This window comes from Euprymna scolopes, chromosome 8 (assembly GCF_053919585.1).
Source record: "Euprymna scolopes isolate OS-2025 chromosome 8, ASM5391958v1, whole genome shotgun sequence".
NCBI classification, from domain to species: Eukaryota; Metazoa; Mollusca; class Cephalopoda; order Sepiida; family Sepiolidae; genus Euprymna; species Euprymna scolopes.
The window spans coordinates 671,192-743,280 of NC_136489.1; the positions used below are offsets into that span (position 1 = coordinate 671,192).

General features: G+C 34.8%; 1 protein-coding gene across 4 annotated transcripts; it reads right to left on the reverse strand.

Moving 5' to 3' along the window:
• Positions 1–9,988: 9,988 nt before the first annotated feature.
• On the reverse strand, positions 9,989–52,466 carry LOC145283478 (tetraspanin-17-like). Of its 4 annotated transcripts, none has more exons than XM_080132290.1 (9): positions 52,231–52,466; positions 51,131–51,191; positions 45,894–46,057; positions 40,231–40,419; positions 36,393–36,593; positions 29,406–29,540; positions 24,661–24,711; positions 21,776–21,889; positions 9,989–10,481 (listed from the first exon to the last, which is right to left on the reverse strand). In XM_080132290.1, exons 3-9 carry the CDS (start codon positions 46,029–46,031, stop codon positions 10,410–10,412), a joined length of 900 nt encoding a protein of 299 aa, XP_079988416.1. In that variant the 5' UTR covers positions 46,032–46,057; positions 51,131–51,191; positions 52,231–52,466; the 3' UTR covers positions 9,989–10,409. The 4 variants fall into 4 exon arrangements, with proteins under 4 accessions (XP_079988416.1, XP_079988415.1, XP_079988418.1 ...); XM_080132289.1 differs by lacking the exon at positions 52,231–52,466 and adding an exon at positions 52,016–52,224; XM_080132292.1 differs by lacking the exon at positions 51,131–51,191.
• Between the last annotated feature and the right edge of the window lie 19,623 nt (positions 52,467–72,089).

Here is a 72,089-nt window from a genome sequence, read left to right on the forward strand (position 1 = left end):
AGTAAGTTCAGTTTTATGATATGAAATCGTTAAATTTCAAATCTAGAATTTTTATTCTATGCAAGACAATGAATACATTTCAATAAGTAAATCTCCTTAATCTATAATTTTTCGACGTTTACAATCTTTTCAGAGGAAAAATATAAGCATATGTTATAAATTGTTTATACCTAATTTGCTAAATGCAATAAACATAGAAAATCATAATTAAAAGTTTTTAAATCATATAGTAAGGGAAATTATAGATTAGTTCAGAATGAAAAGGATATTGTACTTCATCTCCAAATTGTATGGTAAATCCTGAAGCGAAAGTTTTGGTAAAAGGATCCAATGCGTATCTTGATTCTTCGACGGCACAAGGTAACAATCCGAAGTTGGCATGAATCCTTGGTTTCTCCTTTGGTTAGATGAGAAATCTGGTAAATATATAAGTACGGTGAAGATGTTTTTTTTTAATAAACATATAATCTTTTTTAACCATGTTCGGATCATAAGATGTAAATTACAAAATTATGATTATATATATATATATATATATATATATATATATATATATATAATTTATTCATACAAAAATTGATGGCTACATATGTGCATACATGTTTTTGTAATCACCCGCGTTGGGGATTATGTCTTCAGGCCAAGAATTATCGTCGAGAACAAATATTTCAAACAAAAATATTTTCTTAGTTCGTTTATAAAGTTAGAATGTAACATGGGTGGGGGTTATGAGCTAGGAGATGATAAGTGAGGTCTTTGAATATAATAAACATCTTTTTTTATTTCCCCTTTTTAAGTTTATCTATCCCATCTTTTGGTTTTTACGGCATAAGGTACTTGAGAATTTAATATTTTTGTCTCGCGGTCAGTAAATTAAAAACATTCTTTATGGATATTGAGTACTGACCGGCGTGTTTCAATCCACACACACACACACACACACACACACACACACACACACACACACACACACACACACACACACGAAGCAAACATACGCTTATACCTATACTCAAGAGTGGATATACACTGTATTTTACTCACACACACGGACTGAAAACAAACAATAACTATAACGACACACAAGAATAAAATGAAAATATAAATAAATCAAATAAATAAATAAAATAAAATAAAAGTAAAATATAAAATAAAAATAAACATAAACCCCGGAAGTTATCAACCTCATCGTGCATACATATATATAAGCACCCACATTTTGATACACCCGTGTCTATATACACACATATACCTATATACACATACATAGATAAATAATGTTCACATATAGTTATAACATGTTTATATTTATACTCACATACGCAGTTATATCAATGCACGGACCCTCAAACACATACATCCATGAACCCACCTAGATATCATATATTATGACTGTTATTATACCAAAACTAATAATATTAATCCCACTAACAATCCTAATAATAATAATTTCCATAATATTGATAATATTAATAGCACCAACAATATCAATAATAATAATAATAATAATAATAATAATAATAATAATAAGAAGAAGAAGAAGAAGAAGAAGAAGACTGTCGATTGGGAACTTTAAAAACCTGTGGACCCTAACAGGATACACGTCTCAATAATATATATATATATATATATATATATATATATATATATATATGTATATATATATATATATATATATATATATATATATATATATATATATATATATATATATATGTTTAAAGAAAAAATAGAAAAAAAAAACCGAATGAAATTATTAAAAAATCAAAGTTTCGTCCTTGTCTCAGAGGACATCTTCAGGATAATTGAAATAAAAATGTGATAAAAGAAAAAGTCATAGATCGTGCGAAAAAAGACAGTTTTTTAAAATCCAACCCATGTTGGGAAAGGACGAATATGTGTGCGTATGGGAAGGTTGTTTGATGTCTATATATACAATTTTAAAATGCATTTAAAATAAATATGTACATTTTTTTTTTCTTCTGCGAAACTACTCATTTTCCTGAAACATTCAAAGAAAAACGGCTAGCCAGGATCCACCCTGATACCTTGCGATAGATTTAAAATCAATAGAAAAAGATTTCGATACTTTTAATAAATCCGTAAAGAAACTTATCGGAAATGATAAAAAAGGGATAAATAACATAGAATACCACCCCACTATTCCTATATTATACGGCCTCCCAAAAATACATAAAGAGAACGTCCCTATGAGACCTATAATATCAAACATTGGAAGCGTCACCCATAAATTAGCACGAGCTATTGCCCAAATTTTAACTCCACTAATGGGCACCATCAGCACTTCACATATCAAAAACTCTGGTGACCTCCTAAATAGAATAAAAAATATGGACATGCAAAATAAAACCATGCATAGTTTAGACATAATTTCCCTGTACACCAATATTCCAATCAAAAAAATGCCTTAATCTACTCCACAAGCACTTAATCAAAATTAAAGCCGACCTACCTTTTTCCTCAGATACACTAATACAAATTATAAAACTCATCACTGATAGAACCTACTTTCAATTTAATAATTCTTACTATAGACAGAAATTTGGACTCCCTATGGGTAACCCCCTTAGTGGTGTACTAGCCTGCTTATTCTTAGAATTCTTAGAAACCAACTCTTTTAAACACAGACTTCCTAAAAACTCCACATATTTTAGATATATAGATGACATTCTTATTTTTCTCCCTAAAAACACACAAATAGAACAAATTAGAAATAAATTAAATTCAGTGGAACCATCTATAAATTTTACACATGAATCCGAACAAGACCACTCCCTAGCTTTTCTAGACATATTCCTCATCAGATCAGAAACTGATCTGAGTTTCAAAGTACATAGAAAGACCACACACAAAAACGACTATATTCATTACTACTCACACCACAATGATAAAATAAAGACGGGCATGATTATAGGTTTTTTCTTACGTGCCTTTAGAATATGCAGTCCCCAATATCTTAATGATGAATTTCAATATATTACGAATGTTTTAAGAAAACTACAGTATCCATCCTATTTCATTTCTTACGCAAAGAAAAAAGCTACGAAAATACACTATAACATAAACACACAGAAAAATAAAACAGATACCTCACTATTAAACAGACATCTTTTCATTCCCACCCACACCAAAAATACAAAAATCTACGACACTCTTAATAGACTTGGTTTTCACCTGATACAAACAACTTCCTCAACCATAAAACAGACATTAAAAACTACCAAGCACTCTCTCAAAACCCTCACATCCGATGCCGGTATATATTCCATCCCATGTAACAACTGTCAACAAGCGTACATAGGTGAAACACAACGAAAATTGAAATTAAGACTTAACGAGCACAGAAGAGATATGAGGAATGGTAACGCCCTAAATGCACTCTTTTGCCATTGTGCAGAACACGATCACTCATTTAATTTAGATCAAGCGAAAATTATTAAATACGTGATAGATAGAGCTAAAAGAAGACTTTTAGAATCAGCACTAATTTTGAATACTAATACTATTACGCAAAGAAAAGGCTTCTACCATTTAACCCCTAGCATAGGGAAAATAATAATCAAAGAGCAAGGTATCAGGGTGGATCCTGGCTAGCCGTTTTTCTTTGAATGTTTCAGGAAAATGAGTAGTTTCGCAGAAGAAGAAAAAAAAAATGTACATATTTATTTTAAATGCATTTTAAAATTGTATATATAGACATCAAACAACCTTCCCATACGCACACATATTCGTCCTTTCCCGACATGGGTTGGATTTTAAAAAACTGTCTTTTTTCGCACGATCTATGACTTTTTCTTTTATCACATTTTTATTTCAATTATCCTGAAGATGTCCTCTGAGACAAGGACGAAACGTTGATTTTTTAATAATTTCATTCGGTTTTTTTTTCTATTTTTTCTTTAAACATAACGTCAACCACCGCTGGTACATTTTTTCATTCCTTATACATATATATATATATATATATGTATATATATATATATATATATATATATATATATATATATATATGTATATATATATATATATATACACATACATACATACATGAATACAGACATATACACATACATGCATATATACATATATACATACATATACGTATACACATACATGCACACGTATACCAGCATACACACAATATATACACACACACAGTCAGACTATCCGTAGGTGCAGACGCACATCCCCATCCATACGTGTCCCCAAATCTCACTGATATATACGATACACACATATACATATAGATATCAATATAGACTCACATATATACTTACATATATATAGACACATGGGCACACAGATACCCGCTTACTCACAACGCATAAAAACACAGCAATACATGTACATATATATATATATATATATATATATATATATATATATATATATATATATATATTGGAGTTAAAAGAATAAGATCTATTATTCAAGAGGAGAATTATCGCGACAATCACAAGTTCAACAAATTTCTTTGGAGCTTATGTAGTATATGAAGAAGTAAAAAAAAAAACACACCAAAAAACGATAATACAAAATATATAAGATTGACATTTAAAGTGATAAAAACCCACACACGTAATGGCTAACGTAAATGCTATATTTAAAGGTTATGTAGACATTTTTCCGATAAAATTGACAAAAATAACGATAACACACCGCATCATTCATGCATAAAGATTATTGACTTAATTGATTATATTTCATTTTACTGCAATCAGAAAAGCATGTGATGCATCTGAGCTTACTAGAATCAAAGAAACGATAACAAAGGAAGGCGTCTGGCAGGAACCGCGTAAGTTGTATGAAATCATTGTAAAATAAACTCAGTTTGATTGCCTCGGATAGCTCAATATAAACAGTCAGAAACCGATTAATAAGTCAATTATATTAAGTATATTTTTGTTTACCGAAAGTAACAGGTGAATACTTTCAACCCTTCATCATTATCATATCAACAATTTCCAAAATGATACCTATCCAAAATATTGAATCTCGACACAGAAAAACATGCACATAAAATAAACCACCCCTGATATCCGCACACGTGAAGGGAATAGTAAGGCAGGAGGCTATGCTCCCATATTTACTTCTAGTCTTCAAAAATAGTGATGTTGGATTATGAACTGTTGTCTAATGCTTCAGGGAATATGTAAAGACATTACCTCTTATATTTTTAATATCATAGTCCAGATGTCTTCTTTGTAAAGTACTGGAGTCTTCAAATTTAAGTGACATTTTGTTACGTACTGTCTTATTAAGTGTTCTTGTTAGTAAGATGACTGATGTAATATATTGTTGTTTTTGTTGTTGTTGTTATGTTCGTCTTTGTAGAGAAAGTCTTAGAAGTTCATGTTGTGTGCAGATATATCGCGTATATATCAAGAGAGAGACATATTATGAGATAGTGCGGTTGGCATTTACGTTTGACAGTTCTGTGAATGTTTCTATAAATATTGACACATATATTTCTTACCTATTTTTGAGATGACGACTTTTACAAGTTCTTATAATATAAATGGACAGTACTTTTTATGTTTAAAACATAACACGAAGACGCAGATACAAAAAGATGAAGTTGTTTGTTTATTCCATTTCCACCGGTCAATGGCTTTGCATCAAGGAATTAAGTCTTACACGATTCTTCTTCTAACATCCGCTTCCAAGGTTCTATCAGCTCTATCTGACTCCTCCCGACTGAGTTTCTTGACTGACTATATTGAGACCCATGACATCATTGCATGACCAACACGTGCATATTAGACACATGGCATGACATGCCTCCGTGTTTAAGCATGCATTGTTACTCACATGTTTCAAACATGCGCGATTTGCACGTTTTGAAACCATTTCTGACGAGCAGAAAATTTCCCATTCTCTTTATTTTACAAAGGAATTTAACCTACTTGTTAATTCTCTAACCGATATTTTATTATGCATTCTTTCTAAGAATGTGAATAGATTTTCCAACCAAATTTTATTCATAAAATATTTTAAAAGAATTAAAAATTTAACTGGACATTCCATTTAAAACCTATTGTTCTTTAAAACTTATCTACAGGGTAAGATTCTCGTTTTTATCTGATATCATTTTCATTTAACTGCTTCTCTTTTTTTTACTTACATGAAAAGGGGACATCCCTTTTCATGTAACAATTTGCCGTTGTTGATAAATAAAATACCAAAATACTTTTCAAAACCAGTTTCCTAAATAGAACATATGTTGCTTTAATTGAGAAAAGGCGAATTCAGTTTGAGAGAAAAATGTCTAAATTGGCATTTAGAAGCGAGAACAAGGACAGATGCCTATAATCAGGTTACTCTACGAGGAGAAACTTCCGGTTATATTTTTCAAAATCGTTAAAAAGAAAGAAAAGTCTATTGTTGCTTGTACGAAACGCTACTAAGGATTTGTTTTAGAAGTGTGCAAGTATTTTATTTATTGCTAGCAGGGCAACACAACGTTGCTCATGTAGTGCTAAATAATTTATTTTTATCAATAACATATTTTTACTACTGTTGCCACACGTGAAGTAGATCTAGCTACTTGCTATAAAAGTCGATACTACTAAACGAAGTAAAATTCATGAAACAACAGAAGCACGTAAACAAATAAGCAAATATGCGAATTAAATCCTGGTGTTTAACCTTGTATCATATATGGATAAAACAAAGTTGCATTAATCGGTATAAAATAACTTGAACGTTGCATGTACGCGTTCTTGTAATCTTTTCAGTCTGAGATGAGCTTCTCGGTCAATAAGCGTCTTTCATGCATTCACAAATGACTCAAAAGTAAAGGAAGACAGCGGACAATTACTTAATGGATGAGCGAAAGAGCACGAAAAAGGAATGAGGGCGATCGAAATAACTAATTAGTTATATTTTGTCAGCCTATATCATTTTACACCTCCACGTTCATATGCTCCTACACATACCTGTTTCTATTATATTCCATGCAGCTTATTAATTTTAACCGTAAGAAATTAAAGTTCAACTCGTAGTGGTTTTTAATTTAATTTCTGTTATTTTAAACTACTTTATATACTTATGAATTTACTCGCTTAATATTCATAAAATATAACCAATACACGTGATAAGTTTTAATTAAAAAAATAAACTAATCTGCGTCTCCCCTGAATTTATAAATAAAACATATGTATGTCCGTAGATTAATTTCTATTTTACAACTAGAATATACAAAGAACAAAGGGAACATTTCTGTGTACTTTTTAAAGTGAAAAAAATTCTTTCTTCTATTTCCATTATATTAAGACCACTTTTCTTTGCTTATAAAAAATTCTCCTTTTAATATGAATTATTATTACGAGTTAGCTTTTCTTATGCTCATGAAAATACACTTGCACACGTTATTATTTAAGCAAGCCCAACACATGTACGTTCACATTAACTATATAGCTCTGTGTTATATATATATATATATATATATATATATATATATATATATATATATATATATATGCTTGCATGTGAATCCTGGTGAAATAAATAAAAATACACTATTATAGCGTCGAGAAATAATGGAAGCTCTATGAAAGTATCTCGGCGAGATAAAGTATTTGTATTTTTACTAGGGTGCAAATTCTATAAAAATGTTGCAGCGAATCGAAAGGTTTTAGCTGACAATAGATCGTACAACTAATAAAGTAGACACAAATCAAGGACAGTAACGGTTATACCAAAGAGAAATGCAAAGACAGATGATCAGTTAAAGACGGTAGGTATCGTGCTTTACTTTCCCAAATAAAACGGTAATGTTTATGAAAACAGATCCTGAATCAAAATCGGTATCTCGAGGGTTAAAATTCTTACGCCCCTGGGGATAGCATGACGTATCTTTTGTTGATCCGAGTTGTATAGACGGAATCTGATGTTAGAAACAGGTAACTGAGGGTAAGTTGGCAGTGGAACCGGTGGGACTGAAAGAGCAATCTGGAGCCGCAGGAGAGGTAGCTGGAGGCTGCCAGACTGAGTAGGAAGCTGGAAGCCGCAGGAGTGAGTTAGAGGTTGCCGAAGTCGCTGAAGCTGCTAGAGTGAAGAATCGAAGCAGGAGTAGCCTGGATTGACAGCTTGAAAGAAGTTCCAGGAAACAGGCATGCAGGTAATTAGTAGTAATTAGCCCTAAAAATAGCTGTTAGGATACTCTCGTCAAGTCGGGATGGGCGTTTCCTAATTCCCGGCCAAGACAAGAGCTGTTGTAAAAGTCGGTGGCTTCGTGGAAATTTGATTGACTTGCTAAACAACCGATTGATTTTAATTAATTTCACACCTAATATTTTACAATCAAAAGTGTTGTAAGTATTTATTAACTGCGTTTATATTAATTTCTGGTTCGACATTAAAATTCTATTATTTTTATTTAGTTGCGAAAAGTTAAGATTTATGTCGTTGTTTTTGTGATGAAAACAAAGGGAAATCGTAAGTGCGACTTGGAGTATTGTCGATATCTGCCAACAGTCTTCCCTGTTTGTTTACAAAACATTGGAGCGGTAATCTGATACAACGCGACAAAAATAGCATTTTTTAAACAAAAGAATCGAACATTGAAAAAAATAATCATTAAATCAATATTTTATGCAACATTACCAAAAATAAGATACGTCATCTGTCTACGTACCTAGACCAATTTATTGTGCTTTAATTTAATCTAAAGCGGATTTTTGTTAAGAAATAATCAAGTATCAATTCTGCTCAGTTAAAAAAAAAAGAAAATTTCTCATAATAGGAAAAATGCACGAGGACCTTTGTTAACAAAAAAATCCGCAAATAACTAATAGGTTGGTGCAAAAATAATGTAATACTGGTAATTTTTACTGTATGTCTTTCATTTAGGGGGGGGGGACAAAAAAAACAATAATTTTCTCATAGATAGTTTTTCTTTTTAAGTTTGGAGAAACTAATTATAACAGTTTGTCTCTGATGTATCGTTATTTTCATGGAAAGTGTTCAACTGAGCTTCAATCTTTGGTCCCCCCTCGCCAAACTTTCACAAGAAACACTCGTCTAGCTGTAAACACTATCAATAATTTCCCCCACTCTTTATCTGTGGCTAAACCTAAACGTAGATTCCATGAACAAAGCTTCTTTCTTAGAACTGCACGCCTGTGGAATTGTCTTCCGTTTTCCTGCTTTCCGGCTGACTACAATATGGTTGTGTTCAAGTCTAAAGTAAATAAGTTCTTGATGAGCCGTTCCATATAAGTTATTAAATTTACCAAATTTTCATTACTAATGATTACTATATTGACCAATTTCTACTGTACACTCTTTAACCCTTATCCTTGAGTGGCCTCTGGGCCTTGATAATGTGGTGATGCCTTTGTAAAAAAAAAAAAAAAAAAAAAAAAAAGTTCCATTATTTTCTAAGTAAAACACCCTTTTCATTATGTCTAGCACAAAATTCGGTTTGCCATTAAACTTCTGATTAAAAGTCTGGATTGCATTTCCTCGTACGAAAAAAACAAACAAAAAAAAAACCAAAAACGTTTTGCATTAACTTCCCGATGTTTGCGTTCATAGTGGACAAGAATAAACAACAAATAAATAAGCAAAGGAGAGAGAGAGAGCGAAAGAGAGAGATAGAGAGAGAAACTGAGAAAGAATGAGAGATACAAAAATAGAGATATATAGGGGAGAGACGGGGTAAAGAGTTAGGGAGAGATATGTAGAAAACTAAAATTGTAAATAGCTATCGTTACAAAAAGGCAGGAATCGTTCATTTTTGAGTGTATAAAAAAGACAAATAATTGGAAACGCCTACAAAATATACTTTTTAGCAAACAAATTATAAAGAAAAATACCTAGAAAACCTCCCAGATTTTTTCACTATAATGTTCGCAAAGTTCAACTTTTAGATAACTATATAAAAACATTTCAAAAAGCTTTTACTACAAAATTTTAATTTTTTGGTAAAATCAACTTCAAAATAATAAAATGAAAATAAACAGCAACAAAATAAAACATTTAATCACAATGGCGTTTTTATAAAAAATTTGAAACATTGAAGTGCATATCAATGAAACATTATCTCGTTAAAATACATACAAACACCGTAATATTTAATCTCAAATCCCTTCCATTTACAAAAAATAATGCTCACTAAATATCCTTACATCCTTTTTCTATTTACGGTCTGCACTTGTTATATATATATATATATATATATATATATATATATATATATATATATATATATATATATATATATATATATATATGAGAGGGAGAGAAAGAAGAGATCTCGCGTTAGAGATTAGATGGTTAGGGTTAGAAGAGATCCAAATTGTTTTTTAGCATAAACAATTCTGATAAGTCTTTCCAGGTTGTTAGTTTGATGCTTTCATGCTTTGATTTGTTTTGTTGCAGATTTAGTCGTGCCATTTTGCTTTCTGTCGATAGATTTGGTCCAGGAGAGAATTGCCAACACAAAGAAAAAACACCTGAAATAAATAAAAGATAAACAATATATCCGTTAACAATAATAAAAACAATAATTTTTATGAACTGTTAAATAGAGATAATTATGTTTCTTATTTTATTGGTTGTAATATAAGGAAACAACTTTTAGATTAAAAAAAAATATCAATACCGAGATCACATACATTTCTGATAAAGTTTTACGTTGTTTTATTAAAATGTCTAACAGCTGCTTTGAGAACTTAGAGATGTTAATTAAAGCACGTTATAATAAAATATTACCTAATTGGAGCAACAGAAAAATTGATATTAAAAAAGTGGCCAACAAATTAGTGATAACGAAAATCGTAATAGATTTAATAACACTAACAATGAGCACAAAAATTGTCACTGTAGAACGCAGGCACTCTGTACACTACAAAACAAACGCTTAACCAAAAGCATCGTTTGTCGGTACTCAATATTTGCCAAAAAAAATTTGAACAAAAGTAACATATGACTTAGAGATGACATCCCTAAGTTTCAAAAGCAGATAATACGATTACAGAAGTATATTCAAAAACTAAATATCGAATTAAAACAGTATTAGTGAACAACTAATGGGAGTGAAAGGGAAGTAGACGATCGCCGATATTAGAGTAGAAAATACTACGGCAGACCAACAAATATAGAAAAGTTGACGATCCGCGTAGACTACATTTGAATGAGAAATTAGCTATCTTAAACTTTAAAGAACCTCTAAATGTATTACACTGAGGAAGTGAAATAGCAAACGTTTGTACCAGATACCGTAAATAAGTTTCCAGACTATTTTGTACAGGAATTTTAAATTATCGCAGACTTTTAAAAATTCAGTATGTTATTGTTATACATCTTATGAGTTGACTGACCAATTTTTATGATTTCAAGTTCAAATGAACAGCTACAGCAATAATTGGAATACAATCTATTAAAACCTGATTTCTTTTTTTTTTACACAGTGATCACCACTTATCAAGGCCCGGAAGCCACTCAGGGATAAGTGTTATTGCAAGTACATTACGTTAGTGAGGAGATTTGCTGAAGTGTTTACTTAAGGGGGCGGTTCATTAGGAATTTGTTAACATTGGACTTTAAGACATCCAAGTTGTAGTCAGGTGGGAAGCAGGCAGACGGAATAGAGTTCCACAGGCGTGCAGTTCTAAGAAAGAAGCTTTGTTCATGGAATCCGCGTTTTGATTTAGGCACAGATACAGAGTGGGGGAAATTTTTCACGGTGGATTCAGCTAAACAGGTGTTTTTCGTGAAAGATTGGAGAGGAGGGGGACCAGAGATTGGAGTTCAGACGAGCATCTGCCATGAAAATAACGATAAAACAAGGACAGGCTCGCAACGTCTCTTCTGTGGGAGAGAGGTTGCAGGGTAGAGAAAAGGGCATCCCCCACTAAGCCACGAAGTCTATTTTGTACACCGTCAAGGCAGGATAGGCTGTTTTTAGCAGCTCCTGCCCAGATATGGCAACAGTATTCCATCCTTTGACGTACTTGGCTTTTATTTTTAGAGAATTGCATCAGTAGTGAGATATCTTCTAGAGCGGTAGAAGGATCCCACCATTTTTCCAGCGACCTTGGCAACAGACTTGATGTACGTGTTCTATTTAAGATCAGCAGTAAAGGTCAAACCCAGAAGCTTGTCAAAACACGGGGCCTCACCCAGACGAGAGCCATCCATCACAATTGATGCCAGCTGGGGATCAGAGCGTTGATGATGATGTAAGGATAGGAGTTTGGTTTTGGATGCATTGAAGGTAACCAGCCACATCTTCCCCCACTGAACCACGCGCTCGAGATCAGAGGAGAGAGAATCAGAGAGAACTTTGTCATTTACAGCCTTTGATGTGTTGCCGTAGATGGTCGTGTCATCAGCATAGATGTCAACGAATGATTTAAGTATGTGTTTAGGGAGGTCATTGATGTAGATCAGGAAGAGAGTTGGGCCCAGGATTGACCCCTGAGGGACTCCAGCATTTATATTGCAGGCCTTCGATTTTTGTCCATCTACCACTACTCTTATGAGCCTATCGGAGAGAAATGATTTAATGATTGAGAAAACATTTCCAGTTATACCGTAGCTGGAAATCTTGTGAAGTAGACCCATACCTTGTCGAAGGCCTTTGATATGTCAAGAGCAATTTCATATCTGGTCTGTTTTAAACTTGGGATAAATGTAACATAAACTACGGAATGCTTCAGACTGCTTTTGGACTTATATGAATCGGAAATCAGTTTTTGAGTGGCATAAGAAGTTCAAGGAACGCAGGAAGTCTGTGAGAGATGACGAGGTGTAGGAGGAATAAGGAAGTCAGAACACCAATGTTGATTGTTCAAATAAAGAGTTTTGTGGATGAAGACCGCCGTGTGTCTATGGAGACAATAAGTGCATAGTTAGATTTCAGTATGGGAACTACAAACACAATTATTCGCGAGGAACTGAAGATGCGGAAATTTGCGCAAACTTTGCTCAAGGGTGCTGAAAGAAGATCAGAAATAAAGACGTTTTCATGATTGTAGGGAGTGTGTCGAGCTGATCAATTCAGATACTGCAGTTATAGATGCTCTGGTGATTTGCGATAAAAGCTGGATATACTTCTATGACCTAGAGACAAAGAAAGAGAGTTCCCAGTGGAAGCATGCTGACTCTCTCAGACCAAGCAATCCAGACAGAACATATCCATCCAGAAACTTATGATGATCCTTTTTTTTTTTGACAGCCCAGGCATGATCTACACCCACTGTGCTCCCACTGGACAGACAATCAACAAGGAATGTTATGTTGGGGTTTTAAGGGAGTTAAGGATGAGCTTTCGCTGGAGAGACCAGCACCCTTTAAATCAGGGCAGTGGCATTTTACTCAAAACAATGCACAAATCCACAATTCCATCTTTGTCCCAGAATATTAAACTAAACAAAAGTTAGGAAACTTATTGAAATTCAAAAATATATATTTTTCTCTACTTATTTCTATCTCTAACCCATATTAATTTTCTTATAAATTTTAAATCCAGACCTTTTATTTCAATTTTTTCAGATTCATCTGCCTTACTTTTAATGCTAGGTTTATTTATGGTGTCTTTTAAATTCAATAAAAACCCTTCAAAATTTGCTGATGAGGAGACCTTGCTTATCAAAAATCTATATATAATTATTGTACATAACTTGATGTATACCACAATAAAAAGCATTGTTTTCCGAAACGATCGTACAGATAATTGAGTTTGTTGTTGTTCCTTCTTATGAAACGGATTTTTAATTTTTAATTTAATTATAATTTGATTTTTAAATTTTAAATTATCAATCACATTACTTAATATTGTATTAGCTCTAGGACATTTAACTATCGAGCTTATTATATATCTAAATTACAACGAGCACTTTCTATTTCCTGTATTTTAATTAAACTAGTAATTTCACTGTTACATTAAAATACACTCAGCTCTTTAGACTATTGTTCTAATCTCCTTTAAATTAATATATATATATATATATATATATATATATATATATATATATATATATATATATAGTTTTAAATAAAGTACTAGGCGGAAGTTCTTTCGGCTATCATCTCGCCAGGAGTAAATCGATAGCAATCTAAATAATATTGTAACAAAAATAAAGAGTTCTATTGGGGAACTTATTAAATGTGCCAAACGTACGGGGACATTAATTAAATTTATTTACGTTTAAAACGATTAAAATATTGGCACAACGAGGGAGAAAAAAAAGCGTGTGGAAATTCTGCAACCTATGCGTGAGTTATACACCACGCATTGTATCCCAGATTCTTTTCGGTTCGTTGATTGTGTACGTGGGTTGGATTCAAATGCAGAGACGTCTTTCATGTCATGTCTTTTTACCAACATACCGTTGGATGAGACTATACGCATATGTGCCGACGCTTTATATGATGGTCGCCTGACTGTTCCACGGTTTTCTAAAGAGATTCTTATTGAACTCATTTTAATGTGTACGAAATCCGTGGAATTTAGTTTTTGTGATATTATGTACTGTCAGGTTAACGGGGTTTCAATGGGGAGTCCGTTGGCCCCAACTTTAGCGGATATTTTCGTCGGGTACTATGAATCCGTTATGTTTAATTCTACAACTAAACCCACTGCATATTTCAGATATGTTGACGACACTTTTGCTATTTTTCCTTCGCAAAGTGAAGCGTCGATATTTTTTAATAGGTTGAATTCTTTACATGGGGCTCTTAAGTTCACTATGGAAAGTGAGAAGGACAATTCGCTTCTTTTTTTGGATGTTCTTGTCGAACGCTCAAGGGGGGGGCTTTCTCACTACAATTTATAGAAAGCCGACATTTACTGGCCTATATGTGAACTGGTTGTCTTTTGTACCTAAATCACGTAAGGTCGGCTTAATTAATACTTTGGTACATAGAGCCCTCATGATTTGTTCGCCCAACAGATTAGATGTTGAACTCGATAAGATCAGGGAAATATTCATCAATAATGGTTATCCTGTTGACCTTATTGATGGCTGTATTTTCAAAAAGGTTGAGGATTTTAAATCTCCTAAAAAGTTTGGACCCTTGAAATGCCCGGTTTATTTGAAATTACCGTGGATTGGGGAGGGGAGTAATAGAATTTCCAAACAAATTCGAAGAAGTATTTACGACTGCTTCAATTCGGTGTCCTTGCGTTTGGTATATACTACGAGACCTGCTTTTCCGTCTTTCCGCAAGGATAGTTTGCCTTACATCCAAAATAGTAATATTGTATATCAGTTTAGATGCCAGTGCGATGCTGGTTATGTTGGGCGAACATCCTTGCACCTTTTGACTCGTATAAACCAGCATGTTCCATCGAAGATCAGACAAGGGAGGATGGGGCCTGGTGGTCTCCCTCCTTCTGCAGCCTTGGACTCTGCTATTGGCCAGCATTTGGTTGACAACCTGTGCTGTGCCGATAGATATAAAATAGATTGGTTCGAGGTGCTACATAGAGCGGACTCCAAAAACCATTTAAAGATTTTGGAGGCCGTCTCTATTGCGGTGCGTCAACCTTCTTTGTGCCGGCAAAAAGAAACAGCAAACGCATCAAACATCAAACGCATTGTTTCTCTTTGGGGAACTTTGAATTTTTTCTCCCGCTTTTTTTTTCTCCCTCGTTGTGCCAATATTTTAATCGTTTTTAAACGTAAATAAATTTAATTAATGTCCCCGTACGTTTGGCACATTTAATAAGTTCCCCAATAGAACTCTTTATTTTCGTTACAATATTATTTAGATTGCTATCGATTTACTCCTGACGAGATGATAGCCGAAAGAGCTCTCGAGAAACTTCCGCCTAGTACTTTATTTAAAACTATATACAAATTCTGTACCTCTAAACATTTATATATATATATATATATATATATATATATATATATATATATATATATATATAAGACGAAAACGTTGATGAACACATAACTTAGTTTGTTCTTTTTTATTTATCTATTTTGTCGGAATGTGAGAATGTGTGTTCGAGGACTTACAATTCTTAGCCTATATACTTTTTTCCACAAAAGAATCACCACTTATCAAGGCCCGGAGGCCGCTCGAGGATAAGGGTTAGTGGGTATACATTATACGATGGGATTATAGCGTAATAATAAGTAGTGGAAATTGTGTATACTGGTTTACTAAGGGGGTTGGTTCATCAAGGACTTATACACTCAACGATTTTTTTATCTGCAGACTAGAGATTTGGTATATAGAGTATTCAGACATGTGTAAAACATTTTAACCAGTTTTTCTCCAGAAAAGTGGCTGCTAAGGGGTCAAAATGACAAAAATTAGTACGTGGGGTTGATTAGATGTTTATTTATGTGTTAGTTGTTTCACGAATGCGAATGTGTGCATGGTTTCCATGACAGATTACGTATATTAAGAATAAGCAGGTTTGAAAACACTTGTAAAGATCGTGTCAAACTATCTTATTGGACTTGACTCATTGTCTTTAGGTTTTGCTTTCGATCTCAGCTCGAGTATTTTTTTTTTACTTGCAAGAAGTGAACTGTTTAGAAAAACAACACTCGCATGTACATATCTCAATTTCTTTCGTTTTTTACTTCATTTTTAAAGGCATTTAATGTTACATTCAATAACCACGATATTTCTGTTTATAACATTCTGCAGTAAGTAAAATATAATATTTATGCGTATTTTACGATAGGGCAACAGCGGACGGCCTGCTAGTATACATGTATATATTTTCATGTTTCACTGAAGTGGTCTTACTCGTACCTTGAAAGGTGAATTTTTCTTTTTGTGGTAAAATTTAAGCAACGACTCATATTTTTAAAATACGTTACTTTGAATAATATAATCTTATATTTTGTTGTCGCATATCCACATTGTCTTTATTTCTATATTGATCTCTATCAATTCATGATTATTTTATTCATCATTTTGTTTAATATCATTTTTATCTTTGTCTATGAAATATATTTATGTTTTAGTGTTTATTTGCATATATACATATAAGTGAGAATGTGTGTGAGGACACTTCTCAATCTATATACTTAATGAATCTTTAACCTACAGACTTGAAATTGGGTATATAGGTTATTCAGATATGTGGAAAAGTTTATAAAAGATTTTGATCAGGTAAAAAGGCTTCTAAAGGGAAAAATTGGTACGTCGAAGTCGTCGGGTTTTTCTCTATTTGCTAACAGTTCCACGACTGCGCATGTGTAAATGGTTCATATTACAGGTTCCTTATGTTAAGTATGAGTCAGTTTGAAAACACTTTTTGAAGAGCGTGTCACGCTTGCCGAATACTTATTGAACTTACTCACTCTTTAAGTTTGGGTTTCGATCTCAGCTCGAGTATTTTTTATTTACAAGAGGGTGGACTGTTTAGAAAAAACATAATACTCGCATGCACATGTCTCAGTTTCTGTATGAAGAAAAATATAATTCTTATGCGTATTTTACGTCTGGGCAACGCCAGGCAGCCTTGTAGTATAACTTTTTTTTTACACAGTGATCATCACTTATCAAGGCCCGGAAGCCACTCTTGTGTTTAAGTTTTTTAAAGTTTTACATAGCTCTTGTCAGCTATTTTATCGCCAGATTAAAACAGATTTGAAAATATTATTACACAAATATTAAGCATTTTGTAGCCCCCCCCTCATATTTTGTTCGTCTCTTTTTACCGAACAAAATATGGAAGCCCGTAGGAAACCAAAAGAACATTCAGTAAAAACGTATTTGATATTTAATATGCAAATGTTTATAATATTTTTAATCATTAAACCGTGTAAATCTTAAAACCTAACAAAATTAAGAGGGGCGTGCCATAAGTAATGTCCCTGACCCACCTCCAGTTATCTGAGCTAATTTTTTTTTTTTTACACAGTGATCACCACTTATCAAGGCCCGGAAGCCACTCAGGGATAAGGGTTATTGCAAGTACATCAAGTTAGTGTGGAGATTTGATGAAGTGTTTACTTAAGGGGGCGGTTCATTAGGAATTTGTTAACGTTGGACTTGAAGACATCCAAGTTGTAGTCCGGTGGGAAGCAGGCAGACTATGAATATTATATTTTTATTTATCTATAAATTTTTTATATTTATTTGTATTTAGTAATACAATGCTTGCTCTAAACATATTTAACATTTGTTTGTTTAAATGCCTGCATTTTACAGTTTATTATTGTTTAATCGAGTAATTTGGGTCTCTGTTAAAAAGCTCATTCTCATTTTGTTATAAAATTGTGCTCCTTTAGGATTTTCTCATTTTCTGCCAGTGTGCATGTGTTCCTTATGTTGTTTCCATATATACTTAGAAAAACGTGTGCCATTTTTGTAAATGTGGGTTTCTAAGACTTATATGTTAGATCGAATTGATGTACACATTTTAATCGATGTTCGCGTTGTTATTCTATATTTTTGTCAGATACTTATTCCCCAGGGTAGGTTGCCGCTGTATCTGAAGTTGGATAGGAGACTTCTACTTTTAGTGTTAGTCTTATTTTTTTTCATTCTTAGCAATGTTTACGGCGTTGTTGTTGTTTGTTTTTTTTAATGCATTAAATATATTCAAGTTTTGTTTTACTCTATCTTTCGCTTGCATGTTATCAATTCTTGACAAACTGACATTAATATTGTTCAAGTATATAATTTTATGAATAGTGCTTCAAGGGAATTATTGGAGTAAAATAGAATTTGGGCTAGTTTGTAAGTATGGGCGTCTACCTAATAAATAAAGGATATGTATATATATAGGACTGTATAAGATAAATCTTCAGAACATATATATATATATGTATATATATATATATATATATATACATATATATATATATTATTTTCAGAAGTTTAGATAAGATAAACCATCTGTACCGTCGATAAAAGATTAGATACGTCTTCTGAAGAGTGCTTGATTAGGAGACCTAAAACGGTTCACTAAGATCAGTTTTGAAACCGATGGTACCGATAGCTTATGTTATCTTAACTTCTGACAATAAAAAACAATAAATATTATGCTTTTATTTGGAATTCTTTCCTTATAATTGAGCACTTGGCTAGAATACGTTTTTCCATCATATAACGAAGTATATATATATATATATATATATATATATATATATATATATACATACAGGGTGACCCCAAAAAACGGGCCCCAACTCTAATTAGGCCCCGTTTTGGTCATAACTAGTTTATTATATTCAAAACATCACATCAAAACACTAGGGTCTTTGGCCTTTTTTTCTCCGTTCTACAGCATATGTTCTAGATGGCCTCCATTTAGCTTTTGTTTTTTTGGGGGTCACCCTGTATGTATATATATATATATATATATATATATATATATATATATATATATATATATATACCAAGTTACAGGTCTTCAAGAGAGAAAACTCGTGAATTAACGAGGTTATTAAGAGTGCTTAATAAAGAGCAAGATATATTTTTATTGTTATGGACAAATTTACATAGTCGCGAAACAGGATATGCTAATGTTTCGGGCAGGTGGTCTGTCAGGAGCACAAGTCCTCGTCAGGCGTCTTAATAAATTTTGTCTTCCACTGAAGAAATCCGTTGCTTAAATGAAAGATTAAAGAATAATTTGTTAAAAAAATAAATCAGTTTAAGATTTATGAAGTTTAGATAAGACTAGCGGGGGACGCACCCAACTTTTCCCAGCCGTAAAATACGCTTCAATATGATATTTTATTTTGTCCAGATTTCGTATTATTATAAAAATAAAAAAAAGTATTTGGGTGCCATCAGTTAGAATCGGAACCAAAATGTCGCATTTAAAGCTGGTTACGTTATCACTGTCTCAACGTGACACGCATATGAACTGATTAAAAATAAAAAATGAATAATAATGAATGTACAAAATGTATAACGATTTTTCCAATTTTTACCATTTTTGACCCCTTAAAACCATTTTAACCGGTTAAAGACCCATAAAAAAACGGTCCGTATAAAATCCAATCATTTGAAGCCCCTAGCGCCGGTCTTTGACAGAGTTTGAAAATATGGAGACATACATATAGCCTTTTCTTTATTAGATAAGATATGGAAATGTGTTCTCAATCATTAAATCATTTCTCTCCGATAGGCTCATAAGAGTAGTGGTAGATGGACAAAAATCGGAGGCCTGCAATATAAATGCTGGAGTCCCTCATGGGTCAATCCTAGGCCCAACTCTCTTCCTGATCTACATCAATAACCTCCCTAAACACATACTTAAATCATTCGTTGACATCTATGCTGATGACACGACCATCTACGGCAACACATCAAAGGCTGTAAATGACCAAGTTCTCTCTGATTCTCTCTCCTCTGATCTCGAGCGCGTGGTTCAGTGGGGGGAAGATGTGGCTGGTTACCTTTAATGCATCCAAAACCAAACTCCTATCCTTAAAACATCAACGCTCTGATCCCCATCTGGCATCAATTGTGATAGATGACTCGTCTGGGTGAGGCCCCGTGTTTTGACAAGCTTCTGGGTTTGACCTTTACTCCTGATCTGAAATGGAACACGTACATCAAGTCTGTTGCCAAGGTGGCTGGAAAGATGGTGGGATCCTTCTACCGCTCCAGATGATATCTCACTACTGATGCAATTCTCTATCTATAGAAAAGTCAAGTACGTCCGAGGATGGAATACTGTTGCCATATCTGGGCAGGAGCTGCAAAAAACAGCCTATCCTGCCTTCACAGAGTACAAAATAGACTTCGTGGCTTAGTGGGGGATGCCCTTTTCTCTACCCTGCAACCTCTCTCCCAAAGAAGAGACGTTGCGAGATTATCCTTGTTTTATCGTTATTTCCATGGCAGGTGCTCGTCTGAACTCCAATCTCTGGTCCCCCCTCTCCAATCTTTCACGAAAAACACCCGTCTAACTGAATCCACTGTTAAAAATTTCCCCCACTCTTTATCTGTGCCTAAATCAAAAACGTGGATTCCATGAACAAAGCTTCTTTCTTAGAACTGCACACCTGTGGAACTCTGTTCCGTCTGCCTGCTTCCAACCGGACTACAACTTGGATGTGTTCAAGTCCAATGTTAACAAATTCCTAATGAACCGCCCCCTTAAGTAAACACTTCATCAAATCTTCACACTAACGTAATGTACTTGCAATAACCCTTATCCCTGAGTGGCTTCCGGGCCTTGATAAGTGGTGATCACTGTGTAAAAAAAAAGAAAAATAAGCTATCTGTACCGTCGGTTTCAAACCTGATATTAGGGAACTGTTTTAGGTTCTAATATCAGACTCATTTCAGCCGATCTATTTTATATTTTTATATATATACATCGCCATACATATTTTATAAATTACTATATAGATATATATATATATATATATATATATATATATATATATATATATATATAGTCTTCGAAGTTTTTAACCTTTAAAACTATACAAAAAATTTTTCTTTATCATTCGTTAGAAAACCATCCAGTCAGTAAGTCATTTAATCACCTGCAATTACTGCATCAACTCGCTCTTTAATTTACTATAGTACTAATAATTTATTTTTTAAGGGACCATCTGTTGTTTACAATGAAACACTGTTTCGGGGAATATATATATATATATATATATATATATATATATATATTATATACACACTGAAAAATATATAGATATCTTTTAAGTAAAAAAGAAAGATAGAAAAATTTGAAAAATTTGGGTGAGTAGCCACAATCTGTACATGTGATATATAATTCTGAACAAACATATTTTATATTATGTATATGTTCGTTATCAGATATGGTACAATAATCAGTTTTGCTTACTTGGGGAATTATAATAGTCACAAACACCGCAGCAATTTTAAATCCGTTATTGTCCACCCAGTCATTGAACGATTGAAGGCAGCCGCGTGTATAAATTTTCTTTTTGACTTCAGCCTATAAAAAAGTAATAACTGAATGATTATAATTTAAGTATTAACATAAACACGGGCGATAATTAAATAAGCATTTTCAATTCAATACCACAATAAAAAAGAAGAAAAACAAAAAATTGAAAATATTAAAAATATCAGTGTGAATCTGAAATAAAAAAAATACATCGAGAGAAATCCAAAAATTAACAATAAAAGTAGATGTGCTACATATTAAACGTATGGATCTCCGAAGTAAATAATTTAGATAGTTTAAAACAGCAAAATTCAAACTGCCGACGGATTAGCCAAGATTAACTGAAAATTGCTTAGGCTTTAGGATTGCACTAAAGTCGAATATAATGTTGTAATAGACATCAATCTCGCAAACGACCTCGTGTTTGCTTAGCCTGTAAAATGCCAGCAGAAAATGTAGAAAAGAAAAGACAATCATAATTTTGTAGGTCGCGTATGCCATTACTTTGCATATGTACACAATTGGCAATTATTAAATGGGATGAATTCTAAAGCAGGGGTTGAGTGGAGTTTTCTGTTGGACATCTTAGAACGAGAGCGAACGGCGGAAGATAACATCGAATACACGAGGATTTGTTGCAAGTTGAGAGAAGAAAGAAAAAAAGACTTTCGTGCGTTGTATCGCCAAGAGGACCGTTTGACGTTACCAGTTTGTTATTGTTGTTGTTCTTCCTTTTCCATTTTATAGATGCTACACGATTAAAAGAGAGGGGATGATCGAAAAAGAGTCTGCGGAGTTTATAGACATAGACTGATGAAATATATCTTTTTCATTCTGTTCCCCTCACACTGGTCAATAAATTAGATCAGGTTGAATAAACACTTGTTTGCATTTCATCAGTTTTGTTTCGACTGAGATACGAATAAGGATATTTATTTACGTAACGGAGTTCTTTCAATCCGGAAAGATAACACCCGTAAACAAGTTATGGTTATGGTACCCACCTTACAGATTACAATGAACTCTTCATCTTACTGTCGGTGTTATGCATATGTCGTAGTCAAAGTGGTGCATAAACAGTCTCATTATAATGTTGTATTTGTCTTTCAATTCGATATATCTTGTTTTCGATTTGTGCATTTCTTCCAAACCCTTACATGTTTACAACATTTATGAACAACAATTTGTGAAATGTAATGCTTTTGACATGATTAATGATTTCACAATGCGCAACCTGGTCGCGTGATCTACACGACGTTATCCAAGTATTAAAATATTACAGTATACTTGGTAATTTATATATATTAACTCACTTTGACCTCCTGTTATTAACACAACATATATTCTTTCTATCACTGTTTTAAAATCGCGTAATGTGTTTCATTACGGGACATCGTCTGATCGAAAAAAACCCAAAATTTTGCAATGTGTTTTACTAATAATGGGGTATGATCCCTCACAGTTGTTAGCAACTAAAAATATTTAGCCGACATGGCCCCCTTCGGTGAAGTAAAATGTATTCGCTCTGACAATATTACAGAATTCACTAATAAAGACTTTAAACTCTTATTAATTAACCATCGTATCAAGCATGAAAATCGACCCCTAAATCCCCACACCAAAACAGGACTGCGGAAAGATCATGGCAGACACTTTTTGAAATGGCAAGATGTCTACAAATTGAATCAAAACTAACCATCGGAAACTGTTCTGAAACTAAACATGGCTTCCAACTCAAGACAAAATATCAACCCTTCGTCAAACTACGTTTCTACCCCCTCTATAAATCAAAAGTAAAACCCTTACTTTGTTTGGTCATGTCAAACGACCAACCACTGGCCTGTCAAATTTAAGCTTTGAGGGTATGTTAAAAGGTAAACGAAGCAGAGGAAAGTCAAGGAGAAGGTGGAGAGAAAATGTTTTTGATTGGACATCTCTCAACAGTTGGGCGCCCGTCAACCAACTTGCGTCATTGAATTTTTGGTAAAAGTGCATTCAATATGATGGTGACAATGTACGAAAATAAGCATTACTCGTTTTAATGGTCCCGTTCCTTCTGAGCAGCTCTTCAATTTTTTGAGTAAGAAAAATAGAAAAATTTTCTTTAGGTACTACTCTCATATGATAAGGCGCGCTCCGGACGCCCAGACACAGCCAACGTAAATCGCTGGCAAAAGCACATTGAGAATGATAATGACTATATAAACATATGTACATTCTGGAAAACATAGTACGCTAGTCTATAATGGTGCACTATCTTGTCTTTGTAGCTGTTTAATGTTTTGAGTAAAAAAGTAAGATGCTTTACTTTATATATATATATATATATATATATATATATATATATATAATTTAAATGAAAGAAGAAAAAACAGTTCAGGTTAAAATAACATGCATTTATGAAGAGACGATCTTATGAATCTCCCAAGATATATTAAATACTGAAGATAATAATGAATTTAATAATTAAAAAACTGTGCAAAACAGAGTGTTCATATTAGAAATCGTTAAATTAAAAAATTAATGACATAATTAATTAAAAGGTGAATATCACAATTAAACTTCGAAGATCATAAAAGGTTGTCAGTCTTTAGTCGGAGTTAATAGTGATAAAAATAATTTTTGGTATATTATTTAAAAATTTAAGTACATCTTAAAGTATACAATCTACGGTAGTATATATATATATATATATATATATATATATATATATATATATATATATATATATGTGTGTGTGTGTGTGAGAGAGAGAGAGGGGAGAGAGAGCACGCGCGTGCGTGTGTGTGTTTGCGTGTTGAACAATTAAAATTACTTACAAATCCGAGTTGTAGGACGCCTTTTCCACAAAAGACATCCAGATTTTCCCCCTGATGAAAAAGAAAAAATATAAGAATTTCAAATCTTAATTGAAGTTAATTATTGTCAATTCACAATTTAATATTAAATATCAGTTTAATTTTTACCGATGAATGAAGTCTTGTATTTCCTAACAGTGTTTGTGATTAAATAGGCACGATCGTTCACAGTGAACTTAAGACGGTTTTGCGAACTCATACATGGCTTCACTTACAACTAGTCTGCTTTTTATCGCCTATAAAAACATATAAGTAAATAAAGCATTGCCCTTATCAAACGTTAAATTTTAGTTTAAGTTTCTTTGTTTATGTATTCGCGACATTAAAGCTATGTAAATAATATCATTATGTGCACATGCATATACAAGATATTTGCACGTAGAAAAATTTTATAAGTCAACTTAATGAGGTATAAGAGATAGACGGGTAGATAGACAGATAGATGGATAGACAGACTGATAAGAATAGATAGAGATATAAAAAATATAGATACCAATATAGATAGAGCTAAATATTTTTTATTTATACAAGCATATACAAAAGCGGCAATGTCATGCATTTTCTATTTCTTATAATTACTTATTGTTTCGCCCCGGTGAGCAGGTTTCTTGATCTTTTTTTTTTTTTTTTTTACAATGGAGTTTCCCCTTATCAAGGTTCGAAGGCTACTCAAACATGACGATTAATGAATATAGTTGCTAATGGCGTAAATTGGGTAGAATTTGATTATTTAAAGAGACAGCTCAACAAGAACTTGTTTACATTGAACTTGAAGGTTACTATATTGTAGTCAAGCGGGAATCACGCCAGCAGAGTAGAGTTCTACAGGCAGACAGTTATAGGGAAAAAGCTCTATTCGTGAAATCTACGTTTAGATTTAGACAGGGATAGAGAGTGGGCGAAATCGTATACAGCGGTTTTAGTTAGTCGAGTGTTTTTTGTGACAGTTTGGCAAAGAAAACCATAGGTTAGAGTTCAGTCGAGCTGTTGCTATGAAAATAATGATAGGTTTGCAACGTCAACGAAAACATACTGCAGGGAAGAGAAAAGATCATCACCTACTAGGTTTCGAAGCCGGTTTTGAACTATCAAATCAGGATAGGGCGCCGAGTAGCTCCTGCCCAGATGTAGCAATAGTACTCCGTACTTGGCTGTTATACAAATAGAGGATTGCATCTGCAGTGAGATATCTACTGGAGCGGTACAAAGGTCTAACTATTTTTCCAGCGATTTTGGCAACATATTTGACATGTGTTCCACTTCAAATCAGGAGTGAATGTCAGTCACAAAAGCATGTAAAGACATGGTGCCTCCTCAAAACGAGAGTAATTCATTTCACTTGTCGCCAGATAACAATCAGAGCAATTATGATAAAAGGAGAGAGGCTTCATTTTAGATGCATTGAAATTAATCAGCTACTCCCCCCCATTGCACCACATTCAAGATCAGAAGAGAAAAAAATAAAAAAAATCTTGGTCATCGCCGGTCTTTTAAGTGTCGCCATAGATTCTGATGTCGTCTTGATAATGGCCTACAAATGGTCTAAGAATGTGATTTTGGAGATCATTGATGAAGATCAGGGAGAGAGATTCGGAAACTTGCTTACCGAATTAGGATGACGAATAAATAAATTAGGAAAGAATTCATTAATCATATATTTATTGATAGCAATTTGTTGTCTAAATATACGCGTGTATATTCTACATACAACATGTGACCACATGTGCTTTTACTTTGCCCTCATCAGCCGCTAACCAGAGGTGATGACACAGTTTCGGTGGCTAAAGCGGGACTACCACCCCTGGCGCCACCAGCAGCTATTGCTGCTGGACAAAGCAATAAATAGGATAAAAAAAAATTTACCTGGCATATTAAAGCAGAGGAAAAACGCTGTTTTTAACTTTTTTCATTTTTAACTTTTTTATTTTAATTTAAATTTTATTTATGTATTTTTCTCTTTAATTTCCCTTTTTTCCTTCCTTTCCCTCCTTCCTTCTTTTTCTTTCCTTCCCCCTTTTCTTTTTATCCTCCCTCTCTCTTTTTTTTTCCAGAGCAGCCCGAGAACGGAATAAGTGGACAATATTATGCTCTCTTTGCAAATGTCTTTGAATTGCGCCAGATCCAGCATGACGACTGTCTAACAATGGTTTTCAGGCGACATTTTTGTTTTTTAAAATCCCTTCCAGTGACGCCTATTTTCGAAAGAAGCGAAATGGTTGAGTGTCCTAAAAATCCTCGACATCCAACCTCGATAGGCATCACATTGCACATCCATCCCTTTTCTATACACTCGGCACGCACGCATTCGTACCGATCTTTCTTTCGTTCATGAGCCTCTGAGAAATTTTCTTCCCAAGGGACAGTTAGCTCGATTAAAAATATACTCTTTAGAGTCAGACCAGAGCAAAATATCAGGCCGCTTTTCTGTTTGGATGATGTGCACTGGAAATTTCAAAGATGTCTTCAGATCTGCTGAAACTTTCTAATCCTTTGCCCCATTCAATAACTTCATATTGGGATTCAATTTATTTTTCCTCTTTGATGGACATTTGCCTTCCTGGCAAAATTGAACCCTGGGTTCACTAGTTGTTACAGCTGTTTGTTAGCTAATATACTACTATAATACTTTTAATTTTTTATTTATTTATTTTTTCTCTTTAATTTTCCCTTTTTTTCCTTCCTTTCCCCCTTCCTTTTTCTTTCCTTTTTTCCATATATATATATATATATATATATATATATATATATATATATATATATATATATATATATATAAATGTGTTTTTGTGTGAGAGTTCGTTCACTATAGATGTGAAAACGGCTAAGTCGATTTTTTAAATTTTCACTTGATGTGTCTCGCAGTATTCCTACGTAGGTTTTGTATAGGAATGCATCTGATAAGTATCAGTGATCGAAAACATATTCTTAAATAAAGAAATCTGATTTTGATCAAAGTTAACACCTTTATACGACTAACATCACAAGTGCATTTGCAACGTTTTATCATCGCACAAGCAGAAAGACCTTACCTATAAAATCAACTGTAAATTCTTTTTAAGACAAAGGCGCGCTAAAAATGAATATTTCTTTTTAGAGTACAATTGAACCATGATACTTGATTGTTGTACGTTTAACTTTAATTCAAGTGATTATGTAAAAATGATTTCATATAATCAGCAGCTAGTTCTTTGATAAGACAGGGGCGCGTTTGAAAAGAAGGTTTCTGTTTAGGGCCTGTTTGAACCATGCCACTTGACTTTTGTGTTTCAAATTTTAAGGGAAACCATTATTTACAAATAATTTTATAGAATCAAAAGCAGATTCTCTACAGTGCGATGTAGAGTGCAATGTATTGCGGAATAAGTAACTGCGGGGAAACATGTGAAGCTTCCTCCCGGTACACTGCAGGTGGGGAGGGGAGGATAGCCAACTAAAATGGACGATTTAACCGATTTCGATGGCAATAAAACTATGGGAGGGTGGAAAATTGATTGAACTTCTATTCAATCCCGACGATGTCGGGTTTCCCTAATTATATATATATATATATATATATATATAAGATTTTGATGGGTACATAATTTTATAACACTTTTTAAGAACACCGACCGTAGTGTCATAATTAATTGCTGGGGGTTTAGTTTTTGTTTTTTGTTTTTTTTCGTTTAAACAGAAACCATTAAAAAGAAACTTTTCGAAAAGACCAAAATATACTTTAGAAGTCTATTTTGGTCTTTTCGAAAGTTTAAACGATAAAAAAAAACAACTAAACCCTCAGCAATTAATTATGACACTACGTTCGGTGTTCTTCAAAAGTGATACACGGGAGTTGATGGCCTTCGTCGCATAGGGTAGAATTAGTTGCAAAGTTCTTGGCAAATAGTTTGGCCTTGTCTGATGCTGACGAGATGACCCCTGGTCCATTGATAATGATTGAGATAGAACGCACGCTTCTGTTCAGGATCCTATTTGTTATTTGCCAAAACTGGTGGAAACCAAGTCGCTGCTAAGCTACTTTGGATTTAACAGACTGAGCATATAGCTCTATTTTATTACTCTTTTACAGTGGTTGCTGGCAGTCATGAAAGCTTTCGTCTCAGTGCATCTATTACTTTGGTAGCTATGGAAAAGTAATTTGTGTGCGCGATGGCAGCAGCACATTCTGGGGAGAACCATAGCTGGCTGTTAGATTTTTGTTGGAATTTTTTGGATGGTATGAATCGGTCTATGCCTACAATTAACAATTCGGTCAGGTCTGACACTATAGAGGACACATCCTTTTTAAACATGGAATGCAGAGGTAGATCAGATATGAATGTACGGAAGCTATCCCAGTCACTCATAGAGTATCGGTATACAGTACTGTGGAGGGGTACGTCTGCAGACTTATTACATTTCATTTTTATCTTAACTGATAAAACGGAGTGGTCGGAGGATCCCAGAGGAAATAGGACGGAATATGAAAATAGCTATACATTATATATATATATATATATATATATATATATATATGTATGTATGTATGTGTGTGTGTGTGTGTGTATGTATAACCTGTATGTATATGTAAAAAAATGTATATATGTCTAACCTACTTGCTTTATTAATGTATATGTGAATGTAGACGTCATTCTGTATGTATGTATGTATGTATGTATGTATGTATGTATGCATGCGTCAAGTAGCAAAATTTATAAAAGATTACCTACCGGCTTTGTTCTGCAACAAGTGCTCGGCACGGAGCAGGCGAGAAGCGTGTTAGTGATGTTGTAACACTGGAAATCGGGAATTTTTGCCCAATCTTTATAGCCTTCATCGCTGTTTGATAACCCACAACATTTTAACTGAAAAACACAAGCAATTCCATTTAAACGTAGACAAAACAAATCTAAAATAAAATATTGAGAATATTATGCTTCCTCATAATAACTTTTAAACATGATAAGTTCTAGGTCTCATAATGTGGAATTTATAAACGCAGAAACAGACAAAGATATTTCAGTTTTCACTCTTCATTAAATCATCAGATCAATTAGGAGGAAAATGAGAAGAAAGTGGAAAAAACTCTTTATGCCATAACAGTTCGAAGCTAAAGTTTTTTCATCAGAAAAGGAGAAATTAAACATGAAAAGGGTAATACAAATAAGACCGACTTGAGAAGATTTACATTACAAATTAAAATAAATTAGGAAAATAGGAGGTGAAATAACGGGGGCTATTAAAGAGGAAGAGGATGAACATCAAGGAATATAATAAGGAAATAGTATACTAGGGGTAAATGAAGAAGAAAACATGAAAAATAAAATTAAGAAACATATAAAACAAGTGGTGAGGGGAAATAAAATTTAAGTTAAAATAAGATAGAAAAATTAAAAACATAATAGATAGTTCAACCAAACTCTTTAAAATGGCAATTCGACTGGGACGATAGTCTCTCTCTCTCTCTCTCTCTCTCTCTCTCTCTCTTTGACAGAATGGTAATCTCTGATCAGTCGTGACACTTTTATCCCTACTAATGTTCGAAATGTTAGTTCGGGGTTCTACTGGGTTCTGTTGGTCTCTAAATTCATATGATTTTTTTTTAAATGAGTAAAGAAGTTGTAAAAGAAATGTTAATCAGAATTTAGCATTTTATTATTTATTTAGCCCCGTTAAAAGAATTAGTATTCATAACGCTTTTATCGTGTGAGGGTAACTGTTGTATATATATATATGAAACGAGTGGGAACATTTTCTTGACATTTCACTCAAATGTACAGTATACATGTCTATCTGTCCTTAGATAACTTTTGTATCGTAAGTCCTCCGATAAGTATAGAAAATCGATAATGAAACAAATCCGATTAAAGAAGCGGCAGTCCTATTTTTACCAGAACATAAAGATTTTTTTTATTTACTTTTCACCCCAAAATAAGGCACAGTCCACAAGTACAAAAGTAAAATAAATTACAATATCCAGATTTTGATAAATATATACAACTACACATTTTATGATAATTGCTTGGTTGATTAAGTTCTAGCATTGTAACTGATGCAAGTTTAGTGTATTCACTTTCAGTTTTAAAATATACTTTCCTCATGCTTCCTTTTTATTAGCAATTATCAAGTTGCATTTCTATAAAAAAACAATTTTCAAATAATATATCTGCCTACGTACTAAATATAAATAGATGTTTCTTTTGTGTGTGCACGAGTTACTATGAGAACTGAGATGTGAAAAAATAAAAAAAAAGAACATTGGCCTACTTTGAAAATGTGAAATTTGACTTAACGAGCAACAACAATTACTGGGAGTCCTCCATTTAGATAGTTTCTTATTTAATGTTATTGCTTTATTTCGAAATGCAATTTCACAATGAATGGATTGTTGACTAATACGAATAAGGGATGCTACATTTTGGTCAGTTACAAAGAGTCAGCTGCTGTGGGTGAAATTTTAGGAAATAAATAAGCAGAACGTTGAGTTAATAGCAATTAGATGTCAAACAGCGCAAAACGCTGAATGGGACTTTTGCTTATCTTCAGTCATGGGTAGAACCTTCGTGAAAGCGACAAATGTTGAACATTTGGAGTTAATTATCGGGCTAGTAGATAGGCTTTAATTTTCTGGTGTAGTCTCGTTTGAAAAATTCATTTTCTACGCATGCAGGTAGGGATGCAAGATTGTAGTCCAAACGTACGAGGTGCCTTCAATAAGTTTCCAGACTCGTTTTGTACAGGCATTTAAAATTGTCGTAGACTCTTGAAAATTGCGTATGTTATTGCTTTTTTATTTACATGGAGGTCACCACTTATCAAGGCCCGGAAACAACTCGACGATAAGGGTTATTGCGTGTGTATGGGATAGTATCGTAGTAATCGTTAATATTGGAGATTTGATGAAGTACCTTACTTAAGGGGGCGGTTTATCAGAAATTTGTTTACGTTGGACTTGAAGACATCCCAATTGTAGTCAGGTGGGAAACAGGCAAACGGAAGAGAGATCCACAGGCGTTCAATTCTAAGAAAGAAGCTTTGTTCATGGAATCTACGTTTTGATTTAGGCACAGATAAAGAGTGGGGAAAATCACTGACAGTAGTTTCAGCTAGACGGTTGTTTATCATAAAAGATTTGCGAGGGGGGGTAGAGATTGAAGCTTAGACGAGCACTTGCCATGAAAATAACGATAAAACAAAGACAGGCTCGCCACGTCTCTTCTGTGAGAGAGAGAGGTTGCAGGGAAGAGAAATGGGCATCCCCCACTTAGGTATGAAGTCTATTTTGTACTCTGTCAAGGCAGGATAGGCTGTTTTAGCAGCTCCTGTCCAGATGTGGCAGCAGTATTCCATCCTTAGACGTACTTGGCTTTTATACAGATAGAGAATTGCATCAGTAGTGAGATATCTTCTGGAGCAGTAAGTAAAGGTCACTCCCAGAAGCTTGTCAAAACATGAAGCCTCCCATTGGAGACAAGAACCATCTATTTCAATTAATGCCAGATGGGGATCAGATCGTTGATGATGTAAAGATAGGAGCTTGGTTTTAGAGGCATTAAAAGTGACTAGCCACCTCTTCCTTCATTGTACCACGCGCTCAAGATCAGAAGAGATGGAATCAGAGAGAACTTTGTCATTTACGGCCTTTGATGTGTTGCCATAGATAGTCTTGTAATCAGCATAGATGTCAACGAATGATTTAAGTATGTGTTTTGGGAGATCATTGATGTAGATCAGGAAGAGAACTGGGCCCAGGATTACCCCCTGAGGGATTCCTGCATTAATACTCTGGGCCTCTGATTTCTGCCCATCAACCACTACTCTTATGAGCCTATTAGAGAGAAACGATTTAATAATTGAGAAAACATTTCCAGTTATACCGTAGCTGGAAATCTTGTGAAGTAGGCCTTTATGCCATTCCTTATCGAAGGCCTTTGATATGTCAAGAGCAATTGTCCTCGAAAGGAAGACTTTGTCGAGAGATTCACTAATCCTATGTGATATTACCGTTAGCACATCTGCTGTAGATCTTGCAGAACGGAAACTATATTGCATGTCACTGAGAAGGTTATTTCTGGTGAGGTGGTTGACTACTTCTCTATTTAATATGGATTCCAGCAGCTGACTCATGACACTCAGGAGACTTATTGGTCTGTATTGAGAGGGAGATAACTTATCACCTGAATTCTTAAATACAGGATATACTGATGAGGTTTTCTAGGGTGTTGGAAAGCACTTCTCCTTAAGGCAACGCTTAAACAGTTTTGTAAGTATGGGGGCAAGTTCTTGTTGAAGCTTTCTAAACACGATAATTGGAATGCCGTCAGAGCCAGTTGCTTTACTGGAATCAAGGTTCTTGATTAGCTTGGCGACATTATGCACATATATTTGTATGTTACCTAGCGTGTTGTCTGCTATAGGAGGAAATACTGGGAGTTGATGGCCTTCGTCGCATAGGGTAGAATTAGCTGCAAGGTTCTTTGCAAATAGTTTGGCCTTGTTTGATGCTGACGAGATAAACTCTGGTCCATTGAATATGGTTTGAATAGTATGCACGCTTCTGTTCAGGATCCTGTTTGCTATTTGCCAGAACTGGTGGGAACTAAGCCGCTGCTCAGCTACTTTAGATTTAACGGACTGAGCATATAGCTCTGTTGCATTTTTTATTACTCTTTTACAGTGGTTTCTGGCAGTCATGAAAGCAGTTTTAGTCTCAGTACATCTATTACGTTGGTAGTTATGGAAAAAGTTATTTCTGTGCGCGATGGCAGCAGAACATTCTGGGGAGAACCATGGCTTGTTGTTTGAATTTTTTGATGGTATGAATTGCCTGCAATTAACCATTCGGTCAGGTCTGATACTATAGAGGACACATTCTTTTTAAACATGGAATGCAGAGGTAGATCAGATATGAATGTACGGAAGCTATCTCAATCAGCCATAGAGTATCGATATATAGTACGGTGAAGGGGGTACGTCTGAAGACTTATTACATTTCATTTTTATCTTACCTGATATAACAGAAATGTCGGAGGATCCTAGAGGAAATAGAATGGAACATAAACATAGCTCAGGGGAAGTTGAGAGAAAAAGGTCTAGAAGGCTTGCATATTGACCGGGTGTATCGGGCACACTGGTGGATTCGTGAACAATCTGAGTGAGGTCATAGGCAATAGCAAAATCATGACAGAACCTCCCTTTATCATCTGTCTTATTTGAGTGAGTCAGCCATTCCACATTATGGACATTGAAGTAACCACATATGTGAATGTTAGCCGAAGGATGAGCAGACAGGATGTCGTCAATTTTCTTAGATATACACTTAAAGATAGTAATCCCGCTGTTGTGGGGTCGATAGAGGGCAAATATAAATGCAGTGGTGTAAGCAAGTGCAACCTGGAAGAACATATAAGATAACTGAGAGTCTTCTCATGAGATATCCCTACCACACGGAACTCTATCTTTAATGTAGGCACATATTCCATGTCCATGGCGATCTTGAGGGTCAGCTTTAGATGTTAAATTAGAGTATCCTTTAAAAAAAAACTCATCTAGGGAAGCGGTCAGCCCTATTCCAGTTTCCCCTAGAAAGAACATGTCCGGTTTCGTCTCCTGTAGTTGGATTTCAACCTCTGGAAGGTTGGAACATAGACCCCTGATGTTGGAGAAGGAGACATGGTAGTAGGGGTCTACGATGGAGTATGGGGTTTTAGATTTATTCGTATTTTTTTCTGGAGATATTTTATGTTAAGGTTTTGGGATTTGTGGAGCAGGTCGACAAACTTGGTTAGAGTAGGACAGAGAAGGAAACTAAGAGAGAAAGAGGATTTTTTCTGGTACATGATAAGGTAGCTGTAAGAATTACCCACTAGTATGGCATCGAGAGGCCCCGCTAGGAACTACTGCATGGTCCATTCACCAGATGGCAATACAGCAGCCCCAGTATTTTGCACCTTCTGATAGGACAGCCTCTTTAGCAATTAATTCAAGGTTCGGGTCTCTGACTGTCAGGCGGATAACGTCAGCCCAGATGAAACGTTTACCTCCAGCACCCTTACCAGTGACATGGCCACAAGGATAGACATAGAAACAGAAAATTTCTGTCTCAGGCTACTGTTCACGAAGTACTACCGACCTGGAAAGTAGCTTTTTCTTCCCCCTTTATCAGAAAAATCACTCATTTGAAATAAGGACTGACCAATTTTTATGATTTCAGGTTCAAATGAAAATCTACAGCAGAAATTTGACTACACCCTATTAAAGCCTAGTTGTTAGGTGAAGCGATTTTCTTCCCGTTATTCTGTGTATAATATAACTTTATGAAGCGACTCACCAAGAGATGGATATAGGACCGTGGTGGGGCGTAACCGGCTGTTGCTGGAACATTCACCGAGGCGTCAGCCCCTTAGGGACTCTAGAACAGAGTGGTGCGCCACTATGTTACGTTCTATAAGTGTAACGGACTCGTTCGCATCCCTAACCCCGGTTAACAAGCGTAAGAGGACACAGAATATGTTTGCTGACTGAATAGCAGGTTTTATGAAGGAGGTGAGGTGTGTTTATTTATGAATCTAATGAGGTCTTCGACTGCTGAGCGGTACCGTAGACTGGTGGTGCATCGCGTATTGGAGGGAGTGGTATTAATGAACATTGGGGCAAAAAAGTATTTAAATCATGGTGATATGACTTGGCTAGAGGATTTGGTGGAAAACGGGTCATGAATTCTTGTGGGATGAGAAAAAAAAATCATTTCTATACTGATTTCTATTTTTTTCATTCTTCATTTTTTAATTTGAATAAATTTTAAACCCTCTATTTTTAATTTTGGCGATCCAGATGTAAGTTTATGTTAACATGTGAATTTGAGCGCACACTGACGAAGTATGGCTGTCGTTATTTTTTACGTAAGGCGTAAACCTCTTTTTTTTTACTGTTTTTTTTTCAAACTAAACACAGCACAGTGCTGCTAATTCGTAAGGGATTACTATTTTGGATCAGATTTTTAGGGATACTATGTAGGGAGTTGGGCAGCGAGATGTGTTTGAATTTCTGCCTGACAGTACAGTCAGGGAAGCAAGGATCGATGAGGGAATTCCAAAGTCTAGCAGATCGAGGAAAGAAGCTATTTGAGTAAAAGACTTTACAGCATCTGGAGATCCCTAAAGTGTGGAGGGGGTTTTGCTGCTTGTCACGTTTGTCGGAGATATTTACGTCGAGAAGGTACCAGTGCTTTGCGTTCGTCCAAGCACTTACCATTAAAGTACTTATAAAACAGGGACAGAGATTGAACTGAGGTTGGAGTCTGGCCGACAGTGCGTAACCTATTACGCTGGTGATTCTTTTAAAACTCTATCTACGAGCAAGAGACTAGTGGCAAATGTACGAATTCAAATATGATGCATGGGAGAATAATTGCTTTGTAGAGATGCAGGATACTCTACGGTTTAAGTAAATTTATAGCGCAGTAGAGAGAGCTTACTATTCTCGCAGCAGCATTGCCAATTACCTCAATGTATTTGTTCCAATTCATGTGATTTGTGAATGTTTAGCCTAGGAGCTTGAAGGAAGTACTTGCAAGTAGTGCATCATTAGCCATAGCAATCAGTAGATGAGGAGGTTTCTTAAGCTTACTACCAGTATCTTACAAAAGCAATGCCATATTTGGATGGACGCAGTCACGTGTTGTTGAATTAAGAATTGTAATAACGTAGCTTACTTACCGATAAATGAATGTTATCGATGAAAAATCTGATGTCATCGTTTTTACTGCTGTCATCGGCATACTTTAGCATCGACTTCTGAAATGATTCTTCAGGAAAAAGTTTGAAAGCTTGTCTCACGTTGGGTAAGGTTGTATATAAAACGATGAACGTAAATAAAACTGCTTCGGAGAGAATTAAAATCAGAACGATATTTTTATACTGAAACAAAATCAACATAAAAGAGAAATTAATATAAAACGATGGAATTCTAAAGAAAATTACACGTTATGAAAAAAGAACACAAACTTGTCAAAAGTCAAATGATAATGTAGACGTTTATACAAGTTAGAAAAGTATATGAAGAAATGCGCCCAATATCGGTATTTTTATAAAAGCATTTGACAGGTTTTTAAAGCTTCAAGGTTTTAGCTTATTCATTAATTACATATATATTTTTTTAAATACTGGTTTTACTCATCGCAACATGACTGGGCTGTAAAACTGTGATTAATCATCAGCTTCAAACGAATATTTTTATTCTAATTATAGATTTTAACCAATCTGAAATAAAGAAAATATTCGCCTCCGGATCACGAACCCACTCGTACGACCGACTCCGACAGATAAAATGCAAGTTTCCTGGACTTTTTCCTTACAATTTACAAAGAAATCTCCTCGTTCTCCGTCCTGCTCGACTGAGATCTTTCAATCTCTATGTTGTCTCAGTAAAGATAAAAACAAAAACGTAATAAGTCCTCATATATACCTCTCCATTGCACAGTATATCCATACACTAAGGCTGACTGGGATAAATTCCGAACTTTAGTATCAGATCTACTTCTGCGTTCCAGGTTTAAACTCTATAGTAACAGACCTGGCTGACTGGTTTACTGTCTGTATTGGCAGCTTCATGCCCTCCAAGAAATACAGCAAAAACTTAACAGCCAGCTTTGCACACAGAAACTACTGCTTTTAATGAAATAGATGTTCTGAAACTAAAGCCACCTTTAAGACTACCAGCAAAAACTAAAAAAAAAAAGGATAATAAAGAACAGGATAGTCGTATGCTCAGTTTGTCAAGTCTAAAGTAGCTGAGCAGTGGCTTAATTTCCACGAATTTTAACGAATAACAAACAGCATACTGAACAGTGGCATGTCCTCCATCCTAACCATCATTAATGGACCAGAGGTAATATTATCATGTAACAAAACCAGACTTCTTACTAAGAGTTTGCAGCAAATTTTGCCCCTTGCAAGCAGTGCTGCACACTAACCGTATCCCTTTATGTGACTGAAAAACATTATGCGACATACAAGTATATGTGCGTGATGTTATCAAGCTTATTAAAAAAATGATTTCATTAAAGCAACTGACTCTGATAGGGGCTCTTATTATAGTGCTCCAAAAGCTTCAACCGGAACTAGTTCTCATATTTACAAAGCTGTTTCAACGTTGCCTTAGTAAACAAGGCTTCCCAACATTTTGGAAAACTTTATCAGTCTGCCCCGTATTTAAAAACGATTCTGGAGATCGGTACATTATAAATTTATCATTGCTAGAAAAATGCTGACCAACGCATACTACAATGACTATGTTTTGCGTGAACCCCATTTAATTCTGTCTCAGACTTTGTTGCAACGATACACGCTATCTCTTTGATATCGTAGTTACTGTTTACGTTGATTTGTAATCTATCTTTTGGACAAGCCAAATCTGTCACATTCGTCGTGCCGTTCGTATGTGCTCTTGGTTGAGCCTGGATGCGACCAAATGGTACATGATCGCATGCTACGTGACAATCAGATTCTAGACGCTCATACCAGTAATGGAAGCACGCTGTTGTAAAAAAAAATGTTGACACATATATATTGAATCGATTATTTTGTTACTGGTATCTACTGCAATTAAGGTGTAATCTGACCAGACGAATCCTTATGTTTGTCAAGTAATGATTGTTTCTGTAAGCTGTTCACTTGTTGATCTGGCGTACGTCAACGGTGATAGTGTCGTTGTTGGCAACTTGGGCGTTATGCATCCACTTCGTCTTACTTATATTTATCTTGAACCCGATAACATTACTCATTCGGTCGAGAGTAACCAGTGACCTATTTATATATGCTAGCGAGTTACTGACCTCTATAGTGTGATCAGTGTATATAGTTGAATTTGCATCCATTAATTTACTGCAACGTTTAGTAATTTCAAGAAATTAGACAAGTGTAAATAGTATACACCGAATATATATTTTTTTTTTAATTTTTTTTTTTTTATTACATTTTCACCCCAAACAAGGCAAATTGCCACTTTGGTGTAGGGGGCTACTATCAGGGGCAACAACTACTGGGGTACTATGTAGGGATTTGGGCAGCAAGGTGTCGGTTCACGTTACACTTGAACTTCTGCACGTCAGTACTGTTGGGGAAGCAGGGACCTGGAATGGAATTCCAGAGTCTTGCGGTTCTGGGGAAGAAACTATTGGAGTAAAAAGATCTTTTACATCTAGGGACCTCTACAGTGTGGGGGTGGGATCTAGTAGCCTGTCGGGTTTGTCGAGGGTGCTCGCGTCGTGGGGGCACAAGTGATTGCAGTTCATCAGAGCATTCACCACTAAAATACTTGTAGAACAGGCAGAGGGATGCAACATTTCGTCGATGGGACAGAGGCTGAAGCTTAGATGCCAGTTCAGGGCCTATCAGATTTGCGACTCTCTTTTGAACCTTGTCAAGGAGCGAGAGACTAGTAGCAGATGCACCAGCCCAGATGTGGCAGCAATACTCCATACATGGGCGAATGGTGGCCTTATAGAGGTACAGGATACTTTCGGGTGTTAGTAGTTTTCTAGCACGGTAGAGAGAGCCTACCTTTCTTGCAGCGGCCCTGGCAATGCCTTCAATGTAATTGTTCCAACTCATGTTTCCTGTGAACGTTAGGCCAAGGAGTTTGAAAGATGGACTCTCAGATAAAGGGTCGTTGGCCATTGCTATTGGTGGTAGAGAGGGTTTCTTGTAATTATTGAATGAAACTAGTTTAGTCTTGGCAGCATTGAACGCGACCAACCACTTTTGTCCCCATTCCACTACAGATTGGAGGTCTTCCTCTAGTGTTTCTGCCATTTCTTTAGAAATGTGTTCATTCGTCTTCCTGTCGTGTCTGCCATAGAGTGTAGTGTCATCAGCATCATTTCTCCAATTGTCATAGTTCAATTAGCATTTAAGCTCCCAAATCAAATATAGCTTCTAAATTACAGTAGATATTCTCGTATAAAACATGTTGACAGGATAAAATACTAGACTTTTAAGGCCGGTACAAATGGGCAAATACTGTAGCCTGTGGACTAAGTATTAGTGCTTTATGCAAAATATTAATATAAATGTAAGAGTAAATGTAGTATTGTGATGACTGATCCCTATTAATTCTCACTGTGCATCGATAAGGATGCCATAATAATTGGTTCAGTGAACTTCATTAGAGCAAAGGTCAATATAAAAGTTCAGCCATTTCTGAATAGTATTTTTCTGAGAAAACGTGGAATGTACAGGTAGATAGACAGACAAATTAAGAAAAATATAATAGATATTTAGTTATATCTTATTTTAAAATCACATCTTGTTGCCAGGTAACAACTAAAACGAAACGTTAAAATAATTAAGTAAAATTAGAATTAGCAAAAAGAAGTAATTCATTTTAAACTGAATCATATAACATGAGTTATTGATTTCAAGTTTAAAAATATTCAATCAAATACAAATTAAAAAATAATATGATTCTTTTTCATTCCAGGTAAAACCCGGCAGCTACAGTTAGTGTGTTATTAAAGAAAATAATGTCAATGAAATAAATAGTATGCTGACTTACAATGATGATAAAAATGGTGTTTTCCCTGAGTGCACCCCAACAGCCAACCGTAGAAACCGCAGTAGTGATGAAACCGACAACAATAAAGAAAATGGAAACGTCAATAATAACATCAACAGAGTCGTAAATCCGCTTACTTTTCTCGATGTGAAGCCAAATACTCATGGCCGCCAAAGCAAGCCCGGCTACCTAAAAGAGAGGAGAAATCATGCATAGAAGTTCATTTATAAAACTGTGTAAAACACAGCCTTTTTTAATTGCCGTAATATAAATATACAGCATTACCAATTAATAATATATCCGGTTTTAACAAAAGTATATATATATATATATATATATGTGTGTGTGTGTGTATATACGGTGTCCCAATAAAATGTATAATGTTTTTAAATTATCTCAACTTGCTACATGAATGCGCTATGCTACGTTTCCGAGAGATGTTTGGGAATAAAAACTAGTACTCCCAACAAGATGGAGCGCCTTCCTACTATCCTCATAACGCAAGAGCCCATCTTGACGGTCACCTGCCAAACAGATAAAATTTCAGCCATTTCTGCGTGGTAGGAGTACTGTCCACGCCCAGCAGATTTGACCTGCATGGATTCGGGAGGGGTATGTTAAACACAATATTCACATTACGAAACCAGCTACAATGACGGAGTTGAAAGCAACCATTAAAAGATGATGTGCTAATAATTATAAATGAACTGATTAGGAAAGTTTTAGATTCAACCAGTGACCGCTGTCAGCCGTTCATAGACCACAATGTCCAATAATTTAGAATATATTTGAAGGTCATGCCTCTCGTATATATATATATATATATATATATATGTATATATATATATATATATATATATATATATATATATATATATATATATATACGAGGGACATGACCTTAAACTATATCCGATTGTGAGGCCCCAGCTTGTGGGCTTTGGGAAGTGTGGAGTCACCCCTTAATTGCCATTGCTCATAGGTCCACTCTGACCCGGAGTGGTAGTACCTGTAAGGGTCCCAACTATGGGTTAAATAAAATCTGAATTGAAAAAATATATTAAAAACTTTTTCTTTAAAATCACTGGATTCGGCATTAAATAACCTGGAAAGGGTTGCTATGCCGTAAAACAAAAACAACCAACCAACCAACCAAAAATAAAATTAGCCGGTGTATACATTATTACAGTTCAATACATAATATAATAATTTAATTGAATACTTTTATTTCTAATTTATTTTCAAAATCGATCTCAATTTATACAATTGTATCTTCCTATTTTAAAGCATAAAGTGTCTTGATAACTGTTTTGTTTAATTTGGTGGCAAAACTTTCTGCAAGAATCTTTAAATAAACAGCTTGAGTTTTTAATAAAAAAAAAGTTTTAATTCATAATGGGTAGATATATACTAATATAGCACATTAGCTTGCTACATACACCCGTGGACCCACCCTCAAAATTGAAGAAAATGACTATGAATGAACCATTTAAAGTAGTACGAGTGAGTTAATGTTTCGACGAATAAATGAAAACAAAAATGAGAAAACATACTAGTAATAACCAAATCAATCAAAAGCATTTTAGTTGAATTAATGATAAAAATAGTTGAACGTAGAAAGCTGGAGAAGCCAGAGTTTCTCCGGGGTCACTAGAATAAATGCCAACCAATATACGTAAATCATGTTGTTTTTAATTTGCTGTACCCGATCAGATAATTTATCTAACTATTTACATGATTCCAAAACTAAGATATGTAAACCGTTTAACATCATCAATCCTCTTCTTATGAATATTTTTCTACGAAAATAATCACATTATTTCGTTTTGTTTTTTTGCTAAATTTAATCTCAAGTAATTAAGAACTCAGTTAATACAATGAGTATCATTTAAGACATTTGCTCGACTACCATTTCTGTAACTTTAATTTCGACTAGAATTTTAGTACCTAACCAGAAAGAAATGACAGCAATATTGTTTATCACTTTTTTTTTCTTTTCAGCCGTGGCGTCGGTATGTGGTTAAGAATTCTGCCAGTATGAGTCGCCACTACTACGGTTGCCTCTTCCTAAACGTGGCATTTATTCAAAGGAATTTCGCTCTATTCTATCACATGAATTAATGAGTAACGGCAATTCATCTATTTTGTCGATGTAATATCATGCCCAATTTTTTACGACTCGCTAGTCAATAAGTTGCTCTACACTGGCTCTATTTTCTAAGATACGTATTAGTGATATTTTCCTGATTCCGATGCAATTACCGATTCCGCACTAAATTTCCGATCCCAATACAATTAAGGATTCTGATTCCGATTTTTCATCAATCTCTAAATATTTAACTAGAAAGTTGCTAGTTTTTCCGATTACCGTAAAAACGATTTAAATGTGTTCATATTTTCTCAAGCGTAAAAATAAACTCGTGGGGGTAATCTTTAGATTTTAGCGTCACTTTTAGCGTTTGAGATCAATAGATATTTACTGTTTATTAATTATTACCAACAGTGAAAGATTTTGTTTTAAACAGAATCAAATAAAAAAGGTAATTAAAAGAATCGTTTTGGCATCGGAAAATATGCACAAATTTTTGCGATTCCGATACCCCTCAAAGTTCCGATGTTCGGATTCAGATTGATAGCCTTAACACTAATACGTATACAAAGCATAGTTCCACAACTAATTTTACATGGAGTCAATTAATTAGCATAAACATTTTTACTTTTTACTTTATTTTACATATTATTTACTTTAAGTTTGTTTCTTTTCTATAATTCAAATACCAATGACTTACATCTTGATTCTTTTATCTCTTTCAGACGATATAATAATTCCTATGTTCCCTAAGTGTATGCCATTTTTGAAATGGTCTTTTCCCTGTTAACTGCGGAGTGAAGCTAGTCCACACTTCCAGGGTTTGCCGTCGTTCTTCGAGAATTGGGTTAGTTTATTGCTAATCGCTCGAGGCGTCCTTACTAGAGAATACCGACGGAATTGCTCAGGCATTTTTGCAAGTCACGTTTTTATTTCTCCAAGGTGTTTGCCTTTTTCCTACTTCGTCGACCTTGTGTCACTTCTTCCTGTCGTGAGAAAGATAAACATTTTTATGTGACACCATATGTTTCCGCATAGAAAAGAGAAGAGACAAGTCAAAAACTAATAAACATCTTCGAGTTTAACTTTTAGCCTTTTTAACTAGAAGCAAAGTGGATTATCTGTTCAGCTACGACACTTCATTTTTTATTGCACTCGGTAGTTTATGTCGAAAAATCCGTCTAGACTTTTTTTTACATAGGCATCACCACTTATCAAGGCCAAGAGGCTATTCGAGGATAAGGGTTAAAGAGTGTACAATAGAAATGGGACAATATAGTAATCGTTATTAATGGAAATTCGGTAAATTTATTAACTTATATGGAACAGCTCATCAAAAACTTGTTTAAGTTAGACTTGAAGACAACTATATTGTAATCAGCTGGAAAGCAGAAAAACGGAATACAATTCCATAGGCGTGCAGTTCTAAAAAGAAGCTTTGCTCATGGAATCTACGTTTGAAGCAATTTTAACGTTTTATCTTAATTCGGGATGCCGTTGTATGAGGAGATGGATTTTTCCTACATTACGAACTAACTTCGTGTCTAATTGTCTCTGTATGGAAGGGGTGAGAGCAAATTTGAATTTATGCTTCCTTCCCTGATGCGGCACACACTATAGCTGGATTCATCCGTCTTTAACCGAATAAGGTTTCTATGGAATATCAAATTCTCAGTAGGCCAGTATGATTTTAACGACGTTAATTTGGAGATTTTTTTCTACAGAGAGGTGTCGTCATCCTTCCACACTTTAATATTTTTTACAATTGCTGTTAAGCGAAAGACGAAACCAAAAGCGAGAGAGAGAGAGAGAGAGAGAGAGAGAGAGAGAGAGAGAGAGAGAGAGAGAGAGAGCTATCCATTAGGCAACAACTTACTACGTATCGATGAAATAAAACTTCAACTGTGTAATACAAGACGCCAACTAGAAATATTTGCTACGGTCTAGTGATATTGAATGTATAACTTTTACTATTACTGAACAGCATTAATGGGAACGTGATGGTAGCTCGATGGTTAACGCAGACTAAAAATCTGGATGGGCCAAGTTCGAATCCAGTTCGTTCCATTCCACAGAAGGACTTTCACTTATGAACGTTGGCATCCTTCAAGTGGTTACTCTCGTAAGTAACCGATGCCTTCTAGAAAGAATTCTGAACAGAAAAATATCAGGGAAACGAATGCCAACAAAATTATCATGAATGCTGATCAACAAGAACTGAGAGGTGATGGTGGCCCAGTGGTAAAAAATAGGGACTGACAACCTGGGTGTGGCAAGTACAAACCCAGCTGGTTCCACATAAACACTTATAATTAGAAGCGTTGACAACATTCACGTGATTCCTCCAGTATGTACTCGATATCATTCTTGAAAGAATTCCTAATACAAAGATATAGAAGAAACGAATGCCAACAAAAAATCATCATCATCATCATCATCATCATGAATAATGCTCAATAAACAAACACACAACAATTAACTTTGAAATTCTCCCCAGATCGCAGCAAAAATGTTCATTATTACTTAGACGGACGTCGGTTTGTGCCACAAAGGACATCCGTTGAATCGCCGTTCACTTATTATCAGCTGCAAAGAATCTATTAAATGCTATTGCGTCGTTTAATAATAACCATTCAACAATGCTTTGAAAGCGTTCAGGTTATTTATTAGCTCAGCAGGTTTCAGTGCAATCCATAGTCAATTAAAGGTTATTGAACGCAAGAAACCAGTTTGGTGACAAGTTATTTTTATACTTGTTCTCATTTCAGTGCGTGTATGCAGTCGCCAGTGTTATTACAATTGTTTACACGAACAAACAAATGTTCTTTGGAAGTAATGAAACCGTACCGAAACATTTAATAATTTTAGATTAATCATTTAGATATTGCCAATGTATACTTAACATAAAAATAACCTTTTGGATAAGATCAAAATGTATTATCTGTCGAGCTCCTATCTGGATAATTTAGCCCCTTAACTAGATGCATAGACGTGTTAAGTCTACGTTTTTTTATTTAAAAATTTTCCAAATAAAATTACTCCCTCTCTACTTGATTTTTTCCACTGTTAAGTTCCATTCTCACTTTAAAATGGACCTACATGATTTTTTACCTAAGCAAACTAGGTTGCTTTTATTTAGAAAACGTTGAGAAGGTCTTAATAACCTGTCTTTTAATTTTGTTGTCCTATTCCCTGTTGCTAATGGTTTAATATTTATATATTTATGATAAAAAATAACTGTTCAATACATTGGGGGAACATTAAATTGGATGGTCTTTAAAGTAAATGTGATAATGTGGTGACTGCTATTATCAGAGTACAATACACAGGGTAGAATGTTGAATGGCCACCATTATCCCCACATTGCCTTATGCCTTATTTCTTAAAATGTATGCACTTAAAAAATCAAATAAATAATTCAAAGTGTAGTATATGTTTTGATACTAGACTTCCTCAGTCTGTGAAGGAGAACTTTTTTGAAACTGAGACAATCAAAAGCGTCTCTATCTTGTTAACTGAATTTATCTTATATCTAACTCTGCTCTCGTGAGGAGTCAATCAATCAGGTACTCACCGTGAAAATGAAGTTGAAAATAAAAAGTGAATACTTCGTGAAGAGGTTAACTTCAGATGAGTCATGGTGTTGTTTTATTCGCATGATTTTCTTCTTCCTTGGTAAAATAGTTTGAATTCCAACCACCTGATTCGTCATGTCGCTGTCGTTTTTCGCTTCAGTAACTATCAGCAAGGAAATAAAATGAACAAATAATCTTTTTTTTTTCTATCTCTCTTTCGAACAAATAATAGTCATACGAGATTACTTTTTCTCTCTCTTTCGAACAAATAATAGTCATACGAGATCACTTTCATTTTATAAGTAGACGTTTTATATACAATTAGTATGAGATTGGCTTAAATATAAGACACTGTTTACACATATTTAAACATACACAAAATATTTACAACTCGAAAAAGATACTCGTATTTATTAGGTAAATAAAATGAATCCTTCGAACAGATCAGTTTTGCACCACTTTTATGTCAGCTTAATAATATAAAACCATTATATATTATATTTGTATTGGAATCCTTTGAGATGAGTAATTTGTCTATTTATTTTATTTGCGAACTGTTATCCTCATCTTTATAGTTGTTGTTTCGGCTAAGTATTCCTATCCCGTCGCGGCTAACCACCTGGAAAAGGCCAGAGGATAAGTTGGCCGAAATGTGATGAAACAACAACAGCAACAACAACTATGAACATGAAAATAACAGTCCGCAAATAAATAAATAAAACCAGACACTTCTACAATCTAGAATATTTAAGAAAGCCCCATTCTCCCTATCAGAAATGTTCTTTTTTCTAAATAACAATCTTATTCTTTCAACACGAGCCGTAAACTGCAGAAGTTGCTGGTTTTATTTATTCGTTTATTTGCGGAATATTGATTTTAAGTACTTCTACAGCTTACGGGCTATGCTACTTTATACATAATTTTCAACTGAAATAACATTTTTACTGTATATTTTGTCTTTTAAATTTTTAAGTGTTCAAATAATAAGGTTGTTGTCTAGAAAAAAATATTCCTAATTGGGAGAATGAGGGCTTCTTAATTATTCTTTACTTTCATCCAAAAAGTTAATAAACAAATAATACCGTAAAAATTTAATTTAAATTGTAAATTCTGCCTAAAAATAAATATATAATGCTACGAAACCTTATATCTAGAATCCGTATTCCAATTTTGAATAAAATTACAATTTTGATACTATAAAATATTTAAGAATTTATGTTAAGGACTCTTAAAATTGAATTTCAGAGAATCCTGTTTTATTTGACGTCTTAATTGCTATAAATCTAATATAATGCACTTCTGAAATATTTGAATTTTCAAAGGTAATATTTTGCCTATATCATGCTGACGTGTTCTTTTCAGTACAAGCAGACCCATCCTCTCAGGCTTTACCTTCTCTCAGAGAAGGGTTACGTTTATTAATGATCGACTAGGAAGCCTCAGCTGGGGCACGCCGACGGGGTAGCTCAAGCATTTTTGTAGGATAGAAGGCGTTTATCTTAGTGCACTGGCTTCTCAAAACCACACCAGATCTTGTGTATTACTTTTTGACAATAGGTAAATTATGTCTAATACTTATTGCATTAATTACACAAAAATCAAAAGTATCTGAATTTTCATGGAAATCGTGATCCGGTGTTTAATCTTTTACATGAAACTATATTGAACTAATCGATGTTCGTAGTACCCACTTTTTTCATAACAGCTTTTCCCAAAATTTACCATGATCAGTTAATTATTACTGGAAGTTGATTAGTTATATGTGTCTGTGGATGTGTATTTTCATGTATAGACTTCGTCCAATACTAATTAACTGATCATGATTAATTATGGAATAGAGCTTATATGAGTAAGAGTGGGTAATACAGGCTATATTTAGTTTTATATCGTTTTCTATAAAGGGGCAAAACACTGTGAAATATTATATATAACATTATGAGAGATATATAAAATACTTAAATGTATCCAGGAGAAATTTAATAATAATAATAATAATAATAATATATATATATATATATATATATATATATATATATATATATATATATATATATATATAAATTAATATAAATGCCGAATTTTCTGAAAGGAAACGCAAATGATTGAGAGGCACAACTGGGAATTGATTTGGAAATTGGTGTGAACTTAAATAAATGAGGTGATTAGTTGTTTTATAGTTGTTTCTTATTTTGCGATATTGGTAGATATTACACTGGGCAACAAGTTTTTACTTTTGGAATGTTGTTTGGATTTGAGCTGAGGTAAAATATGTTTAGAAGTGCTGAATCAAGAAATGTCTTCCGTTTCTTTACATCAGGTCAGGTACTAAGTTTATTTGAAAAAAAAATCAGACCTCGTGACAAAATCGATTACATTTTTGTGGCATTATCACCTGATTTTTGTCAACACTTATCATCCTTAATAGGTTTTTAAGAAAAAAAGTTTTGCCAAAAACATACATTGATTACCTGATAGAAACATCGATTACTGCAAACGGAATGGTGGGCATGTAAATTGCATGTTGCTTCACCATTGTGCAAATGTGGAATTTGAAATTCCGTTTCTTCGAATTCATGAAATGCACAGCTGCAGGGAGGTCTATCTTCAGATTCCAACACCTTCTTGTTCAAAAACTTGGCGAACTGTTTGATTCAGTCGAGCTTAATGTACAGCGCTGGGAAAAAGTTTACTGTTTTTGTCTATCAGAAAGTCGTTGATGAAGTTACTTTCTTTGCAAGGCACCAACTCTTCTCGTATAAGTCAGTTCTTTGGAAGGCTTTATGACTTCAATCTGATCCCTTTTCGACATAATCACCCAGAAATGAATACGTTTGGTCAATTCAAAACATGGAATTTTAGCCTCACCAACTACTGAAATGCTCCATACATCCGTACATGTAAACAAAAACGTAAAAAAAAGGCATGAGGTCATAGCTTAAAAAATTGACCTGATTAATCAGGACCAATGTAAAATTTGGATTCAGTGCATCAGAGTCGTCCTTAATCAGATGAAAAAACACATACAACAACTTTGTTGATTAGTGTTATAATCCAAACCATTTATTAATAACTAGTTGTGCCTAATTGTGAACATTATTACCTTCCATTTGATTTCACTTTTTGTTTTCCTCATTTCTCTTTAATTATCCTAATTGGTTTTTAACAAATTATTTTTAAAGAGAATTTTGGGATTTAAATTTCATTGACAAAGTACAGTAAGTTTATTAAATTATTAATGGAATCAAATTTTATAAATATCTAACCAATATTGTTGAGGTAATATTGGTTTAATCTCTCTTTATAAATTACTAGCGGGGGTGGGGGCTCCTGGCTTTGCTCGGACGTAAAATACACTTAAATATGATATTTTAATTTCATAAATAAACTAAGATGAATTTACTGTTTGTACTGTAAAAAATCGTCTTACATTTTTGTAAGACGATTTTTTCAATTTTGACTCAATTTTAACCCTTGAAACAATTTCAACCCTTGAAACAATTTTAACCCTTGAAACAATTTTAACCAGCTAAATACCCATAAAAAACGGTCCATAAAAAAGCAATCATTTGAGGCCCCTAGCGCCGCTCTGTGACTTTTAGTTTCGGAAGAGATAGATTTTAAAAATATAGAGACAGACAGACAAACAGATATAGTGGGTTTTATAAATTAGACCAGTGAAGGGGCGCCCGGCTTTGTCCGAGTGTAAAATACGCTTAAATATGATATTTTAATTTGTCCAGATTTCGTTTATATTATTATAGAGTGGTGATTTCAAAAGTACTAAAAAATATTTGGGTGCTATCAGCTAGAATCGAAACCGTAGCATTCAAACAGATTGTTACCACTATATCAACCTGACACACATATGAACTAATTAAAAATTAAAATCAAAATTAAACTAAGATTAATGTACAGAATATATAATGATTTTTTTTTCTATTTTGACCCATTTTTGACCCCTTAAAACTACTTTAACCGGCTAAAGATCCATAAAAGAACGGTCCGTAAAAATCCAATCATTTGAGATCCCTAACGCCTCTGTGCGACTTTTAGTTTCGGAGGAGATAGAGTTTGAAAATATGGAGACAGGCAGACAGACGGACAGACATATAACCTTTTGTATTTTAGATTAAAAAATTTCAGTCTTTCCAAAATTAAGTACGTTTAAAGAAGTTTAAAGCCAGTTTAAATAACTTTCTATTCAACAGTTTCAACTTATTGAAAATTTTTAGAAATATCGTCGAGTTATGAAATAACTCATCATTTTTTCAACTATTAACAAAATATGAAAATGTGTGACTTGTTTACAAATTAAAAGACGCGCATTTAGTGGATTATAAGTAATAACGTTTCAATGCGATTATTAAAATGTTCGGTTTTGAACTGGGCGATACTGCATATTTTATTGCACTCAATAATCGATTAATCTATATATCTATAAACGTGAAAATGTGTGCATGTCTCAACCTACATACTTAACGACCTTTTGATCCACTGACTGGAAAGTTAGTATATAGAGTATTCAGACATGTGGAAAGCTTTTTAATCGAATTTCATTTGGAAAAAAAGGGCTGCTAAGGGGGGGTCAACATTTAAAAATTGGTACTTGGAGAGTCATCGGATTTTTATCTGTTTGTCAACTGCTTCACAAGGTTTAAAAACACTTTTAAAAGAACCTAGCTGGTCTAATAGTTATCGTTCTTGACTTACTATTTTTAGGTTTTGATTTCGATCTCAGCTCGAATATATTTTTTTTTTACTTACAAAAAGTGAACTGTTTGAAAAAACATAATGCATTAAGTAATTTAACGTTACATTTAATACCGGGCAACGCCGAGCACATCTTCTAGTAATAAATAAATAAATGTGTCAGATACGTAGAGGTGAGAAATACACATACACACAAACACGCGAATAGTGGTAGCACTTTTATTAATATAGATATTAATGTTCACCGATATGCTTTGAAATCCTTAAGATTCTTAGACATAAATATCTATGAAATTTGATAGCCATTTGGAGAGCTAGCTGCTTCAATATAGCCTGTTATTTGATCATTCGATAAAAAAATAGAGTGGCTAAGAAGAGTACTGGCGCACTGGTAGCAAATAAATACGGTTCACTTCACAATGCGATCATCCTCTGGACACGCTCTGTTGATAGGGAAATTTTATTTTTGAAACAAAGATTTAAAAAATACAGAGCAAAACAAACACAAAAAAAAAAAAAAACTTACGTATCGTTATTCCGTTTCTGCGTCTTCACATCCTTAGGACGTCATACTTCTCTGTATGTTGCTAGTTAAAAAAGATCGTATTATTTCGATTATTAGCATTATTATTTTAAATGTTATTCGAGAGAGAACATTGTAAAATCAAAGAATGAAAGAATTTATCTTTCCATGAAAATTCACCTTTAATAACGATTGAATTTTCAACTTTAAAAAATCTGTCACTTATAACTAATTGTTACTTGGATCACTAAGATTCATTTTTCAAATAGATTATTTTTATTAATTATTTAGCAATTAATTGTTGCAATCACAAATAAGCTAATAGTAAATTAAAATGGATGTGTTTTTTTTTTAAATCCTATTTAAAAATGTAATCCGGATCTTCTTATCAGGTAACATTAAGCCCAAAATTTTATTCGTTTCGGTAGTATTTTTGAACGCGTCTTTCAAGAAACGTTTAATCACATATGTATACAACTAAAAGGTCAAATTTCGCTTGTGTATGTGTTTCTCGCCGATACGTGACTTTGCTATATACACGTTGAAATATATATTTTATATCTATCTATCTATCTATCTATCTATCTACAATTATATAAATGCAACTTTGCCTCTCTGTGTGTGAGTCCATTCCTTATAGACTCCGAAACGGCTGAACAGATTTTCTTTAAAATGTATATATATAATTATTGCTATAATAATTTTGTATGGTATAATTTAAAAATATATATATATAGCGTTTTACAAACATTATTGAGAGCGAGAGAGAGAGAGAGAGAGAGAGAGAGAGAGAGAGTGAGTGAGACAGACAGACAGACAGACTGGCAAACACCCGAACAGACAGAGAGAAAAAGGAAGATAATAAAATATATTGTAGATTTATCTCACATTTTTCTCCATGCTCCGTCAATCAGGATCGTCGATAAAAATCCATATATTGCATATTACGATTGTCCCCGTGCCCCGTCTCCTCTTAATGATAGTATTCATGAAAGAAGTGCTTATGTATGTAATCCTTTCTTAGTAGAAAAAAATGTTTATATATCGGAAACAATGAAATCAACTTGCGTCTTACATATCAACAAGAGCAAATTTAAACTTACACTCGACTGTTCACGAGTAGGCGGATACAACAACCAGCTGCTTAGTGCTTCACTGCTTAACTGACACGCAACAAGGAGTACAATCAGGATGATACGAGGAAAAAAAATAAGACCGGAAAACCTGTAATTTTTGTACCTCTTTAGCAGTAAATAGTCAATTGATTTTTTTTTTCATTGTGACTATCTCAGCGGTGGGAAATACATTGTGTTTTATGATTATTTTCTATTTATTTGTGCGCGAGAGCGTAAGGTTATTTAAGGGTGAGGTTTGTAAATGTATATCAGGTTTAAAATAACATGTGATGTCAACGCAGTGCAGTCATAAAATCACGTCAATTAATGCAAACATGACTTTCTTTACTTTGAAAGTAGCAGCTCACTTTTCTACGGAAATGTGGCATCACGATTTATAGACAATTTCTCCTAAATGAATGAATGCAAAAATGTTCGGCTCACGCACACTACTAGTAGGGGGTCAAAACGACTTATTTAAAATTAATTCAAGTTTACATATCAACATCCGATATTTTTCATATGATCCCAGTAGAAATTAATGTTCAAAAATATATTTTATTAATTACCTATGTTTTGTAATTTTTTAAGTCTACGATTGTTTTATTTTTGATATAACTAATAATTTTGGTTAAGTAATATTACTTTATTTCGTGGATAATTATTTGCAAATCAACGAGATGCAGTTAAACTCATGATGAGTGATCCTTCTTGGTAATGATGGCAGGAGAGGTTTATTTTTTTTTAACGCGGCATTATTGTATTTTTTCCGGTCTATTCTATGGGGAAGCTGACTTAATGTAACAGAGTGCATGCGAAATGGCCCTACCGATAAAAAAAAAAAAAAAACACTATAAAAAGGAGAAAGAGTACATTAGAGAGGACAATCACATTGGGGATGTGGGTGACGTCCCAGCTGTAACGAAAAGTTACACGTGGAAATAGAATGAAGAAATTAATGTCGTTAGAAAAAATAGAATTCGAGTTATTACTTGTCCTATGTACCTTGCGACTTAAACTGCATACAACATGGGGATCCCGTTTGTAACGTTACACAAACTCGACGGTAGAAATATGTTTCTTTTTTGTATTTTAGTTTATTTGTATCTGAGGGTATTTACGGTGGGGTTTGTAAATCAAATATATCACCGAGATTTAAAATATCACCGGATGGTCACACATCAATTAATGCAGGCGTAACCGCCCTTACTTTAAAAGTATCAGCTCAATTCTCTATGGAAACGTGGCTGTAAATGGATACAGTGACGTCAAAACATCTAATTTGAAGTTAATCAAAATTTACACAATAGCAGCATACTGCGCCATGTTATTCCAGTCGAAATATAACTAATTTACGAATTGCTGTACAAAATGTAACAGGAGCTGCTAAAAACAGCCTATCCTGCCTTGACAGAGTACAAAAAAGACTTCGTGGCTTAGTGGGGGATGCCCTTTTGTCTACCCTGCAACCTCTCTCCCACAGAAGAGACGTTGCGAGCCTATCCTTGTTTTATCGTTATTTCCATGGCAGGTGCTCGTCTGAACTCCAATCTATGGTCCCCCTCGCCAATCTTTCACGAAAAACACGTTTTGATTTAGGCACAGATATAGAGTGGGAGAAATTTTTCACAGTGGATTCAGCTAGACGGGTGTTTTTCATGAAAGATTGGCGAGGGGGGGATCAGAGATTGGAGTTCAGACGAGCACCTGCCATGGAAATAACGATAAAACAAGGATAGGCTCACAACGTCTCTTCTGTGGGAGAGAGGTTGCAGGGTACAGAAAAGGGCATCCCCCACTAAGCCACGAAGTATATTTTGTACTCTGTCAAGGCAGGATAGGCTGTTTTTAGCAGCTCCTGCCCAGATATGGCAGCAGTATTCCATCCTTGGACGTACTTGGCTTTTATATAGATAGAGAATTGCATCAGTAGTGAGTTATCTTCTGGAGGGGTAGAAGGATCCCACCATCTTTCCAGCGACCTTGGCAATAGACTTGATGTACGTGTTCCATTTCAGATCAGGAGTAAAGGACAAACCCAGAAGCTTGTCAAAACACAGGGCCTCTCCCAGACGAGAGGCATCCATCCCAATTGATGCCAGATGGGGATAAGAGTGTTGATGATGTAAAGATAGGAGTTTGGTTTTAGATGCATTAAAGGTAACCAGCCACGTCTTCCCCCACTGAACCACGCGCTCGAGATCAGAGGAGAGAGAATCAGAGAGAACTTTGTCATTTACAGCCTTTGATGTGTTGCCGTAGATGGTCTTGTCATCAGCATAGATGTCAACGAATGATTTAAGTATGTGTCTAGGGAGGTCATTGATATAGATCAGGAAGAGAGTTGGGCCCAGGATTGACCACTGAGGGCCTCCAGCATTAATACTGCAGGCCTCCGATTTTTGTCCATCGACCACTACTCTTATGAGCCTATCGGAGACAAATGATTTAATGCTTGAGAAAACATTTCCTGTTATATCATAGCTGGAAATCTTGTGAAGTAGGCCCTTATGCAATACACTGTCGAAGGCCTTTGATATGTCAAGAGCAATTGCCCTAGAAAGGAAGCCTTTGTCAAGAGATTCACTAATCCTGTGGGATATTATCCTCAGCGCATCTGCTGTAGATCTTGCAGAGCGGAAACCATATTGTGTGTCACTAAGAAGATTGTTTCTGCTGAGGTGGTTTACTATTTCTCTATTTAATATGGATTCCAGCAACTTACTCATAACACACAGGAGACTTATTGGTCTGTACTGAGAGGGAGATGACTTATCACCTGAATTCTTAAATGCAGGGCAAACTGATGAGGTTTGCCAGGGAGTCGAAAAGCACTTCTCCTTAAGGCAGCGCTTAAACAGATTCGTAAGTATGGGAGCAAGTTCTGGTTGAAGCTTTTTTAACACTATAATTGGGATGCCGTCAGGGCCAGTTGCTTTACTGGAATCAAGGTTCTTGATTAGCTTGGCGACCTCATGCACGGATATTTGTATGTTACCTAGCGTGTTCTGTGTTATAGGAGGAAATATGGGGAGTTGATGGCCTTCGTCACATAGGATCGAATTAGCTGCAAAGTTCTTTGCAAATAGTTTGGCTTTGTCTGACGCTGACGAGATAACCTGTGGTCCATTGATAATGGTTGGGATAGAACGCACACTTCTGTTCATGATCCTATTTGTTATTTGCCAAAACTGGTGGGAACCAAGCCGCTGATCAGCTACTTTGGATTTAACAGACTGGGCATATAGCTCTCTTGCATTTTTTATTACTCTTTTACAGTGGTTGCTGGCAGTACTGAAAGCAGGGATAAGTGTTATTTTGTGTACAGTAATCAAAGAGATAGTGTAGCAATAGTATTGGAGAATTGATAAGGTGTCATTACTTAGGGGGGGGCGGTCCATCAGGAATTTGTTTGTGTTAGACTTGAAGACATCCAAGTTGAAGTCGGGAGGGAAACAGGCAAGCGGAACAGAGTTCCACAGGCGTGCAGTTCTAAGAAAGAAGCTTTGTTCATAGTATCTACGTTTTGATTTAGGCACAGATAGGGAGTGGGGAAAATTATTGACGGTGGTTTCAGCTGGTCGGGTGTTTTTTGAAAAAGATTGGCGAGGGGGGACCAGAGAATGGAGTTCAGACGAGCACCTGCCATGGAAAAACGATAAAACAATGACAGGCTCGATACGTCTCTTCTGTGGGAGAGAGGTTGCAGGGTACAGAAAAGGGCATCCCCCACCAAGCTACGGAGTCTATTTTGTACTCTGTCAAGGCAGGATAGGCTGTTTTTAGCAGCCCCCGCCCAGATGTGGCAGCAGTACTCCATCTTTGGACGTACTTGGCTCTTATATAGATAGAGATCATTAGTGAGATATCTTCTGGAGCCGTAGAAGGATCCCACCATTTTCCCAGCGACCTTGGCCACAGACTTGATGTATGTGTTCCATTTAAGATCAGGTGTAAAGGTCAAACCCAGGAGCTTATCAAAGCCTGTGGCCTCCCTTAGACGAAAGCCATCCATTTCAATTGATGCCAGATGGGGATCAGAGCGTTTATGATGTAGAGATAGGAGCTTGGTCTTAGATGAATTAAATGTAACCAGCCACCTCTTTCCCCACTGTACCACGTGCTCAAGATCAGAGGAGAGTGAATCAGAGAGAACATCATCATTTACAGCCTTTGATGTGTTGCCATAGATGGCCGTGTCATCAGCATAGATGTCAATGAAAGATTTTAGTTTAGGGAGATCATTGATGTAGATCAATGATGTAGATTGTGTTTAGGGAGATCATTGATGTAGATCAGGAAGAGAGTTGGGCCCAGTATGGACCCCTGAGGGACTCCAGCATTAATACTCTGGGCCTCTGATTTCTGCCAATCAACCACTACTCTTATGAGCCTATCTGAGAGAAATGACTTAATGATAGAGAAAACATTTCCAGTCATACCATAGCTGGAAATCTTGTGTAGTAGGCCTTTATGCCAAACCTTATCGAAGGCCTTTGATATGTCGAGAGCAATTGCCCTAGAAATGAAGCCTTTGTCGAGAGATTTGCTAATCCTATGAGATATAACCGTTAGCACATCTGCGGTAGATCTAGCAAAGCCGAAACCATATTACGTGTTGCTAAGATGGTTATTTCTGCTGAGGTGGTTGACTACTTCTCTATTTATTGTGGATTCCAGCAACTTACTCATGACACACAGGAGACTTATTGGTCTGTACTAAGAGGGGGATGACTTATCTCCTGAATTCTTAAATACAGGGCATACTGATGAGGTTTTCCAGGGTGTTGGGAAGCACTCCTCCTTTTTTTTTGCTTTGTGTTTCTCACATATCCAGTACTTATTAGCATTTTATTTACTTATTTAAAAAAATTAATTACTAAAATAGATTAGTTTTCTCATAATACTTAATACATACACGGTCTCTTCTTAAGGTTAGAAGAAAAATTTATCTCTAATTCTACGCTAAATTTTTAGAATAGGGCAAAACTTTATTTAAGTATGATACTTAATATTCTCATTCATGAGGGGGCGTAGAAATACCTAGTGTAGAAACTAGTGACATGGCTACCCCTCTCGGAATTATGGCGCCGTAGGACTTTTCAGGTCATCCATCTACGGGAAGAAAATTCTGATGTTAAAACTGAGGGGGAAGGCCTCCTCAGTCATGGTTGACAACCTTCCTAGAGCTGGTGACCCGAACAAATTCCTCGGTTTGCAAATTTAAATTGCTTAATGAGTAGATAGGCTTCGCCTATTTCCGGCTTTCACACTCCTCTTTTGTCTATTAGCCAGACGCAGAGGTACAATAACAGGGATCCACCGGAGCCACTTTGTGCTTAGGCTTGTTGTCTGACTAGGATATTGAAAGACATCCCCCTATACCCAACTTCTTTCTTTTTCTCACAAACTCAGCAAATTGGGTTTGCTTGCATGTCACTTGTGCCACTCGGCTGATTGGGGCCGATCTTGTCTTGGAGGTTGAGGGTATCTGCTGTTTCCGGCTGACAGTACAGAGGTCTAACTCTTTGTTAGTGCTTAGAGCATCTGCTCTATCATCAGTTGTATAATATTAGGATAGTTGTAGTGCCATGTCACGCATGGAAAGGAATCCTACTGCTATCTCTGGTGGGCTTTCACGAGACCACAACTTCCTAGGCAGGACCCGATTAACGAACATGTTGTGTGTGTATACTTGGCGTCAAGAATGGCCTACGTTGCCAATACTCTCTCCCCAACCCGAAATTAAATAAACCGTAATGAAATGAAATGATAGCCCCCAACAAATACCACGATTAAACAGGACAATCACCCAAACAAAACCAATTCGCCTCCTCCCTTGACGCTCGCATTCACAAATATCCGTGAGCTTAGAAGTAATCTAGATAATGTAGAGTGTTACTTCTTATTAAAGTCCCCGGATATCTTAGCATTAAGTGAAACAAACCTACCCTCGTCAATCCCCTCTAACTACTTTAAACTGACAGAATATCTCCCTGTCTGCTGTAAGGACACGGATAGATGCATGCATGGGCCTTGGGTCTATATTCAATATATTATTCTATATTAACTAGAGAGAACCGACTGGAATCCAATGACCAGACATTTATGTATTTTCGATTTGCGTTTAATCATTACGTTAGGTACTTATATTGTCTCTACCGTTCTCTCTCAAGTCAGGACAGCACTCTAATCGATCATTCTGATATTATAGATACATCACTCTCTTTTGATAGTAGCGCCCGAATACATGTGTTTGGTGACTTTACTGTCCACTATAAACATTGACTTGGTTTCCCATGTTATACAAATTAAGCTGGACACTCTACTTATAGCTTCTCTGTAGTCTGTTCCCTCACATAGACATTCATGTTCCCAACTCGCCTCTCAGATAGTGATTACCAGCAAACTCCACTTCTAGACCAATTCCTTACCACAGTACCTGAGGATTGTGTAACTAATGCCCACATTTCACTCAGAAACGCAGGCTACCTAGTGGTATCAGTAGACATCGCACTCAAATCCCAATCCCAAGGTGAGGCGCCATTTCTCAAAACAACAAGGTACTACAAAAGGACTCAATTGGAAGCAATAAGAGAACATATCAGAGATGCCCCATGGACCAATATCTTCTTTCCATGCTGAACAGTGTTCAAATGAGATAACTGAATGGTGCAAAGCGGGCATTGAAGCACATGTCCCCATACGGAAGTATTATAGCAATCTACACTTACCTCCGTGGTTCACTACAGATTGTGCAGCTGTAATTGCACAAAGACAGCATGCACTCCACCAGTTCGTATGTAAAATAGGCAAAAATTTATAGGTGCTAGAAATCATTGTAAGAGAGTAATAACCACAGCCAAAAGAAGACTTGCTGAAATAACCAGGGAATGCATAGAATCGCACAAGATAAGAACTCATAATTTCTGGAAAATTTATAATAGTGTAGTGAATAAAGGGAAATCAGTAATTCTTCACTATCCAACAACCATAAGGTTGCATGCACGACAACTGAAAAGGCGGAACTGCTTCCTTGGCAATTCGTCTCCAACTCAACCTTAGATCCAACAAACAATTCTCTCCCAAATTTCCTTATATAGACGGAAGTCACAATCGATGATCTGAAAATCACTCCTTCTCATGTCCGCGATATCATAAAATACTAAAACACCTCCAAGTAGTGTGAGCCTGATCTCATCCGTGCTATACTAATTAAAAATGCTCACCTGAGCTAGCCCCTGTACTTTCCAAATTCTACAACAAATGCCTTGCTGAACCTTGCTTCCCTAATAGCTGGAAGATGGCCTCTGTGGTACCAGTGTACAATAATTCTGGCGAAAGGATTGACCTTCTCAATTATTGCCCTATTAATCCCACCATCTTCGTTAAAATCTTTGAAACACTAATCAATCAAGAACTAGTCCATTACCTTGCAAAAGTTTGTCTTCTCTCTGAAAGAGTACGGATTTAGGCAATGTCGTTCTACTGCAGATATTTTAACAGTCATTTCTGAATGCATATATGATGCACTAGATAAGGCACGTGAAGCTAGGGCGGTGGCTCTCAATATATCCTTAATAAGGCCTTTGACAAAGTCTGGCATGAAGGACTGTTAATGAAAATTAAATCATACAGTATAACTGGACAACTACTAAATATAATAAGACCCTTCATAGACAATAGAACCATCCAGGTTATCATTGATGGACGCTTATCCAAGCAGCATAACATTAATCTGGGAGTGTCTCGGGGATTGATCCTTGGACCACTATTATTCCTGATATTCATCAATGACCTCCCCGATAATATTGTGTCCGAGATAGGTAGATTTGCTGCATCAGAAGTATTTGTCTCACGCAAAGCAATAAAACGTTTTGGTGAAAACGTCAAGCAGAGGTTCACTAGTCACAAGTTGAGTCGAGTAGAGTTCGTTGTTCATAGCATGAGACGTCGACGTTCTCTATTCGCATGTCTTAAACGCTTCTGCCACTCCTCACAGCGACTCGCCTTTCATAATGTTTCGGGCACACCCAATTTGCATATACCACATGAGACTCCTCAGAATCTACACATGACTGGAGGCTTTAAAAGGCAACAGCCACCATCTTGGGCCTCTTTTTTCTTTTTCTGTCTTTCAGCCTTTTGCTGCCGAGACAGATTCTCGCTCGTTTCTGAGGTAGGTCCTCTCTATGTCTATTACACTCCTTCCTGAACTCATGATCACAGAAATGGCAATGGAGTGGTGATTGCCGTCGCCGGGTGCTTTTCCGAAGGGGAACGATGCATGCCTCTTCTTTGCTTAAGTTCTCGTCTGTGGACTGGGAGTTGAAGAATACTGGGAGGCTACTGATATCAGAGTCACCTTCTAAGAGAGCTGTTGTGAACCAGAGTGATGTCTCACTGGTCCCTGACTCGGAGCCAGACTCACTCCCGTTGATCACAGGTAGCCACGATTGTGTTGCCGGCCGTAAGTCCTTAATGTGACGGGGCACACCGTCGACACACACTGCTTGCTTGCTGATCACGTTAGTGATGCGTCCAAGTCCATACTGAGTCGTACATTTGTCGTGCAAGTTCTTGATCCAGACAACATCCCCTTTTCCCAGCCTTCCTCCAGTTACTTTCGTCTCAGGTACTGGGTTCGTTTCTATGCTCTTCACCCTAATGTGATACCTGTACAATGTGTCGGCCGGCGCTATAGAGGGTGATACAGCATTCTTTGGGGTCACATTGTATAAATAAACTGCTTCAGACACCGCACAGCCCGTTCTGGTGGCGATAGTTTTGACAGTCCTGTGATTCCACTCTAGAATCCCATTTCCGCTCGGTATGTAGGCACATCAAAACCACAGATGTACTTTCCAGCCATCTGGAAACTTTCAGAATTGTTCACTGGTGAAAGCAGTGCCGTTGTCAGTTAGTATCTCCATTGGAGGACCACGTTCGAGGAAGATGCCATTTAGCTGATGGATGACTGCAGCCGTATCTTGCCGCCGGAGCGGTCGCCATATCACAAATCTAGATGGGCCACAGTCAATAAGAGTTATGTAATCCTCGCCATTGTGGAGAGTAACATCTATCCCCAGCCGGCTCCAGTGGCTCTTTAGATCCAGTTTTCCGTTTTCCCAGGAAACGGATGCCGGGTCGATGGATTGGCAAGCCATGCAGCTCTCTATCACTCTTTAAAGGTCTGCTTTTCGTACTTCAGGGTCATACAATTTAGGAAAATACAAGGTTTGTTTGATCTCTGGATGTCCATTTTGGTGGTGGACTTCCTTGATTCGATCAAACTGTGCAGAACACGTGGCTGCGATGCAGGCCGGTTGTATGGGTTTGATAGTTCTTCTAGTGGCATCAATCTATCTGCAGGGAACTCTTGTTAAACAATCGTCCTTGTTCAGGCTGGATCTGACCAGGGAGATTTCCATTGACAGCACATATTATTTTTTGATGCTCATGATGGTATCGAGCCGCCGTTGGATGAGCATCTTGCTCATAGCTTTAATTCGTACTCTGGCCCTCCCTGTAAGGGTGTCTGAAATTCACTTGTTGACACAGGCAGAATCTGTAAACGGCCACAGGGTAGTCGACTTCCAGAGAGTCGCCAAGTTTATCCCCTTGATGACGGCATCAAGCTCTGCCAGGTTTAAATTTAATGGTTAATTGTAGGGATAGACCAATTCATACCATCTAAAAAATTCCAATAAAAACCTTACAGCCAGCCATGGTTCTCCGCAAAATGTGCTGCTGCTATCGTGCACAGAAATCACTTTTTCCATAACTACCAACGTAATAGATGCACTGAGATTAAAGCTGTTTTCAGGAACGCCAGCAACCACTGTAAAAGAGTAATAAAAAATGCAAGAGTCTGCCCAGTCTGTTAAATCCAAAGTAGCTGATCAGGGACTTGGTTTCCACCAGTTTTGGCAAATAACAAACAGGATCCTGAACAAAAGTGTGCGTTCTATCCCAACCATTATCAATGGACCACAGGTCATCTCGTCAGCATCAGACAAGGCCAAACTATTTGCCAAGAACTTTGCAGCTAATTCTACTCTATGCGACGATGACAATCAACTCCCCATATTTCCTCCTATAACACAGAACAAGCTAGGTAACATACAACTATCTGTGCATGAGGTCGCCAAGCTAATCAAGAACCTTGATTCCAGTAAAGCAACTGGCTCTGACGGCATCCCAATTATAGTGTTAAAAAAGCTTCAACCAGAACTTGCTCCCATACTTACAAAACTGTTTAAGCGTTGCCTTAAGCAGAAGTGCTTTCCGACTCCCTGGAAAACTTCATCAGTATGCCCTGTATTTAAGAATTCAGGTGATAAGTCATCTCCCTCTCAGTACAGACCAATAAGTCTCCTGTGTGTTATGAGTAAGTTGCTGGAATCCATATTAAATAGAGAAATAGTAAACCACCTCAGCAGAAACAATCTTCTTTGTGACACGCAATATGCTTTCCGTTCTGCAAGATCTACCGCAGATGTGCTAACGGTTATATCTCACAGGATTAGGTATATACCTGAGTGGCTTCCGGGCCTTGATAAGTGGTGACCACCGTGTAATATATATATATATATATATATATATATATATATATATATATATATATATATAAGCAAACATTATTAAAAAAAACAGAAAAAAGGAAAACTACTTGATCATGCTATATATTTTCAAAAGCTATTTAGTATATGTTTACAATATAAGCCAATGTAATTTACCCCCTAAAAAGAAATCAAAATCTACTTTTTGGGGGCTAATACATTTCAAGAGTCTTTAAAGATAACTTAAAAGAAATAATTAAACATTTCTTTTTTAAATTAACATTTTATAATGGGGAATATTTTCGTATATATATTTAACGTAAAATGAGCCCCACTTCTTGGCAACGTAGCGGTAAATGAGACATGTAATCTTTAACATTTTTTCAAGTTTGGTGGCAGGGTTGGAGGAGTCATCAATTCCAAACATTTTTAAAATATGTGGAAACACTTTAAAACGTGTGTGTTTGAGGGCGGGTACTTTTATTTTTTAAAGATTTGCTTTGGAAAGGTTTCACCGTGAAATATTACTTAATCAATTAATTAATATTTCCTGATATTTTTAAGGCTATTAATACACACACACACACACACACACACACACACACACACACACACACACACACACACACACACACACAAACCAGTGTAGACTTGTACAATGCACACTCTCCTTGTATTTTTCTTTTCGTATTTCTTTCAATTTTTTAACGGATTACACCCGTTTTATATAAAAGATTTTGCATTTAGTCTAAAGGCAATGGTGTTAAGACCTTTATTATTCAATGTATTCTGTGTTGTGTTCACTGGCCACCATTTTTTTTTCTTCGCGTGCATTCAATTTTTTGTGCGTTTATACATTAATTCAGTATACTCACTATTCCATAGCTAGCTATAACATATATTAACCCAACGGGTCACGGGTAATTTAGTATATATATATATATATATTGGAATAGATTGATTTAACAGAAGTTATGATTTTTTTTCAAAGGTATGATAGATTTGACGACATGTTAATAGGGTTTCTTCCATAGTTCACTTCTGTATCCATTACATCACTTATACATAAACGTGAACATTAAAATTTAAGATGTAATAGAAAATCATAGTTTGCAATGTGGCATGTAATTTTCTCAATTTTCTGTATTATTGAGTTCCTATTTACTATGCCTCCCCACGGGACAGAGTTACACACCAGGGTCGTTTTTTAACGTGGAGAAAAGAAACGAAAATAAAAATTGTCTCAGTCGTGAAAGATTTCTCCTCCACTGACAGAGAACAAGAAATTGAAGTGCAGCATCTGAAGAACAGATACTACACTTTGATCTGTATTATTGAGTTCATTGCCTTAAATAGAAGTTGACTTTAGTTACCTCCCTTAGATCTTGCGCCATTATTTTTAACGTGAACGACCGATTTATATAAAAACATTACATTTCTTTGAATTCAGCGGATTTATTCATCGGATAACTATATGTTTTGCCGTGATGATGTAAATAAAATTATTTTAATAATAAAAATGCTATTTTTTTTTATAATTACCCTCCTTAAATCAAGAATAAATGTTATGCTTTTTAAAGTTCTCTCCCTTTGATCAAGTAAGTAAACACTGTTTTTCTCAATAATTTTATTAAAGGCAAAAAAAAATACATTACTATAAATTTATTAATAATATCTCACTTTTAATCACTTTTATCGACTTTTTAAAACTTTTTTTTTTACTTTATAATAACATTTTCTTTTTAAATGACAACGTTAATGTTTATGAATATTGAAATAAAATACATGGGTTTGTATTACTGTACACATAGATTCGAAAAAGTTGTCAAAAAACAAATATATAACAAATAAATGTTATCAAAGGCAAGATAATTAACTTTTCTACCAAACTGGATATATTTTTCGTGTTTTTATTCAATGTAACATATTTATTCAGCTCAAAACCCATACAGTGTTTACCGATGTATTGGAACATTCAAGATGGCGTCTTATTCTCTCTTTAACACGGTAAGTGTGGGAAAAGATGTTATGAATAAAAAACCGGATAAAATACTGTTAAAAACTCGCTACCGTGTTACCGTGACATAGGTTGACATATATTCGGTGGGTTTTTAATAGTATTTTGTATAGTTTTTTATTTATAACACCTTTTTCCATACTTACGGTGTTAAAGAGGGTGTGAGACGCCATCTCGAATTTTCGAATACATCGGTAAAGACTATGTTTTTCGAGCTGAATAAATATGTTACATTGAATAAAAACACAAAAAATATATCCAGTTTGGCAGAAAAGTAAATTATCTTGCCTTTGATAACATTCATCTGTTATATATTTGTTTTTTGACAACTTTTTCGAATCTATGTGTACAGTAATACAAACCCTAAATGTACTATTCTATCACCATTTTGTGGTACTAGTGCACTTATTGATCCGTGCTGAAATAACGTTATTATTTAAAAAGCCATTCTTAACACGGGGAGGGTGTTTTGTACCTATTCTCTACTTTAACCTTACAATTGAATAAAAAAACATTAAACTTTAAGCTTAGAAATACGATTTAAAATATAGCGCGGATCATAAGTGCACTAGCACCCATTTTCTTATTAATAAATGTTTAGTAATTATTTTTCTTTTAATATTCATAAGCAGTAAAAACGTCGACATTTAAAAAGAAAATGCTATTTAAAAAAGAAAATAACATTGATTAAACGTAAGTAAATTTATTATTCTATCACCATTTTGTGGTAAGTAAATTTCAAGAACCGCCGACAGATGTCGTTTGTCAGCCAAAGAACCGGGGTCGATAACTATTGTTGTAATGAAAAATAAAAGTTTCATTCAACACACAAAACTAAAAACACATAGAAATGAAAAAAGTTGGGAAATTATTTTAATATTCATTTTAAGAAAATGCTATTAAAAAAGAAAAAAGTCGATAAAAGTGAGACATAAACAGTAAAGCGTAGTCATTTAAAACAGAAAAGAAAAAGTCGATAAAAGTGACACAAACAGTAAAACAGTAAAAAAAAGAAGATATTATTAATAAATGTGTAGTAATGTCTTTTATTTCAATATTCAATATAAGAATAATTTCAATATTTCATATATATAATATTTCAATATAAGAAAAGAAAAAGTCGATAAAATTGACACATAAACAGTAAAAAAAAAGATATTAAGAAATGTGTAGTAACGTATTTTATTTCAATATTCATAAACATTAACGTTGTCATTTAAAAAGAAAATGCTATTAAAAAGTAAAAAAAAAGTTTTTAAAAAGTCGATAAAAGTGATTAAAAGTGAGATATTATTAATAAATGTGTAGTAATGTATTTTATTTCAATATTCATAAACAGTAAAACAATGTCGATAAAAATTAAGGATCGTTTTGTTACTATGGCAACTAAAACATGTCCTTTGCGCCTGCGTGGGGAGAAGTCATTGTTTTTTCAGGGTGTTTCGGCAGAGAACTCTTACCGCGACCAGTACCATATATATATATATAATCCTGAAGCTTAATGTCGATAACTGTCCCCATATTCATATAAGTATAAAAGTAAAACTTTGCTTGGAGCTGCGAAATTCACAGTTACACATTCTTAGCGAAGTTCGCTTATACGCATGCCCGCTTCAGACGGCGAATGAAAGCTAATTTGGAACTGTCGTTTTAGCAGTTCCAAACGCTCGTGAAAACCGGTGTTTGGGTGTTTTCGATTATATTATTATTTTTTTTTAAAGGCTTGTTTACAAATGTTTTGTTTTTATTATTATTAAAAAGTGTAAAGTGTTCTTGTAAATAAATATCCACCTTAAAAAAATTCTCACACTTTTAAATGCGATTTAAGCAGACAAAAATATACAATATGCGAAACTTTTTTTTTTTTTAATTAAAAGTGTTCGGGCTTTTTACCCGTAAAGCTACCAACGTAACTAATGTTATTTTTTCACGTACGGCTTATTTTGTTTGTGTTTTTATGTAGTTTGAAATCTATTCATTTTGTGGTAGTTGAACTTTACAGAATAAAAAATATTAACATTTTTTTCTATAGAAAAGCGAAGAAAATTTTATTTTTTTAAATACATTTTAGTTAAAAAATGTTTTTAAATGTTGCTCATAGTACAAACATGTAAACTTTTTTATTCTATATTTTATTTGCAAAGTAAGTTTAGTTATAAACACATTTTTAAATTTTAAATAAAACTGTTATCCAATAAAACCATTTTTAAATGGTAAACTCCTAACTTTACCATCGTGTGCAAGCAAGTAAATTTCAAAGATTTTGTTTTTATGAAAAAATAAATTATTAAAAAATTGTAAATAAAATGTATTTAAAAAAATGTTTTTCGTTTGTTTGCCTGCGGAAAAGCCCATAGAATTTATTTAATCTGTAAAGTTTAAAAGAAATATATTTGTATATTTTTTATTACTCTGTAAAGTGTACACAATTTAAAATAGTATTTTTTTATTAAAATGTTTTTTTTTTTTTTTTTTTTTTTTTTTTTTTTTTTACACAGTGATCACCACTTATCAAGGCCCGGAAGCCACTCAGGGATAAGGGTTATTGCAAGTACATTACGTTAGTGTGGAGATTTGATGGAGTGTTTACTTAAGGGGGCGGTTCCTTAGGAATTTGTTAACATTAGACTTGAAGACATCCAAGTTGTAGTCCGGAGGGAAGCAGGCAGACGGAACAGAGTTCCACAGGCGTGCAGTTCTAAGAAAGAAGCTTTGTTCATGGAATCCGCGTTTTGATTTAGGCACAGATATAGAGTGGGGGAAATTTTTCACAGTGGATTCAGCTAGACGGGTGTTTTTCGTGAAAGATTGGCGAGGGGGGACCAGGGATTGGAGTTCAGACGAGCACCTGCCATGAAAATAACGATAAAACAAGGATAGGCTCGCAACGTCTCTTCTGTGAGAGAGGGGTTGCAGGGTAGAGAAAAGGGCATCCCCCACTAAGCCACGAAGTCTATTTTGTACTCTGTCAAGGCATGATAGGCTGTTTTGCGTATTATCCCTTTTTCGACGGCTTATAATGGCAAAGTTAAAAAATATTTGTATTAAAAAAAGACAATTTTAGTGGCAAGCTTATTTTGTTATACGCCTATTTTTAATTAACAACAAGCTTTTTTATAAATAAAAACGTTTTTAAATAGTAAAACTATTTTCGTTAATAAAAATCTGTTATCTAAAAGTTATAAAAGTACAATTCAACTCAGTTAGAACCCGGTTCAGTTGAATCGCAAAAAGAGGATCACGTAAACATTGTATTCCTTCTACCCTAATTAATATTCTACTTATAGACTGCATAGTACTTACCTTTCCCAACACAATTGATATAAAAGAATTTAACCATGGCCTCCTTGCATCCCCAAGAAATAGCTTCTGTGACGGTAAGTGAACTTCAACAGATTGAGTTTTCACAGCTGCCTCTCCATGATAAAGTTGAAATTAAGAAAAGAGGCCGTTCAACGCCTGATATTCAAATATCCCAGCCAGGCATTAGCAACAACAAAGTGTATATTCGTAGCTTTAATTCTGACTGGTACCAACGGAAAAGTTGGCTTTACGGCTGTGAACTAAAAAAGGCACTGTTCTGCTTTCCTTGTTTGTTGTTTGGGGGTGATGTAACGTGGACAAAAGATGGTTTCAGAACTATTAGCAAAATGAAAGATAGAACTGAAAAGCATGGGAAGTAAAAGGAGCACGTTGACAATGTAGTTTCCCTATCAATTCTGGGGACCGTAAATATTAAAGAAAAACTTAGTGAGGCCTACAGACTTTCAATCAATCATCATAACATGAATGTTAAGAAGAACCGTGAAATTTTATCTAAAATAATAGATTGTATTTTCTTTTGTGGGAACTTTGAAACTCTCTTACGAGGACATGATGAAAAAGATGATTCAGTAAATCCAGGTGTATTTAGAGGATTAGTAAATTTTGCATATAAATTAGATCCAGATTTAAAGAATCACTTAGAAACCAGTAGTGTCTTCAAAGGTGTTTCCAAGACCATTCAGAATGACATACTTGACTGTCTTTTACAAATATACCGTGATGAAATAAGGGCAGAAATTAGCAAAGCTTCCTTTGTAGCTGTCATGGCTGACGATACAACAGATGTGTCTGAACATACACAAATGATCATTGTTTTACGGTACGTCTTGGATGAAAAAATACTTGAACGCTTTTGGGGATTCTTTATTCCAGAAAACCAAACCGCTGATGGAATATCAAAATATATTCTACAACAATTGGATATAATCCTTCAAAGGAATCGCCAAAAACTGATAGCTCAGACATTTGATGGTGCAAATGTCATGAAAGACAAAAAAGCTGGTGTTCAGGCGAAAATATAAGCAGTTTATAGTAATGCACATTTCACTCACTGTTATGCGCATCAACTTAATTTAATAATGAGGAATGCAGCAAGCATTACACGAAATGCTAGAATATTTATCTCTAACATTTTGGCTATTCCGACTTTCTTTTCTAGATCACCACAGCGTCTGTCCATTCTCAAGTAGCATCTGGATGTAAGCATTCCACGTCCATCCGCCACGAGGTGGAACTTTAACATATGGACCATAAATAGAGTTCATGAAAATGTTCAAGCATTAAAAAAATGTCTCACTGAAATTCAGTCAACATCATATGTAGATTAAACCGTTGCAGAAGCGACAGGAATTCTGAAATATTTGAACGATGAAAATTTCATATTTTGGTTAGAGCTATTTCATCAAATTATGTCTCATGTTGAAATTATTTATAATCAAATGCAATCTCGGGAAATTAGCATATATAAAGTCAATGAATACATAGCAAATTTCAAAACTGCTATAAGATAAGAAACTCCAAATACTGTGAAAATTCTTCACAAACACTCAAGGCCGAAGCTAAAGAACTGTGTGACTATATATATGTTGATATAACGGACAGATATTCTTCAACTAAACATTTAATAAATTGTTTAACAAGAAAAGCTTTGCTAGTTTTAAGAAAGAACTACCTACAGACGAGATATCCTTGACAACTGAAGCATATCCCATGATTGACAAACAAAAGCTTGAAACTGAATTAGAAATATTTTATAGTAGGTCAGATATCCATGAGTATTGCAAAGTAATTGATCTCCTGAAATTTATTTTGGAAAACAATTTAAACGATGTTCTTAGTGAAATCACAAAACTCATAAAAATTATCTTGACAATTCCCATGACTACATCAGAGGCAGAACGTTGTTTTTCAACTCTGAAAAGAATAAAAACTTTTCTAAGGAGCACCATAAGACTAAATGCACTTGCAGTGCTTTCAATTGAAAAAAAGTTCTTCAGCAGTCATTCAGAAGTTAAGGAGAAAATTATCAATCTTTTCTCACAAATTAAAACAAGAAGAATGGAATTTACTTTCAAATAAATATAATAAGTAAGCTATTCCAAATATTTACATCTATTTAGAATTCCTTTAAGTTATTGTATTTTTATACGTGTGCATACGTATAAATTATGTATATTTTTTTATGTTTGTGTTATTTTTACACAATATTAAAACAATACGCATTTTTTTAAACAGCACCCCCACTAATCTTAGGCACGAACCGCCACTGATATGGACGATGGTTGAGTTCATTCAAAAGGTGGTTCGTCTATAACAAGTATCGAATGATCTTTTGCGCTAGTGCATTTATTCCAAATTCTATTCATTTTTTAAACTTTCAATACTTTTTAACATGCTGAATGTTTTGGTAATATTGTGCACGAGTATTTCAATAAATTGCATGTTTAATGGCCATTTCAAAGCAGAATTAATAGTTCTTCAACCGAGTAGCAATGTCGCAGTTGTTCCAAATCATGGGAGGCTATGTCAATTTGTGATCGAATTCTTAAATACACACACACACACACACACACACACACACACACACACACACACACACACACACACACATATATATATATATATATATATATATATATAGAGAGAGAGAGAGAGAGAGAGAGAGAGACAAAGAGATAGACAGACAGACAGACAGAGTTTTTGTTTGCGATACATTTTGAATGAATTCAATTATTTATACGAAAGTACATTTTTACCTAAATGCGAGTTGGGAATAATTTTCCCTTTGACTAATTTGGTACTACCTAAATGGAGAGTGGCATGTATATTATTTTTAAAATATAATTATCCACTGATATGTTTCGTCGTCTACGACTCATCAGAGTGGCTGAATCTAGCATATATATATATATATATATATATATATATATATATATATATATATATATATATATATATATATTGATTGTTGGAGAGCCATTGACTACACATTAGCAAACGTGTTTCAATGACCCCCTAGCAGGGAAAATCACCTCATCAGGCCAAAAACCATCCACGAAACTTTCAAATAAAGACCATCCCTTTATATTAAAGTAAACTTTACAGGGTTGAACCATTCTAAAAAGAACCAACCTATATCAAAACAAATATAACCTATTCACAAAATAATGTTAGGTTTTTCAAGGTATAATTCTGAAGCATATTTATTATATTATAAGTTTGCATTAAATTTTCTAGCTCCAACCATTATAATTATAATTGTTTTTCGTTTATTTTGTTAATACGGATTTTTAGAACTATTACTCCAATATCAGAGCAATCAATAAATTTAACTACGGTTTTTTTTCACTTAAAATCGAGATATATAAATATATACATATATTACTAAACTATAAATTTAGCGCTATATATATATATATATATATATATATATATATATATATATGTGTGTGTGTGTGTGTGTACACATACATATATATATATCCATACACGTATATATATATATGTATGTGTGTATACATGTGTGTGCACGCGCGTGTGTAACATCATCAGTTTTAATTTAAAAAAAAAGTAATAAAGTGCTCAACTGCATAGTACAACGTTCACCATCTATTCAGATCATAGACCACTAGAATATGTATTAAACTCATTAATTAAAAATAGAAAAATTAAAAATAGAAAAATACAGACCTAGACTTTTAAGTATGGCTGGTTATAATCGCACTATACAGTACCTTATAAGATTGTATATTTGTCTCAAATGGTATTATAAACTGAATTACGCATTAAAGGACAGTGCAGTAAAATAACTAAAAGAAGTAATCGTATAGTTTAGGATTCAGACAAATATTTACCGAATTAGATTGTACAATATGTATAGAGGTTCGACAAAACAATGGAAACAATATAAATTATTTGCCAGAAATTGAATGAGAAACATTGCC

Coding starts and splice junctions, on each gene's coding strand:
- LOC145283478 (XM_080132292.1), bottom strand. CDS start 46,031: ATGACGAATCAGGTGGTTGGAATTCAAACTATTTTACCAAGGAAGAAG. Junction 21,890..24,660: donor GCGTCCTACAACTCGGATTT/GTAAGTAATTTT, acceptor ACTTTTTTATAG/GCTGAAGTCAAAAAGAAAAT. Junction 10,482..21,775: donor TGACTATTATAATTCCCCAA/GTAAGCAAAACT, acceptor TATTTATTTCAG/GTGTTTTTTCTTTGTGTTGG.